This window comes from Quercus lobata, chromosome 5 (genome assembly GCF_001633185.2).
Source record: "Quercus lobata isolate SW786 chromosome 5, ValleyOak3.0 Primary Assembly, whole genome shotgun sequence".
NCBI lineage: Eukaryota > Viridiplantae > Streptophyta > Magnoliopsida > Fagales > Fagaceae > Quercus > Quercus lobata.
In genome coordinates, this window is record NC_044908.1 from 39,010,087 (window position 1) to 39,082,175 (window position 72,089).

General features: G+C 34.7%; 1 protein-coding gene and 1 long non-coding RNA gene across 6 annotated transcripts; one reads left to right on the top strand and one right to left on the bottom strand.

Annotated features, from left to right (window-relative positions):
• Positions 1 to 19,743: 19,743 nt before the first annotated feature.
• LOC115992798 lies at positions 19,744 to 25,252 on the bottom strand. Of its 5 annotated transcripts, XR_004092662.1 has the most exons (5): positions 24,080 to 25,252; positions 23,694 to 23,788; positions 22,387 to 22,461; positions 20,390 to 20,660; positions 19,744 to 20,100 (listed from the first exon to the last, which is right to left on the bottom strand). XR_004092662.1 is itself a non-coding variant. In XM_031117040.1 (2 exons), the coding sequence occupies exons 1-2, from the start codon at positions 24,871 to 24,873 to the stop codon at positions 23,764 to 23,766; spliced, it is 819 nt and encodes a 272-aa protein (XP_030972900.1). In that variant the 5' UTR covers positions 24,874 to 25,252; the 3' UTR covers positions 23,410 to 23,763. The 5 variants fall into 5 exon arrangements, 1 of the variants encoding a protein (XP_030972900.1); XR_004092660.1 differs by having other exon boundaries at positions 19,744 to 20,642; XR_004092659.1 differs by having other exon boundaries at positions 19,744 to 20,660.
• A 19,502-nt stretch (positions 25,253 to 44,754) lies between these two features.
• LOC115989563 lies at positions 44,755 to 46,783 on the top strand. Its single transcript, XR_004091998.1, has 3 exons — positions 44,755 to 44,868; positions 45,471 to 45,537; positions 46,658 to 46,783. It is a non-coding gene; the product is annotated as an uncharacterized LOC115989563 (long non-coding RNA).
• Positions 46,784 to 72,089: the final 25,306 nt, after the last annotated feature.

Sequence of the window (72,089 nt, forward strand, 5' to 3'; positions counted from 1 at the left end):
TACGTCTCTTCCTTTGGGTGGCTCTACAGTGAAAGAAACGTGTGGTCCGATCTCCGTCTTTTAAATACAAGGTCCGTGACCTTTGTCTCCACGTCCTCTCCTCTTTCCCCATGAGAACATTTATCTCATTCTGAATTTGCACAAGCCAAAATGACCCCCCAGTCTGTAACGCCAACTTCTCTACCCGAGCCAGCTCTTTTCTCTTTTTTTCGAGTTCTTTTCTAACATTCCTGAAGCATTTTTGGCTCCCTCGGGTAAGCCCTTTTCCACAATTTTCTATTTTCCTGAGCACACGTCGATTGTCACCCTCCTCATAGCTTGCTTGCCATACTCCTTCCACAGTTTCCCCACACTCCTTGTCAGCCAACCACATTTCCTTGAATTGAAATGCCTTTTTCTTTTGCTGAAACTCCAGACCAGCTTGTTCAATTCATAGCAATTTATGATCAGATGTGTACTGTCTAAATGATGTACTCAAGTACCCGGAAAATTCAAAAACCATTCAGCCACAAATACTGCCCTGTCTAATCTCTCCCAAATGGAAACTCTGGTGCGGTAATGTTTGCTCCACGTGAATGGGAAACCTTTGAAACACAAATCCATAAAACTACACTCGTCCAACACTTCTCTGAAAAGTTGCATTTGAGCCCGAGGTCGTAATCTTCCACCTGACTTCTCTGATTGTTTTGTAACCTCGTTGAAATCCCCGACACATAACCAAGGTAATGAATTCTGCCCATGCAATTGACATAAAAGATCCCAGGATTCATGTCACTTGTGTGTTTTAGGCTCGCCATAGAAACCAGTAAAATGCCAAGCTGAAACCGAACTTTTGTTAATGATTGCGTCGATGTGGTTCAATGAAGAAGCTACTACCTCAACTTCAATATCACTTCTCCAATAAAATACTAACCTACCTCCTCTAGTAATCCTTGGAACAAAAAATTTATGATCAAACCAAATCCTTTCCTTCACATAATCTAGCCTAGCTTCGTTTGCCAATGTTTCGGCTAAGAACACGACAGCGGGAGCTTTTACCTGTACCAATTCCACAAGCTCTTGAATTGCTAGTTGGTTCCCAAGCCCTCTACAGTTCCAAACGATGCAACTCATTGCGCCTGGCGGGGCTAGGAACCAGCCACCGCCAATACAGGAAAATTCTCTTTATCGTTATAAGAAACTAGAATTCTTTTACTTTGTAACTCACACTGATTAGTAAGCACGGTGATGGAGCGTTTTGAGCCAATCGTATTGTCTTTGGTAGTAGGGATATCATCTTTGGTAACAGGGGTACTTTCAGCTACACGAGGGTAGCGCTTCCATTTAGCTTGTAGAGTTGCATCAATAAGCACGGGTCTCTGAGGGGTGTTTGATATCTCATGGAGAGGTGTACCATGACTCTCATGAGGCGTATGTATCAAATTATGGGGTTGTTGTAAACACTGATTCTCCTCTTACTCATTTCTCAATTTTTCTAAGTCAAACAGTGGAGATGTTACTTTTTTTGAAGTGGTTTTCTCGGCCTGTGCTGAATTAGTGGGATTATCGTAAATATCGAGATCCTTGTCAACCTCCCTGATTTTTTGTGAAAAATATTCTCCCATGTTCTCGCACTCCAATAGAGAAGAATTTGACTTACCATGTTGAGACATAACATCACAGGATTCGGTATTGGGAAATTCCGCAAAATCCGCCTCCATATCAGAACTATCCTTTTCAGGTTGCTTTGTCGTTTTCGATGTCTTTGCCTGCGAGGGGAATTGCTTCCCTTCTCGGCCCCGCCATGTGGAAATATTCTCTGCTCTATCCTTATAGAAACCCGAAACACGAACTACATTCTTCTTGGATGGACCAGTCTGGTTTGCACATAACCAAGAACCAAATTGCTGAGATGTGGTCTGTAGAGTGCCCTTGCTTTCAATCCAAATATTGCAATCCTTGTCACTATGGTCGAAACATCCACACCAATAGCATATGTTGGGGAGGTGCTTGTACTTGAAATTGACCCATACTTTCTCTCCACCCTCCACCTCAATTATTCGACCCCGACAAAGAGGTTGGTAAACATCTAGAGTGACTCAGACTCGTACGTAGTTCCCACCCTCACACTTTAAAGCTTCTGTTGAACGGTCTACCGCCCCAATTGATTCACAAATATCCTCTGCTACTGACTTTGTCCTATAACCTATTGGAATATTGTGGACCTGAACCCAAAAAGATGCCTTATCAAAGGCCAGGTCTTCAAGGGGAGTGAGCCTATTGTACCGTTGAAGTACCACCAATGATTTGTCAAAACTCCAAGGTTCCCCAGATAAAATACGATCCACATCCTTGCTGCTATCAAAACTAAACAGAACCTTGTGTGCACCTTCGTTGCTGACAGTGAACCCAATTTGAGAAGAATATTTAACTCTTCTTTATATTCAGAAAAGGAAATTAATCATTTAGGCAAGTTTGGCTCCTTTTCTATAACCAAATTCTTAATACATTAATTTATCTATTACTATCTTCTCAAAAAAAATCTATTACTAATTTTCAACCGCATAGGAACCAAGAAAGAATAAAAGAAGAATTCCTTCTATAAACACCCAAAAAGTTCTTCCTGAATTCCTTCTACCAAAAAAAAAAAGAAAAAAAAAAAGAAAAGAAAAGTTTTCATGAATATGGATCTATCTAAAACCAATAATTAATTCATAATGCCAACAAAATAGAAATTACACTTCGAAGTTCACATTCTATTATATATCCATTACATTTACATCAAGCCAACAAAATAGAAATTACAAGCTAAACAAATCTAAAATTCAACAGGACAAGACCATCACAGCTACAATTCTCCATTGTCACTACTATTTTTGCTCCTCAAGAACCTTCTACTAAGCAAAAATTTGTCTTGGCATCTGAAAAAATAAAAAATAAAAAGACATGAACTCCTCAAATCCTCATTCACTCAAAACACACTAAGGCCCAAGAAAAGGGTACTGAAAGAAAGACAAAGTAAACAAATAGGTGAGAGTGCATGTTACAGTACTTACGAAGAATATATAAGCTCTCTTTCATTGATTTAGAATACGTATAAAGTAATAGATCATGAACCATGCGGTCCATGCTCAGCATCAATCATAATAACATAATACAAAATTAGAAACCAAGTGAATATACTGGACAACCTAATAGAGGTATCATTAAAACTATGAAACAATTTGGTTCAGTTGGAGAGAATCAGAGGAGTACGTGCAAATTCATAGAGATGAGAGGGGGATTAGTGAGAGCTTGATTTGTGTTGAATGGCTCAAATCAACGTACAAAAAAGTTCCAAGCACATATGTAAATGACCTTTTGTCTAAAACCTTCATTAGAACAATGAATTTTTAACATGAAATTGAAATAGCATCGCGGAGTTCGTACCATTGATATATTGGTAGAAGAGATAGGCAACAAGGTTGAACGATCTTGGATCTGAAGGCGAAAATACCTCACCAAGATGGGCATCATGAGTACATATTAGGGGTGTGCGCGGTTCAGTTAGCTCGTTTTTTTTCAAAATTGTTACCGTACCGATAGGGATTGGTTTTCTCATAATTAAAACCGATTCATATCGATTAGGGTTGGTTTTCCGACCTATAGCAGTGCGGTTTGGTCAATTTGAAACATTAAAAATTCTAGTTTTTATTTTTTAATTTTTAATTTTTATGTATAAAAAAAATCCTTTCAACCTATTCAGTGTTCAATGGGACTAAAGTAACAATGTAACACTACAAAGTCCAAACAAGTGCTAAAAAATTGATGATAATAAAAAAAAACATTTTACTCAAAAAAAATGATAAATATTACTAAGTTTATAGTTTATAGCTTCTATTGTTAAAATATTGTAAACGTAGCATTAATAATTATTCATTTTTTTAAGTATAGATAAATATTAATATATATTATACACCACTATACCTACACAGTGGTGGGAAAATAGAGTTATATTTTAGTCTGACACTTGGATTTTTCTTTTAAACTTTTCTTTTGTCATTTCCAAGCTAGACACGTATGGGGGTCATAAAAGTTGAAATGTTAAAAGACTAAAACTTTAAAAGAGTACTAATCTCTCTAGAAGACAATAGAAACTAGGAATTACCAGAGTAATAAAAGACCAGACCAATGCACTACAGAATGAAGAAGAACTAGTGCAAAACGAAGAAGAGAAGAAGAAGAGGAGGAGGAAGAAGAAGAACGACGGCATGCAACATGGTGGAGACCATTAATGGGTTTTTTTTTTTTTTTTTTTTTTTTTTTTTTTTTTTTTTTTAAGACAAAATCTTGGTAAAACGACGTCGTATTCAAAGTTCCAAACATCTGAAACAGGGGTCGATACAGTTCGGCAAGGCTTCTGTTCCGGATTTTCTACTCCAATTATTGCACCGCACCGGAGTCGGAACTCTCTTCGCGTTCCGTTCTCCAGCATCGGCTCTGTCGGTCGGTTGTAATGGCGGTGTGGGAAGGTCGGTGCCGGTCGGTCTTGTCAGCTCCGGTACTGGTTTGCACAGCCTAAGTACATATAGACCCACAAAATCTCGGTAAAACGACGCCGTATCCAAAGTTCCAAACATCTGAAACAGGGGTCGATACAGTTCGGCAAGGCTTCTGTTCCGGATTTTCTACTCCAATTATTGCACCGCACCGGAGTTGGAACTCTCTTCGCGTTCCGTTCTCCAGCATCGGCTCTGTCGGTCGGTTGTAGTGGCGGTGCGGGAAGGTCGATGTCGATCGGTCTTGTCAGCTCCGGTACTGGTTTGCACAGCCTAAGTACATATAGACCCACACCTTTCACCCTTGATGGTGACAGCTCTATATATGCTTTTGTCATCACCATCAAGGGTGAAGGGGGTGAAGGGTATGTGTGGTTCGGAGGTTTGTTGAAGAACGAAGAGGACACACACCTTCACCCTTGATGGTGACGGTAAAAGCATATTAATAGAGCTGTCACCATCAAGGGTGAAGGGTGTGGGACTATATATAAAAAGCGCAAATGCGCAAACAGTAATTTTACTGTGCATTTGGTTTGTTTAACCCACACTATTCATCGGCACTTTTTTTTTCTTCACTGGTTTTGTTTGTACCTTTTGTTTTTTGTTTTGTTTTTTGTTTTTTTTTTTTTTTTGTCTTTTCTTTTAAATATTTATTATTTATATATAAATATTCAGTTAAACCAACTTAATAACAAATTTTTATAATATTTTCACAATTACTCCCTCCGTCTCACTTTGTTTGTCCTCTATTCCATTTTGGAATGTCCAAAAATATTGTCCTGTTTCTAAAAATAAAAGTTATTAATTTACTAATGTTCCTATTATACCCCTATTAATTTACTAATTCAAATTTTTGATAAATTTATTTAAGGGTACTGTGGGGGGATTTTCCCTCCGCAAGCTTATTGTCCTCTTTAGGGAGCCAAGCCCGCAAGGTTTTGTTCTCGGCCCCGAGTGTGGTTTTTGGGATTTTCACCTCAGGCCAAGGGCTTGCCTTGTAACCATTTTTGGCTTGACACCCTTGTCCCACATCGGTTAGAGATGCGCCCCACTCATACTTTATATGCCCTTGGAGCTTGCATGAGTGTACCACTACTCCGCATGCGTAGTAGTGGTAGAGGCGTGCCTTGCTCTCCGGAGAGGCAACAAAACCATGCGGGGTGTCAAGGGTGTCAAGCCTCAAAGAGGTGAAAATCCCGAAAATCCCCCAAAGCGGACAATAACTGGAGATGGGCACTGCCCTCAAAAGCGCCTTTTTGTGGGGGGATTTTCCCTCCGCAAGCTTATTGTCCTCTTTAGGGAGCCAAGCCCGCAAGGTTTTGTTCTCGGTCCTGAGTGTGGTCTTTGGGATTTTCACCTCAAGCCAAGGGCTTGCCTTGTAACCATTTTGGCTTGACACCCTTGTCCTACATCGGTTACAAGGCAAAATGGTTACAAGCCAAAATGGTTACAAGGCAAGCCCTTGGCCTGAGGTGAAAATCCCAAAGACCACACTCAGGACCGAGAACAAAACCTTGCGGGCTTGGCTCCCTAAAGAGGACAATAAGCTTGCGGAGGGAAAATCCCCCCACAGGTACTTTTGAAAACTTATACATTTTTAAAAGGTAGACAAGACAATAAATGATGTTTACTTAAAAATTTTGACTTTTCAAACAGGACAAACAAAGTGGGACAGAGGTAGTATTTGACAATCTGCACCGTTCATTGGCCTTTTTTTTTTTTTTTTTTTTTTTTTTTTTTTTTTTGTACGCTGGTTATGCTTGTTCTCTTTTTGTCTTTTCTTTTAAATATTTATATGTGCATACACAGTTACACTGACATAACACGTTCTTACAATATTTTCACAATTATTAAGGTGTCAATTTTTTAAAGATCAAAATAAAATAGTAAAATAAGAGACTGAGAATTGCTACCATCTAAAACTCAAAATACGTGAAGAAAGTTTTTGGAATGTTAAAATTTAGTGAGAGTATTTTAGACATTACACAATAAATATTTTAAGAATCGTAAACTTTTATTAAGATTTAATTAAGAGAATAACAATATGACATATTTGTTATGTTTCAGAATATTAAGGGAAAAATTGCTTGATTTTAAAATTTAAGGAGTAATGCTATGTCCACAACATTTTTACAACCTTCTCAAAAAAAAAAAAAAACATTTTCACAAAAATTTCACATCAAATTTTATGTGGCAATGTATTTTTTATGGATAAAAAAGTGATAGTAGTAGTAGGCTCAGTTTAAAACTAATAATAACTTGTCATTTAGAATTTGTTCTAAAAATATTATGGATGTAGCTTTTCTCTCAAATAAAATAAAAAAAATCTATTCGGATCCTAAAAATGAAGGTATTGTGAAAATGTTGTGATATTTTGTTGTATTCTTAGACTTCTTTTTTAATATAGTCAAATTGGGTGAGCCAAAATTCATGGTTTCACACAATTTTCATGTGTTTTTTTTTTTTTTTTTTTTTTTTTTTTTTTTTAATGTATAATTTTAAAACTAGTAATAATTTTTCACCTAAGATTTGCTATGAAAATGATGTGGATGTTAAAAATAAAATAATAATATCAAACTGAGACCTACCACAACTAAAAATAAAAAATATTGCAAAAATGTTGTGACATTTTGTTGTGTTCCAAGGATTCTTTTTTGTGTGACATTTTGTTGTGTTCCTAGTTTTTTTTTTTTTTTAGTCAAATTTGGTAAGCCAAAATTCATTGATTTAGGCATAATTTTCTTCAATTGGCTTTCTATTTGTTTTTTGTATTTTTTTTTTTTTTTTAAATGCATGGTCAAAAGTGTTTAGCCCAATTTAAAACCAGTAACAATTTACCACCTATGATTTATTATAAAAATGTTGTGGATGTAGTATTACTCTAAAATAAAATAATAAAATATCAAACTAGAACCGACCATAGCTAGAAATAAAGGTATTGTAAAAATATTGTGACATTTTGATGTATTCCTAAACTTCGTTTTTGGTTTAGTCAATTTGTTGAACCAAAATTCATTGTTTTATGCATAATTTTTTTAGGTTGATGTTTTTAACACATTGTTTCAAGTTTTTTTTTTTTTTTTTAAACACATTGTTTTACACACACATGCGCGCACACACACAAATTGACGAAGTAGCACTTTCCTCCTTTATGTTTGGGGTAGTTTCATTCCCCCCTAAACTAAAGTTGAATAATTTCCTCATTTATATTTTGTAAATGAGCATATACTCCTATTGTTACTCTCTTAGTTAAATCCTAACGAAATCTTATAATTCCTAAAATATTCCATTGTACAATGTCTAAAATACTCTTACTAAATTTTAATGTCCCAAAAAAATTTCTTCTTGTATTTTGAATATTATGTGGTAGACTGGTAGTCATGTTTGGAAAGTTAGAATGATGATATATGATGTTTTATTTGTTACCTAGAGAACACTAATTTATTAGGTTTAAATCTTCTAGACTTACAATTTTATCTAATAGAAACTTTGATGACATATATCTTTTGTTATTTTGTTCTTTTTTTAATTTCTTTTCCTACTTAAAAGGGTGTTCATTAAAAATAAGTAAGCTAAACATCGTAGTTAGACTTATAAAATAAGATGATAAAGAATAAAGTATGAATAACAAAATCTTCATTGTAGATGGCTGCAAGTATTTAATTTGATGAAGATCTTCATAAAAATTGTAGCATATATTAGCATTCATTGCGAAAATTAAAACATTGTGGAAAGATGATAACATTCATTATCATTCTTTGTAGAATTATTTTTGGTGAGTAGATACTACATTTAGTAAACAGGTTCTAAGAAATTGTCATAGTAAATAGATATTCAAATAGTTATTTTAAATTTAAATACATGATTTCATACTTCTTCAACCAAAAAAAAAAAAAAAATCTATATTAATTTTCTCACTAAAGGGGCAGCACGTGCAACCCACACTAGTATATATAAAAAGCGCCAATGCGCTAAAGCTACAATAACAAAAACAGTAATTTGGTTTATTTAATCATTGCACTTTTTCGCATCCTCTTTCTCTTCTTCTTCTTCTTCTTCTTTTTTTAAATATATTTATAGAGTTGTTAGTTAACACAATAAATTGCCACAATATTTTTCACAATTGTTGAGGTATTAATTCTTTATAGGTCAAAATAAAATATTATATTAGAATCAACCACAACTAAAAATAAAGATATTGTGAAAAAAGAAGTGCTACATCTACAATATTTTTCACAATACTTTCATAACAAAAGTGTGAATGCGTAAAGCTATAGTAGTAGCTACATTTTTTTTTTTTTAGTTTGTTCAATTTGCACTATTCATTGGCCTTCTTCTTCTTCTTCTTCTTCTTCTTCTTCTTCTTCTTTTTTTTCAGTAATATCGCCCGATCAACTTTTTTTTTTTTTAATAAATATAGAGCTGTTAGTTAACACAACAAATTGTTACAATATGTTTCACAATTGTTGAAATGTTAATTCCTTATAAATCAAAATAAAATATCATACTAGAACTAATCACAACTAAAAATAAAGGTATTGTTATACTGATACAGCAAATTTCACAATTATTGAGGTGTCACTTATTTATAAGTTGAAATAAAATAATAAAATACGAGATTATGACCAATCACAACTGAAAATAAATTTTTTGTGAAAATATTGTAACACTTGTTATTTATAAGTTGAAATAAAATAATAAAATACGAGATTATGACCAATCACAACTGAAAATAAATTTTTTGTGAAAATATTGTAACACTTGTTGTGTGAATGTGTAAAAGCTACTGTAGTAATTTTAATACCTTTTGATTTATTCAATATGTATTGTTCATCACTTCATTAGCACCCCCCCCCCCTTTTTTTTTCTTTTTTCTTTTTTTTAGTCATCGGTTTGTGCTCTTTTTTTTTTTTAATATTTATATGAGCTGGCATAAATATTGTTATAATAGCACAACAAATTTCACAATACACAATTATTGATGTATCAATTTCTTATAAGTCGAAATAAAATAATAAAATATGAGACTGTAACCAACCACAATTGAAAATAAATGTTTTGTGAAAATGTTATAACACTTGTTGTTATCACAATATTTTCACAATTATTGAGATTTCAGTTTCTTATAGATCAAATAAAAAATTACTAAGTCGACAATATTTTCACATTAAGGCTTATTTGAAACTGACAACATTAACTTATCTATTTAAGGCTTATTTGAAACTGACAACATTAACTTATCTTTGAAGTTGTAAATATTTAATTCAAGCTCATGAACCATTTGCATTTTGTGTTAGTACTTGGAAAAAACACATCCTTTAACCTAAAAATGAATTGCTTGTGTGTAAACTGAAAGTTGACTACTGAACCAGCTTAGTCACTTACGTAATTCTATTAGGGGCACTTCAGCATTGCTCCCTAAAATAAAAATAATTTTCTCTACTGTTATTATGCCTAAGAATAGATATAGGGATGTAACTTTTTCTACAATTATGTTCACAACTTGTTAAAGTAGCATATTATAAATAATGAAAAATAAAATAATATAAATGATGGATTCAAATTGAAAGGAAAATAGCGTTTAGCTTAGTATCTAATAAACTTCATTTACAATCCTATAAACTACTTTATCAATTTAAAATATAACTAAATATTTTATAATCTTTTCTTTTAGAGAGTTTCAATCTATAACGTTCGTTCTTAATAAATGTTTTTTATCATTATATTAATAATCCTAATTGATTTTTGGTGTAAATGGAGATTGAGCCCTATACCTCTTATTCGACGACAATAATCTTTACTAGTTGAGTTAACTGGAATTCACAAATATGAAACGTATAGTTTGCTCCATAACTGTCCCAAGTGTTAATAACTAAGTTTATTTTTGGCTCCTTTGTTCACGTATGTAATCATTTCTACTAGTCTATATATAAAAAGCATCAATGTGCAAAGCAACAGTAGCAAACTGTTTGGTTTATTCAACCAAACTGTTTCACTCGCTTTTTTTTTTTTTTGGGAAAATATCGCTTTTTTACTTTTTTATCTCCATATTAGCTGTTAAAATATTATCACAAAAAATTGCCACAATATTTTCACAATCTTTGAAGTGTTAATTTCTTATAAGCTAAAATAAAATTAAAAAATATCATATCGGAACCAACTACAACTAAAAATAAATGTATTGTGAAAAAAAGTGCGACAACCACAACATTTTTCACAACACTTTTATAACAAATCATAAGTGATAAATTATTATTGGTTCTAATTTAAACTTACCATTGAAATTGCTTTTTTGTCTACCAATAACAACTCGTAACAACTTACTATTTCATGATTTATTGTGTAAATGTTGTGGACATAGCATTTCTCTTGTGAAAATATTAAGACATTTTATTGTCATCATAATATTTTCACAACTACTAAAGTGTCAATTTTTTACAAGTCAAAATAATATATAACAAAATTATAAAGGTAATACGAAATGTTATACCATTATGTTGTGTTTCTAGATTTTTTTTTTTTTTTTTTTTTTTTGGGGTTAGTCTAATTTGTTGAACCAAAATTCACTATTTCACATACAATTTTCTTGGGTTGACTTTTTGTATTTTTTATTGTATTTTTATCTTTATGCACCAATTTAAGTAAAAACACATAGTTTTACACATACAAAAAATTAAAAATTAAAAATTTAGGATAAAAACACTTTTCATCCTTTATGTTTGGGTTAGTTCACAATTCTTCTTTAAACTTTAAAATAAAGCAATTTTCCCCTTAATATTTTGGAAAAAGAGCAGATATGTCATATTGTTATTCTCTCAGTTAAACCCTAATGAAAATTTATGATTCTTAAGATATTACATTGTGTAATATCTAAAATACTCCCACTAAATTTTAACATTCCAAATTTTTTTCACTTATTTTGAGTTTTAAATGGTAGTAATGCTTAGAAGTTGGAATTGTGATATAAGGTGTTTTATTTATTACCTAAAGAACATTAATTTTTTAGATTTAAATCTTCGAAACTTATAATTTATCTAATGAGAAATTTGATGACACATGCCTTTTGTTATCTTTTCTTTTTTTTCTTTTTTTCTTGCCTAAAATGAGTGTTCATTAAAAACTAAGTAAGCTAAATATTGCACCTAGACTCATATAGAATGATAAAGAAGAAAGTATGAATGAAAATTTTTTCATTGTGTATGGTTGAAGATATTTGATGAAAAACTTCAATTGTAGCATATGATATCATTCATTATGAAAATTTAAATATTGTGACAATGTCTTAACAAAACTCAGTTGCTTATTGTTGAAAAACGGTGGTATTCATTATCATTCTTAAAAGTTTTTGGTGGGTGGATATTGCTTTTAGTAAATAAGTACCAAGAAACTATTATAGTAAAAAAAAATATATATATATTCATATGTTATATAACTACCATAATTTTGTGTGTGATTAACTATTAAAATTCTCATACAAATAAAATTAACTTGGTATGACATACATTTTTTATATATATAATTTCATACTTCTTCAAATAGAAAATCTATTTTAATTTTCTTATTTAAGAGGTAGCACATGCCTTGCACGTGCCACCTTGCCTAGTCTATATATAAAAAGTGAATGTCGTATATACAGTGTCTTTAGGTTTGTTCAATTGACACTGTAGCTACAATAGCTATAGGCCCCTTTTTTTTTTTTTTTTCTCTCTCTCTTTTAAATATTTATATGAGCTGGCATATATATTGTTATATTGACACAATAAATTTCACAATATTTTCACAATTATTTAGGTGTCAATTTCTTATAAGTTGAAATAAAATAATAAAATACGAGATTATGATCCACCACGACTGAAAATAAATGTTTTGTGAAAATGTGTTGTGTGAATGCGTAAAAACTACAATACTTTTTAGTTTGCTCAATATGTATCGTTTATCACTTCATTGGCTTTTTCTTTTCTTTTTTTCTAGTCATTGGTTTGTGCTTTAAAAAAAACTATATTTATATGAGTTGACATATATATTGTTATACTAACACAATAAATTTCATAATATTTTCATAATTATTGAGGTGTCAAATTCTTATAGATCGAAATAAAATAATAAAATAAGAGACTGTAACCAACCATAACTGAAAATAAATCTTTTGTAAAAATATTGTAACACTTGTTTTTAGCACAATTGAAGCCTTAAACTCAAGACTAAAAGCATATATATAAAAATCTAAATTCGGTCGTCTTGGTTCTTCAACAAACCTCCGGACCAGGGGCGGAGCCACGTTGCCCCTTGGGGGGGCCGTGGCCCCTGCAAAAAAAAAAAAAAAGTCCAGCAGGTTATATTGAAATTTTAATTGGGCCCCCCCAATTATTTACATCCGGCCCCCCCTCCCTTTTCTGTTCATTTCACTCCCAGACCCAAGCAGCTTTAGTTTCAATTGTAGGCTACTTTTATCTTCTAATAAAACAAAACATGGCCCCCTTATATTTAAATACCCAAAGGCACTACTCAACAAATTAACATTTTATCACCCATTCTCAATCTCAAAATTAGAACCCTTTCTTTTGCTATTTTTTTAAAGAGTTGCTACATCTACAAAATTTTTACAGTATTTTTACAAATCATAAGTGGTTAGTTATTATTGGTTCAAATTTGAATCTAACACTAAGATTACTTTTTTGCTCCAACAATAACAATCAATAACAACCTGCCACTTAGAATTTGTTGTAAAAATGTTATAAAAATATTGTAGACATATCATTTCTCTTCTTTTTATTCTCTTCTTGTCTTCTGTGTACACGCCACCGCCCACTCCACTAATACCAGCAGCCCCCAAACAAAACAAAACCTCAGCTTAGCCCTCCTTTCAAACTCAGTCCTCACGATCCAAAAAAAAAAAAAACTTGACCATTATTTTCTTTCTTCTTGCTTTCTTAAAATAAATCATTCAGAGGATAAGTTTTCAGTTTTCTTTTCTTTCTTCAGCACACCTTCATCTCTTTTTTTAGTGTTTTTTTTTTTCTTCTTCTCAACTATATACGCTTACTTAAATATTTACATGCACTTTAATTTTTCATAGATTTTTAGAGAAATATATGATTGAAGGCATGGGGAGGTATGAATAACATCCATATAATTAATAATAGGAATGATGATAGGTTGACTATTTAAATTACAGTGGAAATTTTTTTTTTCTTAAGTACGAATAACATCCATATAATTAAGTAAAAATTTCTAATTAAGAGTTTATTTTTTAAGTTCTTTTCAGGTTAATTTTTGAGTTATATTCTTAAAACTTAAAGAATTATGAGCAAACGAAAAACAATTGATGCATTCTTTAAGAAAAAAGATGTTAGCAATTTAGAATTTAGGACACCTATGGTTGTAGAAACAAATGTGGTTATAGATATAAATGTTGATACTTCAATGCCTAATAAACACCCTTCCAAATATTCAAGAATTCAATCTGAAGAGATAGATTGTGATCCAGGATCACGTAAACAAATATGTGAATTTCCTATTAATAAATAAGATGAATCTGACGAGTTTATCTCAAAGGAGGTCCATATCAACCTAAAAATATAGACTGTCCATACAACAATGATAATTATCGTTGTCAAAAATCGGCCCCCCCCATATAAAAAATCCTGGCTACGCCCCTGCTCCGGACCACACACTCTCAATGGTGACGGTGTGGGGGAGGTTTGTTGAAGAGAGAGAGAGAGAGTTCCAGAACCTGCTCCCTCAAATCAAATTTCTATCCAAAAAGAAAACTGGGTCCTTTCTTGTCATGAAATGGACCGAAAAGAAAGACAATAGGAGTTACTGATGAAATGGATTGCATGGGATCATTGTACTTGTCATGAAATTCCCACCGTTTTAGAGGGATATATATTTCCTTTTTCTGTGATTGGTAAAACTTGTGAGATTGGGCTTTGAAGCTGAGTTGTATTCTTTGGAGTCCTGGCTGCCAAACTTAGTAGAATTGCTCTTTTGGTTATACATGCTTTTGCATTTAATTGATCTCTTACTCCAACTGTAGTGTAAGTGTTTCTTAAAGAAACTCTGTGATGTATGTAAATGTCAGGTTTTTGGTTATGCACAAATATTTGCAAAAATTGGAGTTGCAAGAGCTATAGTGGACTCTGTAAATGCAGGGCTTAGCCAACCTGGTCTAGTTTCAGCAAGCATTGCTTTAAAGGTTGTTACTGTCAATTTGAGTATATCCAAATTTGACAAGATGCCAAAGTTAAATTGAAGCTGCTTTAGCCACATGGTCTTTGGAACAAATAGCATGTATATCCTCTCCTCATAAACAACTAGTGGAAGGTTAGTACGGGTTTAATCTTTGTACCAATAATGCTGAGTTGCTTTTGTCATCAGAAAACAACGACTTTATTATAATATTTTTATGGCTTTAAATAACTATAAAGTGTACAAGATTTTTATTTGCAAGTAAGAAAATGATATTGAGAGGAGAGTTCTTCCCGGGAAATTTTGTTATGATAAATTATAATTCGTGAATGATTTAATAATGCCACATATTAATGACGTCCTGTTTGGAAACCAACTAAAAACTAAAACTGATAAGACAACCAAACATCTATATGATATATATAGTATTGGCTTAGTGGTTAGTGTAGGATGAAATGTGAAAATCCATGGCAGAAAGTGGTGGGATTGATGCAATTCTCCAATGCATTGATGACAGTTGTTGCTAAAGCATGCTGTTCTTTGGTATCCAAGGTATGAAGTCAACCAAATTTTAAGAGAGTTCTAGTTTTTCATTTTCTTTATTGCAAGCATAATGTCAACACAAAATTCTCATGGCAAATCTGGTGGAGTCTCTGGTTTCAACTTTGAGTGTTCAATCATGATGGTTTCTGCAAACTTATTTGGTGAAGAGCCATGGAATAACTCTCACCTTCGATAAGGATAGTGGCCTTATGGTGGAGGAACATTTCTCTGTATGGAACCCAGAGGCCCAATTGGCCTCTAATGGACACCAAAAGGAAAGAATTTTCTAACCTAGATCAGTGAGTTAACATCTTTATTGCTTTGATTATTGCTGGCATCTTGTTGCTTGTAGATGCATTTAAGCACCTCATATATGTTTCATTTAATTAGATGGCAGGAAGTGATACAAACAAGACTGCCATTGTTGAGAAGGGCTGTATGGGTAGGCTAATCAAATTGTCAGCGATATTTTCTGAAGACCCTTCTGTCTTACAAGAGGTAAGGGAGCTGCATAGTTATGGCATCTTCAATCAATTTATATATAGCCCTCACAATAGAGAAACTTTTAGTTCTTTAATCAAGTCTGATTGGATGTTAGTTTTGCCTTCCTAAAAGCTGTGTATGCATTGCAATTCATAATTAAATATTTATATTTGTGGAGAGCCTTGTAATTTAGTGGCAAAACTTGATTTTCTTTATAAGGAGAACCAAAGTTTGAATCTGCCTTTATGCACTTGTTGTAACAACTGAATGATCAAAATAAAGAATATTCGCTAAATTCCGTGACTTGTATCATTACAACATTCGTTAACAATATACTATTATGCTTCATCCTTTTGCTTACTATCTTCCTCAAATTCTAGACCTTCAGTGCATCATATTAATATAGTCAACAAGACAATTGAATCATCCAAACCCCACAGACCAACCTAAAAAGCTAGCGGAATTGACATGTCTTGTTTCAAATTTAGAATTTAGCATTTATAAGTTTGAGCAGAAGACCATAGATTTGGTAGGAAGAATGAGAGAAGCAGCAGAAGAAAAAAGGCGAAAAACACATTTTGGTCCCTACATTTTCAGTCGATTTCCGTTTTAGTCCCTAAGTTTTTTTTTTAGCGCTTTTAGTCCCTCTCCTGAAAAACGCTTCCATTTTAGTCCCTGCCGTTACATCAGAAACGGATATTGCAGACGTGGCAAACGGCAAAGTTAAATAATAATAAACTAATGTCCACGTGGCCTAAATTAATAATAAAAAATATTTTTTAATGCCACATCAGCATCTAAATTAAAAAAATTAATTTATTAATTTTAACTAAATAAAAAAAATTAAAAACAGAATTAAAAACTAAAAATCTTATGAATTGAGATCTAAGTGTGCCTTGAACAAGAACACATAACCAGATCCAAGAACACAAACCCAGAAATTATTTAAAAAAAAAAAAAAACAAAAACTAGCAAAAACCAGAAATTCCAATCTCAAAGCCAACCCACAACCACCAAAATAAAACCCACAACAACCCAGGCCAAGAAAATCAACCCACAGCCACAAACCAACTCCAGCATAGGAAAACAAAAAGTCAAAGAGGGAAAGTGAACAGAACTCAGAAAAGGAAAAATGGTGGAATCGAAGCAAAGCTATGAGGAATGCCGGAGAAAGAGAATAGAAGAGAACAACAAGAGAATGGAAGAGCTCAATGTAGGCAAACTCGCTCTCGCTTTCAAAGCCTCCAGATATCTGCTTTTTGGATTTTTGATTCTTGTACGGACAGGTGAAGCGATCGAGAGTAACTCCAGATATCTCTTCATTACCGGTCTGAAGATCGAGTCCGATCGCCAGCAAGACCCGATCCGAACCGCCAAATATCTCTCACACAACAAACCTCCTTCAAAACCACCCGTCATCAGATTCGAGTCCGCCGACCCGTACCCGACTGCTGCCTTCGTCAAAGCTGACCTTTCCTCATTCAAACAAGTGGTCCAAATGCTCACCGGATCCTCCAAATAGTGATTAGTGGGTTTGTGGCTGTGGGTTGATTTTCTTGGCCTGGGTTGTTGTGGGTTTTATTTTGGTGGTTGTGGGTTGGCTTTGAGATTGGAATTTCTGGCTTTGGTTAGTTTTTTTTTTTTTTTTTTTTAAATAATTTTTGGGTTTGTGTTCTTGGATTTGGGTTTGTGTTCTTGTTCAAGGCACACTTAGATCTCAATTCATAAGATTTTTAGTTTTTAATTCTGTTTTTAATTTTTTTTTATTTAGTTAAAATTAATAAATTAATTTTTTTAATTTAGATGCTGATGTGGCATTAAAAAATATTTTTTATTATTAATTTAGGTCACGTGGATATTAGTTTATTATTATTTAACTTTGCCGTTTGCCACGTCTGCAATATCCGTTTCTGATGTAACGGCAGGGACTAAAATAGAAGCATTTTTCAGGAGAGGGACTAAAAGCGCTAAAAAAAAAAACTTAGGGACTAAAACGGAAATCGGCTAAAAATGTAGGGACCAAAATGTGTTTTTCGCCAAGAAAAAACCCATTAATGATTAAACGAGGGGGAGGGACCAAAAGTCCAAAATCAATGAAAAATAGAACCTGAAAGAACCTGAAAAGTAAAAGGATTAAGTTCATTAGAAGAAGGGCCAACTCAAAGTAAAATGGATGAATAACATTAAATAAATGAAGTATTTATCCATTCAATTGCAGGTAGCCTATGTCACCAAAAATCCTGGTTGCCAGTCATAATATCAAACAATAAAAGAATGGTTCCAGGATACCAATTAAACGCCAATCTGCTATAGGAACATCTTGTTGTATGCCTTCCTCTCCTAATCACGTCTATCAGTAACTGTAACAGTAATTAACATTCAGAATCCCATCCCACCTATTGAGCCAAAAATATCCCTCGCTACACCTTAAAAACATTTTCCCAGTCCACACATATAGCTTGCATTAATGAACCAACTTTCTTCTTAGAAGCAGCAAACTCTTTCTTTATTCTAGCTGAAATTAAGAATAATTACAAATAGGCTTTCAGAAGAAAACATATGTAATTTGACTATATATTTATCTTAAATATTGAACAATTAGTAAATGTTCACAAAATCAAAACATAATATCCTTCACAAATCACAACCATCTTATGCTTGAGACTACTTGCATCTGATGCATATAATAACCATGCTAGAGATTGCCACCCTTGCCATAAACAAGAACTTTAGTCTCATCCTTGTTGATGATAAAACATTATTGAAAAAAGTACCACAAAATCAAGTGCAAGAAAAATCAGTAAAAATGAATATTCAAACATATCATACCATGATAACTAATTCATTTGAAAATAGTGTTCTAGTTAATTCAACGTGTCAATGGTGGAAATTAGTTCATACTTACAATAAGAATCTCAAAACTGCAATCACTAAAAGGTGTCAATAGCAAATTGTGTGAATACCACTGCATAAATCATTCTAATCTAACAAAAAAAAGATATAACGGAGTAACCACAGTATGCACCAGAATTTGTAAACTGAATTTAAAATTTCAAACAAGAAAGCTACATCAAACAATTTACCATATCAAATATACAACCACACTAAACATGGAGCAAAAATGATGTAGGCACATCAAAGCTAAAGCAGAGAATGCCAAGTAGCCTATTAGCTATTATAAGACTCGTCTTTTGTTTGTCTACATTATGTTTTGTTTATTGTTGTCCTCAACATTTTATTGTCATGTGACTTTGAATGAAATTGGAAGGTTAAGATTCGAAGATGAGTGGCTATGATTTTAGGGTCATTGTAGGTAGCTTGAGCTAGAAACTGATCTTCTATCCTTTTCAACTTCAATCTTATTATCTTTCCTTTGCTATGATCTCCTTTTATTGTTGAAATTTCTTCTTAGACCCTTTGCAACTATCAATCTGCTCAGACTAGTCGATTTTTTTAGTCTATGGTATGTTTGGTCTATTATTGTGTATTTAGCATATTATAATGTCTAATATGTTAAGCATTTGAACTCATGTGACTACATTGTGAAAATTGGATTTTATCTCATTGAACATAGTAGATGATTGGTTGATGGGGAAGTAAACTGATTAAACCCCTTCAAAAATATTTGTAAGCAATAGTAAACTAATATCTTGGGTGAAAGTGAAGTAAAAAACTGATAAACATGTGCATGCATAATCTCACAACTATTTAATTTTGGTGAAAATACATCTTCAAACTATTCAAAAGTTCATCTCCATCACGCATTGCAAATTCGGTGACTAGCAATGCTCCTTTCGGATCCCCTAATTTCAACTTACAAGCCGAGTGCAACATACAGCATCAAATGGTAAACAGTCAAAAGCAGCTTTGAAATTGAAGGCCAAGGTAAAGAATTATATTATGGAAAAACTGTAACTGATTTCATTAAGCTTAAGTGAAATAATACAATTTGCTGTATTTATACATCATGAGCAGGGCAGAATCCTCTAACTACTGTGCTAAACTAATCTGCATAATGTGCAGACTAATGATCTAATTACGCGTGTCCAGTTAGCTAAGTAAGTAGAGTTTCTCTTTAAGATATGCTTCTTGGAAATAAAGGATTGAGACACAGCCATCAATAGCTAGTGGCACCAGTGTACTAAACAAAACTATTCACAAGTTCAAACACTTTCCACCAATCTTCAAATAAATAAATAATGTTCCTCTAGGAATATTTGAGAGTGTAAAATCTGCAAATTGCATGTGTAAAAACATGGAACAGAGTGGACCTGTTTCTTGATGCATAACCTTCAAGGAAGCAACCTACTACAATAATTATCTTTGATGGTTACGCTTGCTTCATTTGACAACTTTTGTTTGATCCCTGCTCATGCATAAATGAGTAACAGTAATGGTATTCAAAGGTGAAAATCAGATAGAAGGAGTATTAATGCATGTTTAGAGCAAGATTAAAGTGGGGTAGGGGGTGGAATTGATAATGGTTCCGATTAGAGGTGGTGCATGATATATAGGCTTTGTAAGATCAATTGTTAGTGAAGATGTCAAAATAAATGCCTGGTGTTTTGTTGTTAATGCTAGCCTAGACAGCAGATAAATTTATGCAAGCATGGAAAAGGAAAGAGAGAGAGAGAGAGAGAGAGTAGAAAACTTACAGCAACAAGCTCTCGTAGAAGCTTAGTTTGCCACCGAAGGGAAACTTACGGATGGACACAAAAGGATATACACAATATCGAGGAATGGTCGAGGTCAGTACTATTGTCCTTGTCCTTGTCATGATCGAATATTGGTGGAGAAATTTCAAGTATGAGACAATTATGATAATCATGCTTATTGCCTTCCTTATTCGATCTTATTGTGGTGGAAAGTGCGTTTGCGCTTGGCAGAGTGGAGGAAAATGCAGAATTTCTGATCAAATTTAAGCAACTGAGTTCCATTCAAACAAAAGGACTTAATTACCAGATTTGATAAATTAAACAAATTTACACCAAAACACCACAAATAACAGAACATAAACTACATCACACAACCAAAACAACAAAAGCAGTGAACCGTGACTAAATTTAGTCACTGTTAAATTAATACTATGAACATAAACTACAACACAAAAGAACACAGCAAAACAGTACAATTAACATAACACTAAGCCCTTTAGGCCCATCTTCTTGCTTGAAACTAAAATGAACTAATCACCAAACTTCAAATTAAAACAAATATACCAACTTGGTATCGAATTTAAGCAACTGGGTTTCACTCAAAACGAAAAATCCCAGTTACCAAATTTGATAAATTAAACAAACTTACACCAAAACACCACAAATAACAGAACATAAACTACATTTTTTGATTAATTTTAATCTGACAAAAAATAAATTTTATTTCCTTGAACAAGGCAGTAGGCAAATTATAAATGATAAGGTTGTTTTAGGTAATTTGTGAAGAGGCTTTATGATGGGTTATTAAATCCAACAGAATAAATACTTATTCATCATGTATGGATGATGATATTCATTGATATAGAGCCAATTCAAATTCGCCAATGAAACTCCTCCTCTTCCCACTTCATGCCTTGGAACATATATAGAGAAAGAGAGAAGCACTTTCAAAACTTCTTAACTTGAAAGGGCTAGTACTGCAAGATTAAATTTAATCTAACAAAAAATAAATATAATGGATAAACCACAGTTTGCACAGAAACATTAAAACTGAATTTAAAATTTCAAACAAGAAAGCAACATCAAACAATTTATTTTATCAAAGTAAATAACCAAATTAAACATGGAAAAGATGTAGGGGCATCAAAGCTAAAGCTGAGAATGCCTTAGTCCATTATCCATTGTGTTCAGCATATTAGTTAATTATTACACAACTCGTCTTTTCTTTGACTATGTAATGTTTTGTTTACTGCATTTTATAGTCACGTGACTTTGATTGTTACGCTCAAAAAGAAAAGTAAATAAAGTTGGAGGATATAGTTTTTATTTTGGGGTACCTTTTCTTACCATCAAACTAAATTTAGAACAAAACTGCACCCTCCATATTTTTGCTACGTCCAATATTTAACTTTTATTTATATGCAAAAATCATTTAGGCAAAGTTCAGCTCCTCTTCTCTGACCAAATTCTTAATACATTAATTAATCTATTAATTTTCAACCGCATATAAACCCAGAAAGAATAAAAGAAGAAGAGCTTCCTGAGAGCTTGACAAGTGTTTAACTTGAAATTTCCTATCAACATTTCTAAAATTAAGTTCTTCAATAATAGATTCTCCAAAAAAATTTTAAAAATTAAAAAAAAAAAAATCATGAATATGGATCTATCTAAAACCAACAATACATAGGTTTTCTAATAAGCAGAAGATTTTGAATCTGAGTTATCATCACATAGAAGTTGGCCGCCAGATTCGTACATTTGGACCAAACATCCAAGGACCCAAATTTATATTTCATAGATTTTTCAAAATGAACTTGGCATATCAACAAAGTTTTCTTTAAAAATAAATAAATAAATAAATAAATCCCAAATGCATTATACTTAGAAGTTCACATTCCAATATCCATTACATCAAGTCAACAAAATATTACAAGCTAAAAAAATCTAAAATTCCATGAGCCAAAGCAATAACAAAATGAATGAGGAATAAGACCAACCAGCTATAATTCTCCATTGCCATTACTATTATAGTTCCTCAAGAAGCTTCTACTCAGCAAACTTTGTCTTGGTATCTGTAAAAGTAATAAGTAAAATGGCATGAACTCCGCAAATCATCATTGTTAAAATGTTAAGCATTTGGTTATCAGAGTTTTCCTTTATAAAAATTACTATTTTAATGATTTAGTTAGTACAACATCAAACAATTTATTTTATCAAGTAAATAACCACATTAAACACAGAAAAGATGTAGGTGCATGAAAAGTCAAAACTAAAGCAGAGAATGCCTATTAGTCCATTGCCCATTTTGTTCAGCCTAATAGCTATTACAAGACTCATCTTTTGCTTGTCTAAGTTATGTTATGTTTATCGTTGCCCTCAGCAACTAATAGTCACGTGACTTTGAATAAAATTTGAAGGTTAATATTCAATTGTTATATGGAAGATGAAGGGCTAGGATTATAGGGTCATTGTAGGTAGCTTGAGTCTAAAAACTGATCTTCTATCCCTTTCAACTTCAATCTTATTATCATCCTTTTGCTATGATCACCTTTTATTATTGGAAGCATCAATTTGCTCAAGACTAGACGTTTTTAGTCTATGTTATGTTTTGTCTATGATTGTGTATATAGCATGTTATAGTGTCTAACCCCTTCAAAAAAACTTGTTAGCAATAGCAAACTAATATCTTGGGTGAAAGGGAAGTAAAAAAAAACTAATAAAAATGTGCATGCATAATCTCACAACTATTTAATTTTGGTGAAAATACATCTCCAAACTGTTCACAAGTTCATCTCCATCACGCATTGCAAATTCTGTGACTAGCAATGCTCCTTTCAGATCCCCTAATTTCAACTTACAAGCCTAGAGCAACATACAGCATCAAATGGTAAATAGACAAAAGCAGCTTTGAAATTGAAGGCAAAGATAAAGAATTATATTAGGGAAAAACTGTAACTGATTTCATTAAGCTTAAGTGAAATAATGCAATTTGCTGTATTTATACATCATGAGCAGGGAAGAATCCTCTTACTACTGTGCTAAACTAATCTGCATAATGTGCCGACAAATGATCAAATTACACGTGCCCAGTTAGATAGCTAAGTAGTAGTTTCTCTTTAAGATATGCTTCTTGGAAATAAAGGATTGAGACATAGCTAGTGCCACCAGTGTACTATAACAAAAACTATTCACAAGTTCAAACACTCTCCACCAATCTTCAAATAAATAAATAACGTTCCTCTAGGAATATTTGAGAGTGCAAAATCTGCAAAGTGCATGCATAAAAACATGGAACAGAGTAGACCTGTTTGTTGATGCATAACCTTCAAGGAAGCAACCTACTACAATAATTGTCTTTGATGGTTACGCTTGCTTCATTTGACAACTTTTGTTTGATCCCTGCTCACGCAGAAATGAGTAACAGTGATGTTATTCAAAGGTGAAAATCAGATAGAAGGAGTATTAATGCATGTTTAGAGCAAGATTAAAGTGGGGTAGGGGGTGGAATTGATAATGATTCCAATTAGAGGTGGCGCATGATATATAGGCTTTGAAAGATCAATTGTTAGTGAAGATATCAAAATAAATACCAGGTGTTTTATTGTTAATGCTAGCCTAGACAGCAGATAAATTTATGCAAGCATGGAAAAGGAAAGCGAGAGAGAGAGAGAGAGAGGGTAGAAAACTTACAGCAACAAGCTATCGTGGAAGCTTAGATTGTCATGGAAGGGAAACTTATGGATGGACACAATGGAAATACACAATATCGAGGAATGGTCGAGGTCCGTACTATTGTCCTTATCCTTGTCATGATCGAATATTGGTAGAGAAATTTCAAGTATGAGACAATTGAGATAATCATGCTTAATGCCTTCCTTATTGTGGTGGAAAGTGTGTTTGCGGTTGGTAGAGTGGAGGAAAATGCAGAATTTCTGATCAGCTAAATGGAGCAAAGGTGGTGTATGGGCTTTATCTACCAGAAGTTCATCCTCAAGAAGAATTGGGCTCTTGACGCCACGGCAAAAAATGTTGAAAGAGCCGTGGAGCCACTTATCCCTATCTAAATCGTAAGCATGTGCATGTATACGGATATCATCATAGCCTCTATCGAAGCGAACAGAACCCCAATAGAGAGTATTACCAACAGCTACAGGACTTCTATAAAATGATAAAGGATACTCAGGTTGTACATCGAAGTGATGCGCAAGTTTTGTCCAACATCGATTGCTGATGTTGTAAGTAAATAATGTCTTCAATTTGGGATCACAAAGTAAAGCTACAACAATCTGTTGTTTAGATTCAAGAGCGGCATACATGCGAACAGAAAAAGGAGGAACAGGAAGAGGAAGAGGAGGACTGGGCAAGGACTCCCATGTATCTGAGATGCCACAATTTTCAGAAAACTCAGACGATAAACCATCAAACACATATAACTTACCGTCGAGGACGATGGAGCAAGAGGAGCGTCTATGAGGAAAATTCATGGGAGGAAGAGGCTTCCAACCACCATCGCTACCGCTATCAAGCTTTAGGGTCCAGAGTTTATAAATATTGTAATCTAAGGGATCGACTATTTTGGAATCGAAGGTGGGATCTATGCCGCCTATAGTATACAGACGGGACCCTCCGTACGCATGAGTGTTGCGAACCCCGAACAACTTCACTGACGAAAACGGAATGTACCTTGATTACCGGAGAAGAACAAGAAGATGAGTATGGAATCTTACAGGCGAACCACTCTTCTAGTTGACTAGTAGTATTTGACTCTTCCAGTTCATACGGTGCCCACCGATGCCCACAAAAACCGATCACAAATTCATCAACAACATCTGGCTTCCATGTCACCTCCATTGCTTTGATTCAGAAAAGAAGAGCTAACTATGTAGACTGTAGGTTAGGCTTCCGTTTGAATATATATATACATATTGGTAAAACCCATGTAGACTGTAGGGTCGGAGTTGGATAAAAAGTCCAGTTTGGGCCCTAACATAATGGGCTCTTTATCAACCCAAAAAACAAAAAACACATACTGAGGCGCTGTGTTCTACCATGAATTGGGCCTTCGTGCTCTATGTTTTTTTTTTTTTTTTTCTTTTTTATTATTTTTATGGAATAATATATTAACTGTCTTTTAGGCTCGTCCGTTGAATTGGACTAATTGGGAGCCCACACCACGTCGTTTTGCAGTGTAATCTTTGGTCTATGTGTAAGAACTACCAAAGGGCCTTAATTACAAAATTATATTTATATTCTAGATACTACATTTTTAACACAATGCTTATTCGGGACAAAATTGGCTTTTACCCCTTTTTATCAAATAATCCAGTATTTTGCTCTTTTTTTCAAACTAATTAGGAAAATGTCCCTCTTTTGAAACTCAATTTTCTCAAAATCGAGTTAAATCCTATAGTGACGTTTTGGAACTTGAACTCCATGAACTCTAGTTATAGGAAAAAAAAAAAAAACTTGCATGGAACTCGAGTTCATGGAGCTCGAGTTCCAAAATATCACTATAAATCCTTAAAACATTACTATAGGCTCCTTAAAATGCCATTATAGAGCTCCAGAATTTTTTTTTTTTTTTTTTAAGCTTGATTTTGAGAAAATCGAGTTTAAAAAAAGAGGCATTTCTCTTATTAGTTTGGGAAATGAGGTAAAATGCTGGATTATTTGATAGAAAGGGGCAAAGGCCAATTTTGTCCTACTTATTCGTGTTGCAAGTAATCAAAACAACAATAATCTTAATAACAAAACCACTTCTCTATGGTTAAATAAAATATTTGAGATTTAATCACTGTCTACACTAAAAATTGATTGGCATTTTGGTCTAATGATAAAGAGCAAAATCATCAAAAGTGGATGCTATAGATTTGAAAGTTGAAACTCTAATTTTTTTTTTTTTAAGTCAAGTCTAGGAGTCGAATCACCCCAATTTTTACTTAGAAACAAATGCAGTTTTTGTTCTAAGACTGTGTTTGGATGTAGTTGTTTGATGAAAGTTATTTACTTATTTGTTGAAAACTAATTAAAGTATAAGGCATCTAGGCACAAAGAAGATAAGGCAACTGAGGCCCAAACTTTTCTTTGTAAATGTGATTATTGATCAATCAAAAAGAAAAGTGGACAAATACTACGAAAACTAAAACTATTCAGGTTTAAGGTTTGTTTGGTTAGATTTTGAGAGCCTAAAAGAGTGTTTTTAATACCCAAAATTCCATTTTGCAACAATAACTCCTTATAAATTTTTTATAAGCGCTCATTTTAAACTCAAAACACAATTTTGAAACAACTTATACAAACACACCCCTAACATAATGCAATGTGCACGTTATGGGTGAACTTTTGGCTTCATTTTCCTTCATATTTTATTTTTAGTTTCTGTATAAGAATTGCTGCTAAGTTATTTACTAGCTGTGCGATAGGGTCAAGAATCTGCTTCTACACATAAAAGAGGAGTTGCATGATGTTTGTGTTAATACTTCAATTCTCTATCAATTATATTATACGGTTCGCTTATGGGAAGTTAATGATATATTTTTCTTGCTCTCGACGTGGTGCATTGGTAAGAGTTTCAGATTGGATCACACCTGTGTGTCCAAGAGTTATTTGGTTCGAGTCGTGCTTTGCAAAAATACTGTGCCATGACGTGAATAGTCCTAACGTACCCAGTAGTAGCCCACGGCATGAGTTATAGTGATTCAAATAGGCTGGTCAATAATCACACATGTGAGACCTTTTTTTTCATTAAAAAAAAAGGATATATTTTTCCTTTTTGCTTTTGGTTTCATTATTGAATTTTATCTTAGTTTCATTGAGATGAATATTAATACCAGTACCAGTGGTAACCATTAGTATATTTCATTATTTCTTGTTATATTTTGGGTAACCATTAGTGCCTAGTTGTATGGTAGTAAAGTGCTTGTTATTCGCTATTAAGATATTTTCCAATTATTGCAAAATGTATAAAGTAGAGTATTTATTCAAGCATAGACTATAACCTCTTTTTTTTTTTTTTTTAGAATACTAAATATTTTTAACACACACATAGGGGTGTCAATATTCGACCCAACTCACAAACCCAACACGGGTTTTTTTGGGTTAGGGTTGGGCTTTAATGGGTTGACCTGTAAGCGACACGATAAGAAACATGTTATAAGTGGGTTAACCCGCGTAACCCGCAATAGACACGTTTGACACGCTAATTTATTTGTGTCAACCCGAAATGACCCACTTAACACAACACGTTTAACTCGTATAACAAATAAATATTTATTTTATTTTAGATTTGTCAAATACCTTTTATATCCAACATATATTTTAAATTTAAAAAAGAAAAGTAAGTAATTACAAAAATTTACAAGGGATATAATTGGAAATTGAAACTTTCAAACCCTAGAACTACTAATACCTTCTTTTTTTCTTTTTTTTGGCACAGAACTTGCACAAATAAAATTGAATGAGCTTGTGGAAGATGTTATGAATTTGGACATCAACAAAGAATCTATAGATGATAATCGTGGTCATAGTCAGGATTAGTCTACTGTTTGCTCAAATTCTTTCAATATTGATACTTAGCATTTGACGAGTTCCAAGGATATTATATTTTTGTTAAACTATGTTATTTTATTTTTGTTAAACTTTGTTATTTTGAATTTGGGTTGAAGTATAAGCACTTCTTTTGGAGTGTAAAGAACTTATTTCTAGATGAATGTTATATTTTTGTTGAACTATATTATTTTGAATATGGGTTGAAGACTTGAAGTGTATGCATTGCTTTTTGGGATGTAAAAAAAATTATTTCTAGATGGAGGTTATATTTAATATTATGCAGATTGAAATGGGTTGTGTTACATTCGTGTCAACCCAACACAGCTCGTTTATTAAGTGTGTCAAATGGGTTGGGTCAGGTCAACCCGCTTTATTAATAGGTCGGGTTAGGGTTGAAGGATTATGACACGATTATTAAATGAGTTGGGTTAGGGTTGAGTCATTTAGTCGAATACTCCTACCTCGACACGACACGAACTCGACACACTAACCCGAATTGACACCCCTACACACACACATGGGGAGAGGGGAGAAGGTTTTTAAAGAAACTTAAACCTCTTTAACTCACACTTATTTTCCAATGTGAGATTAACCCACTATTTTTTCTTTTGAGAATACTAAATATTTTTAACACACACACACACACACACACTAGGCGTGGCAATTCGTGTTCGGGTGTCAAGTTCGTGTCGTGTCAACTCATGAGTATTTGACGATATGGGTCAACACTAACCCGACATGTTTATTAAACGGGTCAAGATTCCTCAACCCTAACACGACCCAAAATTTTTTGTTGTTAAGCTATAGTGCACAGCCATCTTTGCATGTGCATTGTACATAGCTCAAATGTTAACAAAAATATATATATATATATATATATATATATTATATTAGGTCCTCCAATGTAGCTCAGATTATTAAATGATTTTTTTTCTCTTCCTTTCTTATTTTCCTGTTGCATGTCTCCTCTCTCTTCTCATCCTCCACGGTAGCTCTGATTTTTTGTTTATATTATTTTATTATGTTGAATGCTAAAATAAAACTACAAATGTTGGATGTTTTACAAAATGAGATAGTAAAATAGATAAAATAGTTTTTTGTGGTGCCAAATTACTCAATTTTTTCCACCACCAATATTGATGCTCGGAATTTTGCATTGTGAAGCCCTATTTACATTGTGATGGGATCAGAAGGTACAAGTTTTGTCGATCTAACTTTAAAAAAAAAAGGATGGCAGTGCGACTGTGCGTCCATGTTTGTGAAGCACTTTTGACTGTGGCCTCTTCTTTGATTTGATGCAAAATGGAGATTCTAAAAGTACGATTTCTTTTAAAGATTGTAATGATGTAATCTCTCTCTCTCTCTCTCACTCCCTATCCGTCTGTGCAAAATTCAGATTCTTGAAGTATTATCCTTCCAAATTTAGATCAATAGTGGGAAAAACTAGAATATTAATGCTCTATGGATATTTGTTTAAGAGATATTTTTAATAAAAAAAAAATTGAGAAGAGAAAAAAAAAACTTTTTTTAAATAGTTTTTTATATTTCTTGTGATATCAAAACTTTTTTAATATGATTCATTAGCAAATACCTTTAGAGTACCAGATAATCAATCTCTAAATTTTATGACAGTTACTATTTATTTTCTTTATTGTCCAATTGGAAAAAAACACATCAGCAAATTTCTCTTTATGTGATCCAATTTGTTGACCAAGACTATATCAAAGCTCTCAAAGGAAGAAAGCTTAATCATTGCTACTTACCCCTAATCAAGCTGAAATTGTTTGCATATTGTCTACATTTTTGGACTACTTGTGTTCTAGAACATGGAACAACTACTCATTGATAAGAGTGAGACTTGTGTCTAGTGGCTAGTTCCACTGGATACGCTAGGATATGGACATGTGTCCAAAATTGGACGCATGTCCGCATCTCAACATATCCAATGGAATTAGCCACTAGACACAAACCCAATCTCATTGATAAAGGATCCTAATTATGCTCCAGAATACTCGTAGGATGCTTTTATTTTTAATTTGATTTCTTTCTATGGGATTGCGGGTGTCTTTATTAGCTCTTATTTGTGAAATACAATTCCATATAACTATCTAAGCATTAGGAAGGGCATAATAAATGACAAATGCTTCAGAAACTTAAAAATAAACGTAGATCCAAAGATTCACCTATTTGAAAGAATTTATGTATTGAAGATTGGGAGAACCCAAATTTTACAACTTATGTCAATTTTAAGTTAATTAAGCTAATTAATAGGTTAAGCCCTATTGTTAATGTAATTTTAGAAACATTTTTAAGGTTTAAATGTACTCCAATAGAGATAGCTCAAGAATCATTTAAGGAAACATTTTCAAGACTTTCCTATAAGAATAATGCTAGAAATACAAATTTTTTTACAAAAAATTTTACAAACTGCTGATATGGTGAATGGTTATTGGTAAATGAAAAAGTGATATTAATGACAAGCCTAGATGAAAACCAATAAGAAGTTGGACACATCAACATTTTGTAAAAATGTTATAAAATAGTTTGTGACTGTAACATTACTCTTCTTGTAATATGTCAATTTTAAGCTAATTAACAGATTAAGCCCAATTGTTAATGTAATTATAGAAACATTTTTAAGATTCAAATGTACTCCAATAGTGATAACTCAAGAATCATTTGAGGAAATATTTTCAAGATATTCTTGTAATTTTTTTTTCTTTAAATAGTTACAACATGCTAATTACATCACAATTCAAAAAATTTCTTCCCAAATCCCCTAAGCAATTTATGCATAGAGAGATGCCAATTAAGTTACAAAACTCTTAGCTAGACCTTCCTTTTACTATATTTACAATGTATGTTAAAGTTCATTTTTTAAACTAATATATAATTCACATAATTTGTCATTATAACTATCCTGGTAATAACCTTCATTTGTTTTCTTCTATCTAATATGGTTCTGAGCTGAGCATGTTGCTTTATAAGATGTATAATAATGTCAAACAAATGTACGTAAAGTCAATACACAACTCATTTCATCATGTTGCTTAACCCCATTGATTGTTACACTTTAAAAAGAAAACTAAATAAATTTGGAGGATACAGTTTTAATTTTAGTGTAACTTATCTTACTGTCAAACCGAATTTAGTGGATAACTACACCTCCGTATTTTGCTACGTCCAATATTTACTTCTTTTTTTAAAGATAATTTTAATATATGGTGTTCGCTTCTAATAATTGCATTTTATCATCAGATCAAGATACCAATTGATTCTTTTGTGTAAATGATAATTGAACCTCAGATTTCTTATTCGATGACAAAAGACTTTATAGGCAGAAAAGGAAATTAATCATTTAGGAAAAGTTTGGCTCCTCTTCTCTGGCTAAATTCTTGATACATTAATTTATCTATTAATTTACAACCGCATAAGAACCCACAAAGAATATTAAAAAAAATAAAATAAAATAAAAAAGACATTGAAATTTGAAATTTCATGTCAACATTCAAAAATAAGTTCATAAATATTCCCTCAAAAATAAAAAGTTCTTCATGAATAGATTCTCATTATAAAAAAAAATAAAAAAAAAAATTCATGAATATGGATCTATCTAAAACCAACAATGCATAGTGATTGTTTGGATAGCACGTTTACTGCGTCTGCATTTTCTTTGCTTTTTTTTTTTTCACGTGTTTCAGCTTTAGGGGACAAGTGCACTGCTCATGCACTGTTGAGCATTGTTCATGCATTGTTTATGTACTATTCATGTACTGTTCACGGAACCCACACCCACTTTATTCAGAAAAAAAAATATTAAAAATAGGTCTCACGGTACTATTCACACATTTAAAAATTATTTTGTTACAGTGTTTTCAATTTTCAATTTTCAGCAAAATAAGCTATATCCAAATGAACGTATAAAGGTTTTCTAGTAAGCAGCAGAAGATTTGTAACATGAGTTATCGTCATGCAGCAATGGCTGCACATACACTTGGGGTTCAAATGAACCCCCTTACTTAATAAAAAAATATATATTATTTATGGGTTGGGTTCAAGTTAATTTACTCATAAAAATATTTTTCACACCTTGTTTTAAATCTTGCACACCCTGATTACATGTGGGTTAATAGTTATATAGTGCAAGTGGAGTTGAGTTTTGTCATTTAGTTTAAAATTTTTTTATAAAAACAATGACAAATATTTAACCACAATTGCATAAAAACAAAAATATTATACAAACTTAACAAAATAAAATGGTTACACTTATATTGACAATAGATAATGACAACTAATAATAAACTATTATAAAACGATTTCAAAATATAAAAACTCGTACAAGGAAATTGTAAAATTTCATGTGTGTGTGTGTTTTCAATAACTCAATATCCTCAATTTCTTTTTTTATATTAAATTTTGTTTAATTTAAGTTTCTTAATAACCCCTCAAGAAAAATTCCTAAAGCTGCCACTGTCTTCATGTAATAGCTAACTATCATATTCGTACATTTGGACCAAACATCTTAGGACCCAAATTTATATTTCTAGTTTTTCAAAATGAACTTGGCATATCAACAAATTTTTCTTTGAAAAAAAATCCCAAATGCATTATACTTCGAAGTTCACATTCTAATATCCATTACATTTACATCAAGTCAACAAAATAGAAATTACAAGCTAAACAAATCTAAAATTGAACGAGTCAAAGCAATAAAAAAATGAAATAAGGAATAAGACTATCCCAACTATAATTATCCATTGCCATTACTATTAATAGGATATGTTTGGTTGGGAAGATTTTTGGGAGATTGAAAAAAGGAGTGGAAAATATGAGAGAAAATAGGTAAAAGAGGTGCTGGTCGGAAGGGAAAGGGAGAGAGAAAAATGTTAGGGCTGGCTATTATATCTTTGAGCCCACCAAAACTTTTACTCTCCCCAAATTAGGGAGAAAATGAGGGAGAAAAGGGGATCGTATGTTTTGGACTAAATTGTCATTTTTCAGTAACTTTCTGTTTTTTGGGTATTTTTGGTTTTTTGGTTTCTTCTATTCACATTGTTAGTTGGTTTTGGCTTATGCTTTTTTATTTTTTATTTTTTTGGTTGCTTATCTCCCTTTTTTTCTTTTTCTTCTTTTTGGTTTTATCTGTTTCTTTCATTCTCATTCTTTTTTCTTTTTCCTTTTAATCTATTTTGGTTCTTTTTAGCTTGTGCTTTTTAAAAATAAAAATTGAAGTGTCCATACACAATTTTTTAATAAAAATATGTGCTGCCTTTTTTTTATTTAATAAGGACGTAATTGTAAATTTATATCACTCATTTTTCTTCGCTGCCAAACAAATGAGTTTTCCATCTCTCAACTTTTCCATCCTCCCAATCAAACACATATAAGAAAAAACTAAACTTTTCATATCCTCCCACTTTTCTATTAATCATTCCCATTTTTTATCCTCTCACTTTTCCACCCTTCCAACTACGGATATCAATTTAGGTTAGCATGTCGTATCGATGTAGGGGTATTTAGTTAACTGGCTCAACCCAAACTCAACCCATTTAATAATCATGTCATGGCCCTTTAACCCTAATATGACTTGTTAATGAAACAGGTTGATATAACAACACAACCCACTTGACATGCTTAATAAACGAGTTGTATTGGAGTGATACAAATGTAACACAACTCATTTCAACCTGCCTAATATTAAACAGGCTGGGTTGACACAAATTCAATCCATTTAACCCGCTTAAAAAAAAAGCACCTAATAAATATTGTTATAAATTTAATAAACAACAAATTTAATACAAACTTTTTGAAAGTTAATAATAACATCAAATACTTAAAACACATTGTCAAAAAGTTCAAAATAACATCATAATACTTAATAAATATTAAATCCATGATGTAATACCATGATACCATCCATCTAGAAATAAATTATTTACATCCCAAAAAATGTGCATACACTTCAATCCAAATCGAATAACATAGTTCAACAAAAATATGACATACAAAAATTTCGCCAAATACTAAGTATCAATATTGAAGAGAGTCCTTGTTTTCTTGAACAAGCTCTCTCCATGATATATTATCATTTTCTATTCGTATTTAATGAAGTTTATGTCTTTTATCCAAATATATATATATATATTGAAAGAGTTGAAGCAACCAGTAAACTAATCATGACTATGATTGAGTATCATCCATAGATTCTATAGGGTTTGTAAAGTTTCAACTTCCAATTATATCACTTATAAGTTTTTGTAATTACTCACTTTTCTTCTTTAATTTAAAATATAAGTTGGATATAAAAGGTATTTGATAAATCTAAAATAAAATAAATATTTATTTGGTATACAATTTAAACGAGTTGTATTAAATGGGTCATTTCATGTTGACATGAATAATTAATGTATTAAACGTGTCAATTACGGGTCATGTAGGTCAACCCGCTTATAACACGTTTATTTTTTTATTTTTTATTATATCTCTTTCAGATTAACTTGTTTATGACCAGAACTTGCTAAGCCCCAACCCAAACCCATAAAAACCCATGTTGTAATTGTGTTGTGTGACACCCCTACCTCCAACCAAACAGATCCTTAGGCCCTAAGCACATAATGAAAAACAAAGTATACAGAGTAGGTGAAGGAGCATATTACAGCATTTACGAAGAAAATATAAGCTCACTTTCATTGATTTAGAATACGTATAACGTAACAGATAATGAACCATACTCATCATCAATCATCATAACATAATGCAAATTTAGAAACCAAGTGAATATACTAGACAAAAGGAATATTAAATAAATAGAAACAAACTCGCTTACGTTGAGTAAATTACAATCTAAGATTTTACAAGGATTCTGCGCAAAATCATATGGAATACACATAGCTATATATAAAGCTTTTCTTTTTATTTTCCTTCTCTTTCAAAAAAACTATGAAACAATTTGGTTCGGCTAGAGAGAATCAGAGAAGGAGAACGTGCAAACTCAGAGATGAGAGGGGGATTAGTGAAAGCTTGATTTGTATTGAATGGCTCAAATCAACGTCCCAAAAAAGGTCTTCACAAATGTGTAAATAACCTTTTATCTGAAACCTTTATAAGAACGATGATTTTTTAACATGAAATAGAAATAGCATCACGGAGTTCGTACCCTTCATATACTAGTAGAAGTGATAGGCAACAAGGTTGAACAATCATGGTGCAGAAGGCGATGATACCTCACTGAGATTCCCACCATGAGGCCATATAAACATTCTAGTGCAAACTGCACTGCTTTCCTTGTTTTCTCATAAACCCATCTTCTTAACCAAGCAAGTAAGCTGAGAAAAGAACACATCAGTATGAACATGAAAGCAATATAATCGAACCATGTAAGTGGGACTGGAAAACCTATAGAAGCTAGCAACATCACTGCAAGTATGGCTGCGAATTCGCTGATGTGACCAAAAACAAGCCCATATATATTATCAACTGCACGGTTGAACTTGGCTTCAGCTATGGAAGACACACAGAAGACAATCGAGATGTAAATGAAAGCCTTCATGGTTCTTGGGTGAGTAGCATGAGGATTAAAATCGGTGTTAAGATACTTCAGTGGTATAAATGAGACAAATAAAGGGATCACAAATGCAAAGATTTGAAGCCGTGTGTCATGGGGAAGTGGAGAAGGTAATGAGCTTCTCCGTTGTTGTGATGGTAGAGATGATATGAATCCATGCGCTGGTCGATACAAAAATGAAGACATCCCTAAAGGTTGCTAATAAAAAAAAGTTTGAGAAGACTGACTTCAGTTCAGAGACTAAAAGGTTGCTAAATGAACTAAGGTGAACAAAATTGAACCACCAAGGAGGACTGACTTTAGAGTGAGCATATAATATGAAAAAATTGATGGATCATGGATCATGGATAGTGACAGCTAAGGTGAGGGGGAAAAAATAAATAATAAAAGGAAAGTACAGACTAAGTGAATGTGTTGGAAAAAAAAGAAATAAATAAATAGAAACAAACTTGCTTACATGAAATAAATTTCAATTTAAAATTGGTTAAGTTACAAATCACACCCTCTAATTTGTCTAAAATTCAATTTAGTCTTATAACTTCACTTTCATTCAATTTCAATCCTCTAATTTTGGAGTTTATTCAATTCAAACCTCTCAATAATGTTTGTTAAAAAAACCTATTGAATTATTATTATTTATAAATAAAAAAAAATTAAAAATAAACTTCTCTCTCTCTCTCTCTCTCTCCATGGCCATAACTCATGTTTGGCCACTAATTATCTCTCACTCTCTCTCTCTTTTGAATTGGTGTCACAAGCTTAGATTGGGCATGGATATAACTGGCTAGGGATTTTTGAGCTTCATCTTTGTTGTTGTCCCTGGCACAGTCAAATTTGCTACCAAACCCAATTGAGGATTGGGTGTGTGACCTTGAACTCCAACACATCCTTATTAGGTCCCCCATTGGCCTTTAGCCATACTATCCTCGAAGACTCTAACTTTGTCCGACATCAAACTCTTACCTTTCACAAACATAGCTATTTAATCAAAAGTTAATTTTAACCTTTTAATTATCTTTTTTAGATTACTTGAGATGGATTAAGATTTGTTGTTGTTATATTGAGATGGACTAACATTTGTTGCAGTTATTTTGAGATGGATTTCGGTATACTTACACTAGCTCAAAGTGCAATTTAACTTCATAGACTGGGTTTGGGGTCCAGAAACACATAATAATAGGACTTTTAAATTATGCACAAGTTAATAACTAGAGAGAATGAGAAATCCTAAAAGACTTAAAGTGACTAAATCATACTATTGGCCTAATTGACATGGTTTTGAAACTCAGACCTTTTATTGAACTGTAAAAGAAAGAGATTCAAGGTTTTTGAGGTCAAATCGAGGTCGAATCATGATGACGTCATAATTAATTTAATAATTATTTTAAATATATATAAAAATGTTAAATTAGTAAAAAATAGAAAAATTAACTAAAATAGTCCAATTAAAACTATAAATCCATATTTCAATTAGTAATAATAACCATTTTTTTATGAAAAGAATATTAAAAGTATCAATTTGTACCGGCAAGTGGACAAAAGAGGATGATATGATGTACCATCATATCATGTGGGGCTCAAGGCTTTGTAAGAAACAAAGTCTCATATTGTCTTTCCAATTTCCACTTTCCAATGCCCATGTGACTAGCTGTCTAGCTCACCTCCCAAACCTAAAAATGCACTAGAAACAAAAGTGAATGAAATTAAAGGAAGAGATAAAAAAAAGCAATACAAACAAAAGCAAATGAAACTAAAGGAAGAGAGAAGAAGTAAGAAACGACTCTAGAAGGTAGAAGCTGAAAGAAGCTAAACCAGTTGATCTCTCTCTCATCTCCACTTTGTCTCCACGCTGCAACGGTATCACCGCCGACGCCATCACTTCTGCCCCTACCTTCCTCCAAATCTCCGATCGCGTTTACACCCTTCTCCACGGTCTCTATCTCTCTCTCTCTCTCTCTCTTATAGTCTTTGTTTGCTTGCTCAGAAAATTTTGTATTCGCGGTTTTTCGGGTCGGACCGTACGGTCCGATCCAGGTTTCAAAACCATGCTAATCGACTTAGTGTTCCAATCTTCTTCCATGATGCATAGTTGCCTTCCATGTGGCATTAAATGAGATAATGGGCGGTTATTTCCATCTATGTTTTATAGCCACATTAAAGGTACATGAGTTTCTGGTTGGTAATAAAATGTTTTTTTGGGTTTCGCTTTTGGTATTACATGCCAAATTGCCTTTTCTTCTCTGTTTTTGACTTTTTTTTTTTTTCCCTTCGTGTAAATTTTAGGAATTGAAAGCGGAGCCGCATCAGATGTGAAGATTTAGCTTTCTTTTCTTTTTGAGAAACTGAGAAGGCTTTGTATTAATCAATTGAAAGAGGAAACAAATTACAACTGATCTGAAAAAAGAAACATTAGGAAGAAAACTTCCAAACCAAATAACAATATCAGCCATTTCTTTAGCCTTGCGAGCTAGTAACTGAGCTGTTGAGTTACCATTTCTACGGCCATGAGAAAATTGGCAGCGCTAGAAAGATGCGGCTAAAGCTTGGGCATCTTGAATAAGATTTCCAAACGGGGCTAGCAAATCTTCATTATTCTTGTTTTAAATTGGGAATTTAGCATTAATAAGTTTGAGCAGAAGACCGTGGATTTGATGGGAAGAATGAGAGAAGCAGCAGATGAAAAACCCCATTAATTAAACAGGTGGGAGACATGGGAGGGACCAAAGGTCCAAAACCAATGAAAAGTATATATTTTTGCATAAAAAGTTCATGAGGCAAATAGAACCACCCAAAAAGCATCCCAAGTCAAGCCTGTAAACTTTGTCCAATGTTTTATGCAAACGAGACTCTTAAAGGTTAAATGTTTAATGTCTGTTTCTAAACAACTTATCTAAAGTATATTTGTACCTTAAATTATTTTGAATATGTGAGAAAACGCAAGAAAAAGTGAATTTTGAAAAAGTTGTACATAAAAATTAAAACTTAAAGTTTTTTTTAGAAGCATTTAAAACTTAAAGCTAATACCAAATAGATTTTTAATGAACAATTCATCAGTGTGAGCCCGTTCTAATATGGCTACACTACTGACAAGAAAAATCTAAGAATTGGTTCAGTCCTCAATTTTGTACAATTGTATTGGTGTGAGGGGTTTCGTTACTTTCATGGCTCCCTGGAAGAACCTGAAAAACTAAAGGATTAAGCTCATTAGGAGGAAAGGCCAGCTAAAGGTAAAAAGGATAAATAACATTAACAAAATGAAGCATTTATCCATTCAACCGCCAGCAGCCTATGTCACAAAAATCCTGATAGGCAGTCATAATATCAAACAACAAAAGAATAGTTCTAGTAGGGCTCAAGGATACAAATTAAATGGCAATCTGCTATTGTAACGGTAATTAACATTCAGAAATCTCGCTCCACTTATTCAGCCAAAAAAATCCCACTACACCTTAAAAACTGGTAGGAAATGATTTCCTCCAATTTTTTTTGAGAAAGAGGATATCAAGTCGGCCTGAACAAAATGAAGAGATTGAGATGGAACATCCTCCATCCAAACAGTACAATCTGGGAAATTAATAGCGGACTTCACCAAAGTGTGAGTGACTTTGTTGCCATCTCTCTTTGTATGAGAGTGTGACAATTTGGAATAAGAAGGAAAAAATTATTGGCTTCCTTAAGAAATAAACCATACGTAGCTGCTCCAAAATCTCCCTCAGCAAGTGTCTCAAAAAAAAAAAAAAAAAAATCACCCTCAGCAAGGGCTGTGACAATGATAGCCGGATCACCTTCTAGGATCACCTGGTGTATGCCAATCTCCACCCCAAACTCTGATGCTCTGCTCGCTGCCATTGCTTCGATTTCAACAGCTTTGTAAGCTTGTGGAAGCTGCTGTGCCATGGAAGCAATAACTACTCCGTTGCTGTCGCGGACCACAACACCGATTCCCGATTTATTCTCCTTTGCAAAAACAGCACCATCATAATTTATTTTGTAAACATTCGTTGGAGGGGGGTGCCATGTTACTCTCTGCTGCTGTGTTCTTTGCCTGAGACCTGGCTTGTTGTCGTTCAAAAGGATCCATGCCGTAAGAGATTTGAAATCCCGAAATTCCTTCTGTCTTCTGCACTCCCATTCTTCCTCTGGTTTCCACACCGTATCTAGGCCTGAGTATAACCACAGTGCATGAATCGGGTTTTCTGGGCAGGCTGCACATCTGTCGCATGTAGCTTCAGAAATTATGGTTCGACGGACCAAGTTCTCCTTTGTTGGCAGTGAATTTCGGCAGGCTCTCCAAATCAAGTTTTTGACTTTGTTTGGAACATCTAAAGCCCAAATATGATTCCAGAAACTATTGTCAGCATCTGGTGGTTCTTCCTGCAAAACATTCTCTTCTTCTTCCATCGAGAAACGATAACCCGATTTGCATGTATATCTGCCATCTTGCTTCATTGGCCCAAAAATACTGTCTTCCAATGCAGTTCTCATTTTCTCTCCAATTGAGTCCTCATTTTCCCTCTCATGAGCAAGAAGTGGCATTTATTTAATTTTTAAATGTACTGTCTTATATTTAAATAAAAATGGAAAAGAATTGAAAGATTCAATGAGAGGAGATTTATCCCAAAATGTATTCCCGGTTCACACATATAGGTTACTTTAATGTACCAACCTTCTTCTTAGTGGCAGCAAACTCTTTCTTTATTCCAGCTGAAAAAAAACTAAACTTACAAATAGGCTTTCTAAAAAAAAAAAACCATATATAATTTGACTTTTTATTTATTTATCTTAAATATTGAACAATTAGTAAATGTTCACAAAGTGAATACAGAATATCCTTCACCTTCTTTCACAAATCACAAGCAGTACTTGGATATAATGCACATAGTTATTGAAAAATGGAATCCAGAATGTTCAAACCAAAAACAGTGTAAATTTTGATTTTTTTTTAAAAAAGCCATATGTTGTTCTGTAAAGCACTTAACTAAACATCTAGAGTCAAACTTCTAAAAGTGGAAGTCAAACTTCATATTATTATACACATGCAAGTCTAGGTGCTAAATCCACCCCAAAAGCAGAAACTTCAAAACGAATCCTTCTCTCTTTAAGACACGCCGTTTGGAAGTAAGGGATTGAGGCACAGCCACCAATAGCTCCACCAGCGTACCTAACCAAACTATTCCACTAAATGGAGCAAAGGTGGGGAATGGAGGTTTTTTTTTTTTTTTTCTTTTTTTGAGATAAAAGATAGATATTTTAATGAAGTAGAGTAAGTATAACAAGAGTACCACTGGGAACAAACTCCCAGAGCAGGAAATAATATCATTTAGCTGGACAATACCAACAAAACAAAACAACGAATACAATATCAACAGCTACAGAAAAACAATGCAATTCAACCAACTCGAAGAGAGCTAGTTTCTATTCTGTAAAGCACATAGTCTCTGATACTCTTCTAAAATGCCAAAAGCCCCTTCTAGGATGATTTTTGGATGCTGTTGGATTCTGTCAAAGTAGAATTTATTCCTTGCGTTCCATATTGCCCAAGACACCATTGCCCAGCTTCTAACTCCAGCTGTGGAAGCTTCTCAACAAGCAATTTGAATAAATTGAAGAACTCACGAGCCCCATTTGAACACTTCTGAAGTTTACCCCAACACATAGCCCACACGTTTCTGGCAAAAGGACATTCCCATAAGAGGTGTCCTACAGATTCTGATAACTGGCAACAGAATTCACAATGAGGTTTAACTGACACCTTTCACCGAGAAAGATTCTCCCTGGTCGGCAGTATATTGGAACAAGCATGCCATGAGAAATTTCTGACCTTTGGTGGGACATTCAAAGTCCAGATTTTTTTCCAGTGATGCTGATCTTACCCAGTAGTTGAGTGCTCAATTCTGGATCGTTCCTTCATCCTCAGCACCACCCGATATGCTGATTTCACAGTGAAGACATTATTAGTATTTTCAGTCCAATTCAAGGTGTCATGCTCTAAAGTTCTCAATATATGTATTGCAAGTATTTCCATCCGAGTCCTGTGAGCAAACAAGTCAAAGATTTTTTTTCCTATCCCACTGCATAGTGCTAGTATCAATCAGATCCCTGACTTACATAATAGGCCGAGTATCCCCTAGAAAGATTGGCTTATGGGAAAACCATTTTTGGGTTGATACTTCAATTGTTCTCCCATCTCCTACCCTTCACTGTGAGCCTTTCTTAATGATATATCCCTTGCTGCCAACAAACTCCACCACACAATGGAGGATTATTACCAAGGTCTGCATCCATAAATGAACACATAGGTAAATACCTGGACTTGTATACTCTGTAGAACAGTGAGTGGGTGTTGTGAGTTAAACGCCATACTTGTTTAGCTAATAACGTTAAATTGAATGCTTGGATATCACATGAAAACCCATACCACCATTTTTCTTTGGAGTATATAACTTCTTCCAGTTAATCCAATGGATTTTCCCCTCATCTTTTGTTTTCCTCTATCAATATTTTGTCAGAGTAGAATTCATTGTGTCACATAAAACCTTGGGAATTTTAAAAATACCCATAGAGAAGATAGGTAGGTATGGCCTGAGCTACTGTTTTTACTAGATTTTCCCTTCCTACCATTAAGATGAATTTTTCTCTCCACCCCATTACTCTTTTGGTAATTTTTTCCTGCAAGTCTCTAAAGATATTTTCTCTAAAAAAAAAAAAAAAAAAAAAAAAAAAAAAAACTAGTGGATCAAATGGGTCCAAAATTACAATTTGGATACAAATTTTCACCCACGTTCCCTCGACTATTATAAGGCAAACTTTAATAAAGTTACACTAAGTGTAACTTGAACCCATTTCAACTAGTAAAGTCTTTGAGTATCGGTCAATCGCCTTGTAGCCAGTGCCAAGCTCAAGTCTGAAGATTGACAAGAAGATCGTTGAATAAGAAATTTGGAGTTTGCCTACACCAAAAACTAATTGGTGTCTTGATCTGATGATAAATAGCACAATTATAAGAAGCAAATGTCATAAATTAAAAGTCTATAATAATAATAATAAATAAATAAATAAAAACTTGAACCCATATTTTATATTTATATATATAGAGAGAGAGGGGGGGGGGGGGCATGGATCATCCCCTTTATTTAATATATGGATCATATAATTACCGAAGATGGTGTCAAAGGTCGGTCAAGTAATTCCCTATTAAGATAACTAGTCGTAGACCCGCGCATTGCGCGAGATAATATTTTTAAGGGTGATCTTATTAAATATTGTTAGGTTCTAAAGTTTAGGACTTTATGTATTTAGAACTCTAATTTGTATTGTTGGCAAATCATGATCAAAACAATGTGTTTAGAAGTGTGTAAAACTAGCTCAAAGTTGTATGTCAATGTAATGTTGGAATCGAGTGTAAAGCAGAAAGCAGTGTGGCTTTCGACTTGGCTCGATCGATCGAAACTTAGGCTCGACCGATCGAACGTCGGGCAGATTGCTTTTTTGCAGAATTTTCCAACTCAGCCCTAGTTGTTTTAAAACGTTTTTAGGGTTTCTTATTTGTCCTAAGTATAAAAGGCAAACCCTAGCCACGTTTTAGTGTTGCTCATATTGCAGTTTGTGTAAATCTCTTGTGAGATCTAGAGGAGTTTTCCTTTACACAAACTTAGGGTTTTCAAGGAGGAGATATTCTCTACACCTTGATGATCAAAACAGTTGCTGCCATTAAAGCTTAAAGAATACACAAGCGGGGGTGCTTGTAGCTGGTGGGAATCCAAAGAAAGAAGAAGTCTGTGGATTCAGAGCTTGCACGTGGTCGTGTCAGTAAGTTCTACTGGTTGGTAGCATTAGGAAGTCAAGCGGGGGTGCTTGTAAGTCCTTTTGTATGAATTTCGATTCTTTCAAGATAGTGGATTCAAATTTACCTTGAGGATAGCTAGGTCAAATCCTCCCCAGGTTTTTACCGGTTTGGTTTCTTGGATGATCATATCATTGTCTTATTTATTTTTCGCTGCTATGCATGATATGATATATTTGTGTTAACCAAGACTTGTTAATTTGACTAAGTAACAACTTGGCTAATTACCTATGTTTAGTCAATTGTTTAAGGAGTCTAGAAACTGTCAAGTGGTATCAAAGCGGGTAGCTCTTTTTGTTGTTGATCTTTTGATCACTAAGTTGATCCTTGACCCCTGTTGTCATGGAACACGGACACTCTCTAGTTATTCCTCCTCACTTTGATGGGAATAATTATGCTTACTGGAAAGTAAGGATGAAAGCCTTCCTGAAATCCATTGATGAGAGGGTGTGGAATTCCGTTGAATACGGATGGAAGAAGCCTACTACTCTTGTTAGTGAGTGGCAAACTTCTCAGAAAGAAGCAGCTTCGTTCAATAGTAAGGCTATGAATGCGATTTTTAATGCTGTTTCTATGGAGGAATTTAAGAGAATCTCGAATGTTGAGATCGCTCATACTGCTTGGAATATCCTCCAGACTGTGCATGAAGGCACAAAGGCTGTCAAAATAAATAAACTACAGCAATTGACTTCTAAATTTGAATGCATTAGGATGTCTGATGATGAATCTTTTGATGAATTCTATGCAAAACTGAATGATATTGTTAATTCTGCTTTTAACTTGAGTGAAATCTATGATCAACCTAAAATTGTTAGGAAGATTCTTAGATCTTTGACTGAAGACTTTAGACCCAAGGTGACTGCCATTACTGAAAGTAAGGATGTGGACTTCATCCCTGTTGATGAGCTTGTAGGATCTCTTCAATCCTATGAGTTGGATCTACCCAAAACTTCCAAATCCAAATCAATGGCTCTTAAGTCAGTTGATGATGTTGATAGCGGTGGATTTGATGATGAGCTCTCTGCTACAGAGATTGCCTATCTTGTCAAGAATTTTAGAAATTTTCTCCAGAATAACAATAGAAAGGCAAGAGGCACAAACAATGCTGAACCTAGAAATTTTAGGAAGTATGATCCCACTAAAGTTAATAACAATGATAAACCTAGAAAAAGAGTAGGTCAGTCTTCCGATAATTCTTTGGGCTCTCAATGTTTTGGATGTCAAGGGTATGGACACTTGAAATCTGAATGTCCAACCTACTTGAAGTCTATGGGTAAGGCTATGGCTGTAACCCTTAGTGTAATACCCGGAAAAAAAAAAAGGATTTAAAAGGAAGGGTATTTAAGTAAATTTGTTTATGGGGTCAATTGTTATAATTAACATTGCTAAGGGGTTTTTTAGAAAATAAGGTTGAAACCCTAGCTATAAATATAAGTTTATTAAGTCAATGTATATGGAGAGATATTTTGAGAGAGGAGACTACCCAGAAGACTGAAGTAGAGAATGATTGACAATGCCTTTGAGGTAAGAGCTTAAGAATCTCTTTCTTGTCAAATCTAAGTATTATTTAGAATTAAAGTATTTTTTTTAATGTGAGTATTTCGGCCAACAGTGTGACTTTCTTTAGACATGGCCGCATGGGTCTATTCTGCATAATTTTCTTAAGGGAATAGTACCGGATTGATGGAGTTTGAAAAAAAAAAAAAAAAGGAAAGAAGAAAAAGAAAGCTAGAGGCGGCAGTAGCATATATATATATATATATATAACTCCATAGAATAATCCCCTTGTCATAGCAACGCTAGCTTCCTTCTAATATTATTGTTATTATTATTATTAATATTATATTATTATTATTATTAGTTCATTGGTTTGGTAACTGAGGCGTATGGTGAAGTCAGCAAGTGATCATGGAACATGGGCTAGGCCATGCTTTGACCCTATATGGCAATATGTATCCTAGGTTTTCTTAGAGGCAGTAGAGGATACATACAAGGACTTTTACTTTGAGATAATAAAAAGAAATTATTAGATATTTCTAGCAGTCGTTCTGTTGGCCAGATACTGTTATAAGTCATTTTTAAATTATTTGATTATTGAGTAAATGATACCTGCAAAATTGTTTTAGGTGATGATATTTAAGGATTTTTAGAGGAAGTGTTAGGGTGAAGTTTCTTTTGGTATGGCTTTTGGAGGTAAGTAACCTTATCCTAATTAGTTTTGTCCCTGCATAATTTAACTACTGAAAATTGTGTACAATTGTTACTATTTATTTTTATCGTATTAATGATTTCAAGTAAAGAATGGATAAATTCCACAAATAAATATGAGCATTGAATATATGATTTATTTATTTACTTGTTCCTTTAACTAAATTGATTTAAAGTACAAAATATAGAAATATCACAAATATATTTGAATACTGAAAATATGATTATATATGTATATATATGTACTTGAATAAGATATATTTTGTTAGAAATTATGATTTCATATATATATGATTATGGACAAATTGACTATGAATTGATTTTGACACCCAAACCAATGGGGGTTATTCATTAGTACTCTGATACCCAACCAATGGGGATTATTCATTGGTACTCTGATACCCAGCCAATGGGGGTCGTTCATTGGTATTCTGATACCCATGCCAATGGGGGTCGTTCATTGGTATTCTGATACCCATGCCAATGGGGGTCGTTCATTGGTATTCTGATACCCATACCAATGGGGGTCGTTCATTGGTATTCTGATACCCATGCCAATGGGGGTCGTTCATTGGTATTCTGATACCCATACCAATGGGGGTCGTTCATTGGTATTCTGATACCCAAACCAATGGGGGTCGTTCATTGGTACTTTGATGCCCAGTCACGGGGATATAGCGTGACCATAGTCATAAGATTTTTAAGAATATAAATTACGTTTGAGTATTTGAACCGCTTGATTCCTTAAAACTACATATGTGATTTTGAAAATGTTTGAGTATTTAACTATTTGAGTCACTTAAACTGCTTATGTATTTTTGGAAACTATTGTAAGCTATAGCTTCTGATATATGGAAAATTGACTAATTTCTAAACCATCTATGATATATATTGTAAGGTTAAATTATGTTATCTATTTGCAACTTATTATTTTAAGACTATGAAACTTCTTAGTTATTCTTGGAAAGCCATAGTATATTATAACTTTCGAAAACTCTTATTACATCTTATTACTTTACAAATTTATAGCTTGATAGAATTTATGAGGATTTTGGTTACTTATTGAGTTGTCAACTCACCCCTTTTTTTCCCCCTCCAATTTCAGATTATGAAGAATAATAAGTTTTAGGAGTTCTGATGTTGTGAAGTGAGCGGGAAAAGAAGTTTAGTGATTTTGGGATTGAATGGTCTTCGAATAGTTTTATATTTATTGGCCAATTGGCATTATGTACATAAGGTTTGGATTTTGTTCCTATTAAATATTGGAGATCTATTCATAATGAAATTGTTGAGGTATTTTGGATTTATTTAATTTATTTAATTTTGAGGATAAATTTTAGTTACTAAGAGAGCCTTGCACACTTGTAAAGGGCTTACTTTATAAGCGTGTGGCGGTTGTCACGTGCCTATCTTTATAGTTGGGTTCGGGGCGTGACAGTTAGGAATAGAAGTTGCTTAACAACAATGGCTTGAAAGCTAAGAGAGAGAGAGAGGAATAGAAGTTGAGTGTTATTTTGTTATGAGAGTTTATTAAAATAAGATAATATAGTATAGTACATTAAAGGCTTCATCATCCTTTGCAATTTAGAACAAGCAAATCATGAGTGGACCTTATTGTGAAGGTTAGCATTAACAACCGGAAAGTATATTAAAAAAAAATTAGACCCTTTGAGTGGTAATTTGAACTCTAGTAGAATAACCTACTAATAATTTAACAAAATTGATTCCTAGAAGACATCATGGTTTGCTACAAAAGAGACCAAAATATTGATTATAAAGCACTAAAATTTGATCTATATTTGCCAAGGTCTTAAAGGAGACAGGAAATTAAAATACTAATCCAGTTTTGGCTGCCATAGTCACTAAAATAAAAAAGAGAAACATGTGAAAGAGTTGTGATGTTTTCAAAAGATTTTGTCAGTCTACTCTTAAAATTTAAATCTTAAGAGCTAAAAAAACATGATATTACTGTAGGAATATTACTTGATGAACTACTGAGTTGCAAACTTGATAGTATTGAAAGTGCTGAGATCATCCCCATCTTTATAGAAGCTCTATGTCAAAAGAATGAAAGAATTACCTTCTCTAAAGGGCATTTTAAGCACTCAAAAGATTCATTATCTTGTGAAAATTCAAAAGACCTTTGAACATTAAATCAGAGCATTTGATGTCCTATCCTCAACTTCAAAGTTATCAACATAGTAGACATTGTTTCCAATACCTGTAAGAAGCAGAAAAATTAATATTTATGTCAAACTTTGAGGCATAAATGTGAATGAATTAATAATAACAAAGGAACACATTTGTACATTATACCAATTTCTACAAAAGTATATTTGTCATAGTTTGAAACTTAATTTGGAGTATATTAACCAAAGGATTGTAGTGTCTTATGAATAAGGACTATCCTAACCATAAATATATAATCCCATCTAATTGCTTCAAGTCCTCAACAACAAACATACAATTGCAAAAAATGAATTTTTCATAAACGTTACAATAATTACAAACAACTTAGAACTCCATTGTCTTCTTACTGTTCATCAAGCTTTAGCTTTAGCACTCTTAAAAGTATAGAGATAATTGCACACTCCCACAAAGTAATAACATTAATACAAAAACAAATCATGATTTTTTGTTTTTAAATAACATTACCAGAAGAGTTTGTGTGCTTCTAAAAGAAAGAAAATACTCCAATAATCAATCAAGGTCCATAATTCTAAATTCAAAAAAAAGAAAAAGAAAAAAGTGTAAATGGTAGTACCTGAGTTGTAAGAAAGATCTCAACCTTCATTAGCATTTCACTGGGGAGCATTACTTTACTCCTACTAAGACCACCCTCCTTATCTCCCTTACAACTAACAACTCTCCATATATAAGAATTCTAGAATCAAACAAAATATCATTCAGGAATTTTATTAAACAAATTGTGTATATAAAATTATTTTTTAAAGAAGAGTGCATATAAAATTAAGTTGTTCTATTGCCTTCTATTCATGAAAATCATATAACATAATTAGTAAAAAGATGTTAGAAATGAGATAAAGTAAGGGTTTTTTTTTTTTTGTTTTTTTTTAAGTAAAAATTAACTTTTTAAAGTTTGAAAAGGGAAACCGATGGCTATGCCTTCTTCTGCCTCTTTATTTCAACATTGCAAGTGAAGACTATGGATAGTTGGTTCAGTTGCACACTCTATTGTCTCTGCATATTTGTCAATGTAATTTGCAGACATATAAATGTTGAACTTTTACTATATTTATAAATGTTCTATGTATTAAACTTTCCAAACAGAACAACAAAATAAAAGTGAGTGATGGTTCAATATTTAATGGTTTGAAAGTATATTTACATTTTTGGTGGGCAACCACTATGTCCTTGTGCTTAGTTAAATTCAACTTCAAATGCCTAACCCTCTGCAAAGTAGAATAGGATCCAGTAGCAAAGCTTCTACAATGGCACATTGTTCCTATGTAATGGCACTAATCTTGGCTTTGCATGCTAACCCACCATTCAACTAACCTATAAAAACAACTACAATACAAAACTGACAACCCAAATTCAATACCAAGGCTTAAAAAGATAAAACAATTTTTTTTTTTTAAGACCCAAATGTAATTCATAGGAATTGGTCAAAAATTTTGATTTTTAGGGATCATGAGAAGTGCTTTAGCAATGTTAGAGACATATCTAAATTATAGAAAAGAAAGACAAAAGCAACCAAGTTTACAAATTTGTGGGTGCATATCGCACTCTTAAAATCCAAGTTAACTTCAGAAATCAGTATTACTCAAACTAAAAGCCAATTGACAATAAATATTAAATTAAAACTGAAATAGAAACTAAAACTGAATAAAAGTTAAAACGAAAAAGACATGAACTTGTATAGAAGAGGCAGAAGGTTTGAAAAAAACAAAAAACAGGGGTTGAGTGGAGACAAAGAAGGATGGTGTTTTAGGTAGCCAAATAATTATTCAACCAAACAGACGAGTAAGCTAAGCTAAATAGGATAAGCAAAAATAACCTAAATCACAAAATAAAGTAGAACTTAAAGATAAAGCAAAACCTATAGGATTGCTGTTAGATTTTGAGGGTTGCAAGGCTCTTCAATACTATCTCCACTACAAAACCCATCCATATTCACAATATTTTCTTACAAAACCTGTAGAATTTGATTTTCTATTAGTGTTTCCCTGACTTCAAAAAAAAATAATAGAGGAAAAAAGGGTTAGGAATTGAAATATCTAAATTGACAGAAAACCTAATTGAAGACAATAGGAAAAGAGATTAGTCGTAGATTAATTGAGAAATACCCAAAGAGAATTTTAGCTTGGGTCTACGTTTGAGAGAAGGTAGATAACAAAAATAACTCTTCAGAATGACCCAAGAATGAAAATTCTTTTATAAAGTTAGCCTTCAACAGCCTTAAACTTAATATCAAGTGGGTCTTTAGAGTGACCCAAGAAAGAAAACTCTTTTATATAGTTAGCCTTTCAATAGCCTTATGTTTGAGAGAAAGAGGAGAGATTGTATGGCAATTTGCACTAAGAAGACATTGGGACAAGAGTGGCAGAAGGAGATGGAGAGGGCTTTCTTGGGTCTTTGTTGGTTCTTTAGTCTAAAAAAAAAAAAAAAAAATTAAAAAAAAAAACTATTGAAATAGAAAATAGGTTTGTCTTGTGGCTTGACTTTGGTAATACAAAGTAGGGATGGTAATCCAAGCTCGACCCGCGGGTACCCGGCCAGACCCGATCCTAATGGGTCGAGTTTTACCCGGCCTGATTAAAGATAGGGTAGGGTATGGGTTTAAAACAAAAAATCCGAAGCAGGTCCGGATCGGGCCTAGGTTTTGATGAAACTCAACCCGAACTCGACCCAGTTACATATAAAATTACTTACCTACCCTTATATATATAGTTATAAACAACCCTAACCCATTTCAGTTTTCATCTCATTCTCCCATTCGCATCTCTGAGCCGCCACCCACCCTTTGTCAAGTCTCCAGTCACTCTCATGGCCACAGCCACAGCCACAGCTATAGCCACACGACCACAGCCTTACCGTCGTCGGCCTCAACTCCTCAAGCCGTCAATCTCACCAACCTGCACGGCCTCACTGCCTCACTGTTGCCCCCCTCAATCGCTCCCACTCTCGCTCCTCCCAACGCCTTCAATACGTTCTTCTCTTTTCTTTTTTTTTGCCATTTATGTTTGGGTTCGGTAGGGTTTGGGACCTTTAGGATCGTTAGGGTTTGGGTTCTTTTTTATTTATTTATTTTTTTTTTTTTGAGAATCTGGTTTGGGTTTCTGATTTCTATGTTTGTGTTTGTGATTTTGAAAGGGAAAATAAAAAATTTGAAATTTTTGTGTTTGTGTTTGGGGTTGTAGTGGCTACTTTGGTCCGATGCTTTTGTTTTTGGGTTTCTCATCTAGGTTGATGAACATGATCTTGGGTTTTTTTTTTTTTTTTTTTTTTTTGGTGGGTTTCTAATCTAGGTTTCTGGAGGTTTTGGGCTTCAGGCAACCCTTTTTTTTTTCTTTTTTTTTTAATTGGGCCACAAATTGGGCATTCAAGTGGAATGGGCTGGGCGGGGCCCGACGGGGCGGGTCTGGGGCGCAAAAATAAACTCGTTTATTAAACGGGGCGAGTTCAGATTTTCTGGGCAAACCCATGAGTCGGGTTCGGACATAAGGAAACCCGGTCCGAATCCGACCCATTGCCATTCCTACATCTACTTTGATACTTTTTTATGATAAGTAAGAAAGACTAGAATTCGTCAGTGGCTTTGTTTTAATGGCTTAGGAAACCGATTCCTACCTGGTCTAGAATTCGTCCAAGACAAGTTTACTGTTTCCTACTCAACCTAGGCGACTTAATGTATTTTATATAAATATATATATATATATATATATATATATTAAACTTGTTGCATATCAACTAGAAATCATGAATTCAAATTAAATTATCATTTAGTTTCTTTTAGAGATATGTGTAATACAATTTTTGTATAATAAGCCTTACTATATTATATATATATATATATATATATATTTGACTTAGCCTTTAATTTGTTACATTTGTAGATGGTGTAGATACCTACTTAATTAATACTTGTTTCTATTTTCTATATAGATCCAAGAAAGATTGGCCTTACCTTCGTTCTAATTAAGTATTGAGTAATTCTAGAAAAATAAATTCACAATTTCTACAATCTATTGATGTGATAAGTTGTAATTAGTATTGTTGAGGGTGTTTTTACACTTCTTGTACCTTAGACATGTGTCTTGATGTTATTACACAATGCTTAGTCTGGGCTTTTTCTAAGAAGGAAGTTGGATCTGACGCTAATGCGTAATGGGCTCCAAGGTCCCATTTTGCTGTTGCCAGTTTGTGCATAAACATTAAGCCCAGAGTCTAAGGGACGACGTTGCAAATTGGGCTTATTCTTTGTTTCTACTGCGGAAGGAACATTTCTCCAATTTCTGCCACAAAACTGACTTTGCTATGCAATAAAGTTTTCTACACTTTTTTGCAATGGGGTGACTATTCTCCATTTTCTTCTGCAAAAATATTTCTCCACTTTTTACACTTAAGTTCTAAAACCTAAAGAAAATACCCATCAAGCAAATGTTAGTTTACATGGGTTAGCGTATTCTCAAATATTTACATACATATATTCGTATATATACTTATACGTATTCACATACAAATATATAAAATATATTCTGCAGAATATGAACTATAATGTGTGTGTATATATATATATATATATGCATGGCAGAATTAGTTAAAGCTAAACACACTAATACACGTGCCAACAAAGAATACATGAGGTTTCTGCTAGCATAATCGTGAATTAAAAGAAAGGTGTTCTCAGCAGGATAATGACTAAGAGAGCTCAACTGCAACTCACATAATGCATGCTAATTCTGCCATGTATTCTCTACCTTCTTTCTTCTCTCAAGTATCACGTTCTTTCTCCTTTCTCTCTTCTTACCCTTTTAACTCATTATTCAGATTTCATTCATATGTTTTCCTTGATTTCTATGTTGTTCTTCCTACCTTTCTTGTTATAGTCATTTCCACATAGATGGGTACTGTTCCTTTTATACCCTAGATCAAGCTTAGGTGATTTTCCTTCTTTACCTTATTTTCACCAACCATTTTGTCTATTATGAGCATTCAGCCAACACCCATAACGTACCATTCTAGCCGTGTGTAGGAGGGTTCAATTCCACTACCTTTTGGCTACTATCAATGGGTTCCATCCCACTACCTTGGCTTTGTGACAAACTTCTTTGTCTTTTTGGGTAAAGGCGAACTGGCCACAACAACCTTACTTCTCTCTCTCTCTCTCATTAATTCTCTTTGTCTTCATTCTCTAGCATGCATCAGATGGCTCCCACTTACCTTCTTCCCATTTTTGGTAAAGAAACTTTCCTTGCAAAATATATTCCCAAAATTGGTTTCGGCAAGTTACCAAATCTAGGTCCTTTGCCCCCTCCACCAAACCACACCATCTACACCTCATTGGTCATGGACCTTACTCCTTTGCATGGCTGGGATGCAGAAGGATAAAGCCCAGACCTTACCTTACTCACCTGCCTTGCCACTTTTATCTTTTCTTTGATTTTGTTTTCTATCACCTTCACACGGTTTCTGCCGCTACTGCTTTTATAAAGATTTTATGGGCTTTATGGGCTTGCTGTTGGAAAATGGTTTTGTATCTCATACAAAACACACAGCAAAAGCAACAAACATGGATCTATTTCATTCATGATTGATAACATGCACTATGTAAATTTCAGAATTTAAGAACAAGATAGCGTACCTTGGTGCGGTGTAATTCAAAACAATATATTTGAAGTACTTTGGAACACTTTTAATCTTCACTCCTATTCCACTTTACACCCTAGAAGTGCAGTCTCTCAATCAGTTTCCAAGGGAGAATAATTGAGTGGCTTCACTCACACATACACACCATTTCATAATGATGTCTCTCTTATAAAAAATTACGTATGTTTCTCCTTTTATTACTAACTGATTATCTAATTGGGTTGGCCTATTGGGCCTTTCTAATTGGGTTTTAGTGTGTGGCATAGAGTGGGACCAAAAGGGACCAATAAGACACTAGCTTTAATGGGCCTTAGGCTTTTCTGTCAACTCTTGACAAGTCCAAAGTTACCATTAATTATACCCTTATTTTTTTTTTTTTGAGAAGAATATAAGCGTAGTTTTATTAAAGATAGCAAACTAATTAAGACAACTCGGATTGGAACACAACGTCCAAATCCCCAGGTAGATTTTCTACCCAAACATCAGTATTTGCAGTTGAAACTGATCTCCTAGCTAAACAATGAGCTAATTTATTCCCATCCCGACCAACATGCTGGTAACTACAGTGCCTCATAGTAGCCCCTAACCTCTCAGTTTCATTGACCATATGGCCATACAGAGTCTTACACCCACCAGAAGCATTTAAAGCTTGCACAACTCGCAGACAATCACCCTCCAAAATAACATCAAAAAGGCTTAGTTCTCTAGCAAACTCCATAGCTCGTCTAGCAACCAAGGCTTCAGCCATCTCCATTGTACAGGGAAGACCAATCCTCTGACTCAAGGCAACAATAACTTAATACCACTATATAAATATAATTGCACTCTAAGCCTTATTAATAAATTATATTCCAAGAATTTATTATACATGCAACCCCTTCATAAAATATTCATAGTAATACACCAATTTCATAAATATATACTTTAGTAATTTCTTACTAAAGTAGTTAGGCCTAACTCTCTGAATAACTGAACCCATTAAACTTAACTCAATGGAATATTTTATATCTCCATTAAGAGACTATAAATTCCATCTTGAGAATATATGTTCCATCAACACTAAATGTGGTTGCCTAACATAATGAGGTTTTGACCGTTACTTTAGATCTCACTCCTGATATATCAAAGCAACCTACACTCTATGATTAGGTCCATTATTCTCTCAGGATTAAAAGTTTATGCAAATAAAAGTCATGAGATTTATTATTCATTTAACAATTTTTAGGAGAATAATAAATCTCATAACGGTCCAGTTCAATATGTCTTAACTCTTAAAACATATCAACTAGAAGTCTCTACTTCCATGATCAAGACAAATCATTTTAGTTGATATGTTATAGTCTTTGCAGATGAAATGCCCAATTTCATCACTGACTACAAACCAAAATTATGAGTTTACAAAGAACTTGTGATCTATATCTTCTGTGACTAAATCACATAAATCACATACTATGCATCTAATGGACTATATGATAATGTCTGAATATTCATGTTACCATTATTTTAGATAATTATAAAGAAACTTTATTAATCACAACATTAAGTCATACATAATGTCATACATAATGACGTACATAATATCATACATAGCATCTTACAATAGGATTTAAGGGCACTAATCCTAATACTTACTGCTCTTCATTGGGTCAAAAAGGTCTTGGACCCAATTTGCTTTAATTTGCGATAGTCATTTTGCAAAAAAATCAGTATTCTACAAGAAATTTTTATTCTACAGAAGATTTGTATTCTACTACAGATTACTTTCCCTTGCATTTCTTTCTCAGCCCAGGTGTGTGTGTAGGCTTTCACTTCTTTTTTGTTTCTTTGATCCTCTTGGTGGGTCTTTAGGCCTTGCTTTTTATTGGGCTTTCCTTCTCATGGGCTTTTGGGTATGAGTTTGCAAAAATGGGCATCAACATTCAACCTTCTAAGCATGTGGGTTTTTATACAACTCACATGTGAATGCTTATCTTCTTTTCTTGGCGGGAGTAGTCTTTACCTTTCTTAGGCAAATCGTTTTCTTTCCTTTTGCAAATTTGAGATCATCTAAGGGTAGCCAAAAAGTTGCTCTTCATGTGGGTGTTGGTTTTGTTGTTGCTACCCAAAGCGAGTTTGCTGAAGGCTTTGCCTCCTTTTTTAGCCTAATGGTTTCTACTGATCATCTGCATGTCATTCTGCAAGAAGCAATTTTAGGATTGCCTATACTTACTTCAGGAGGAAGATAGTGTCTACTGCTAACTCTATGAGTGTTGATATTGAAAGTTCACAAAAGGAACACTTTCTTTCTGCCACATCTGCCCAAAATGACTTTCAAGATGCTTCTCTCATCACTAGCTTCATTTGATTTAGGTTGTGCTATTGAAAGCTATGTCTAGGCCTTTGCTTATTTCTTCTTTTCTTCTTCTCTTCTCATGTACTCATCTTCTTCTCTCTTTTTTTTTTTTTTTCTTTTTCTTCTTTATAAGGAAAGCAATTCTTTCACCACTTCTTTTCTGCAGAAATATTGGTTTTCTTTGCTAATTCTTTTTCATTCAAGAGGTTTGCCACCTAATTCAATGGTTATTATGAGGAAGACCACTCTTAGTCTTTTTATATTTCAAACCTTATTTAAAGGGATTATTAGCTCATGAGATCATTCTTGATCTCCTTATTACTTTCATCCCATATTTAAAGGGAATATTTGTCCCATTCAAGGGCCTTCTCTACAAAAGACCATTCTCAGTCTTTTTATTTTTATTTTTTATTTTTTTTTTATTTTTTCACTTTTACCATTACTCAAAAGGATTATTGTCCTATTCAAGGGTCATTTTGCAATAGACCATTCTTAGTTTCTTTTTCTATTTCCACCCTAATTCAAAGGGATTATTATCCCATTCAAGGGATTATTGTCCTATTCAAGGGCTATTTTGTGAAAGACCATTCTTAGCCTCTTTTTCTATTTCTTCCCTTATTCAAAGGGATTATCAATGATGATGATGTGCATATTTTTCTTTTCTTCATTATTCTATGTATTGTTACATGGTTTTCTTTTTGAAAGTTCCTTGTGATCTTGGACTTCTACAATGATATTCATTTCTCTACGTTTGCAGCAATTTGTATACTTATTTCTTTACATTATCGCAGTAGCATGTACTAATTTCTTTACTTTTGTAGCAATATGCATGCTTGTTTCTTTGCACCTCTACTTTCTATGGTAATACATACTTATTTCTTTGCTTCAGCAAGGATAAATACTCATTCTTCTACTTCTGCAGAATATGCATGTGTGTTTCTCTATGTCTGCAATGATACAGACACTTTCATGCCGTTGGTTTCTCTGCTTCTGCTGCAATACATGCACTCATTCCTTTGCGTTTCCAATAATACACCTCTTATTAGGCTTGTAGTAGATTCTATAGCAGAAGAATTAGGCTTGACTACTTCAGCTAAGTTTCCTTTTTCTTACACTTTCTTTCTTTCTTTCCACATGTATTTCTTAGTACCACATCCCTCTATTTTGCCTCAAGTGGAGCTACTTTTGAGGATGGCCAAGAGAGACAAAGTTTTGGTATTCTTCCTTGTTAGGTTCTTCTCTATTTTGGCATTCTACATTTTCTCATTTTCATAGAATTTTCAACATTGGCTCTTTGGATTGTTCTTAATCTTGTTTCCTTTTCCATTTTCATTGCAAGCCATTTATGATTTTGCCACGAATTCTGGTTTTTCCATAGAGATTTCAAATTGATCTTTCTGCAGGGGTGATTGAGTCTGCCACTCATTTTAAGGCGCCCACAAATGGTGCCACTATAGATGTTTTTCCAAGGGGCAATGAGATTGCTTTCACAAGAAATATTCACTTTCTTTTCATTCTAAACATTTTTTTTTGCCATAACTACTATAGGTTCTTATACGTTTGCTTTTTCTTCTCACAGCCACTTCTGGTGAAGATATCACTACTTCTTTGATGAAAGTGCATAGATGTTGTTGCAAACTAAATTAGTCTCAATTTTGTTGTAATCTTCCTAGATGAGTAGGATACACCAATCTTTTAGGAAGATTAAGTTTTGCACAAGAAAAACTCCTTGAGATTATCGCAGATCTTATTTCTCCTAATTCTTCTTTCTCATGTTGTTACGCTTGGCCAAGTATTCAATATGATTCTTTTGCTTTTTGATTCTTGTGGGAGGTATTCTATAATAGAATGTGTTGCGAGAGAAATGTTTGGACTTCATCGTTGATTTCCATCTTTTTTTTTTTGTAGTAAGTTCCTTTGTTACTCAGCTTTTCTGTGGAGCACTCTTAAAGCCTTAAAGTCTCACAATGAGCATTTACTTTCTGCTTCAGTGCTTGTTGGTTCACCTTTACATATGTTTCTGTTGGAGTACTTGTAGGCCTTCTATTCTTGCTTCCTTTCTTTACTCCTTTGACATTTGCAGCAACAAGGGTGGTAGAATTTCTTCTCATGAATTCATTGTTGCATAGATTGTGTGTTGTGTGAGAACTCAATTTCTAGTTGCTAGTTGATGCTTCTATTGAAGATAGATGATGTTGCTGCCCTACCGCATACTAGAATGTCACTTGACCATGGTAGGTTATGAAAAATTGCATGGGTGTTGCACTATGCCATATGTGGATGCAATGCTTTTTGGTGGGGGAGTATGCCTCAGCCAAGTGGACTGGGGCAGAGAAAATAAATGGAGTCACCACCTAGTTTTATGGCCTAGGAACCATGTATATAGTGTCCTTACGTGGAAGGACTGATCTTACTACCAAAGTATGGGTTCGAAGTTTAGGTATGGCTTGAGAAGGTGTTAGGCACCCAAGACCACCTCACCCATGAGTTGGCTTCCACTCATTGTGTCTTATGTCTTAATCTACGTAAAGGCATGTTCAACATCACATTCTAAACTCACACACACACACTAACATACAACATGGCATTAATCATCCCTAAAACCCTAGCATACATCAATCATGCTGACTCACATCAAGCCTAGCATGCATCTATCATACATATCAAGTATCTCATCCAAGGCAGCAAACAAAGAAGGCATCCAAGGGCATAAACATAGACATGGTAGCATCAAAGAATTGTAGGAGAGCATTAAGGAATTGTAGGAGAGCATTAAGAAATAAGAACACAAACATGTCCATCTAAACTCACATGTACATATGAATGCATGCCTAATCTCACTGCATCCCAGCACCTATGCACCAATTGTTGGACATGTGAATGCATGTTCATGATATATAAAAAATTAATTGAAAGAAAAACCCTAATCAAACATGTGGAGGATAAGTAAACATAAATAGAGAACAAAGACTCAAAAGCATAAAAAGACAACAAAACAGAGGAATATATATTATAAATGAAGTAAAGAAATAGTAGCATAAAGATGCAGATTAGGGTTTCTGGGCTTGAGTATGCATACATATACATAGGGCCTATTTACGTGGCCCAGTTGTATGCGTCCGCATACTTTGAGTATGCGTATGCATGTAGAACGCATACGTACATATACACACCTAACTCCTAACCTAGATACAAGAAGAATAAAAACAAAGCAAAAAAAAAAAAAAAAAAAAAAAAAAAAAAACTATTAAATCTAACAACCGAACATGCTTTAAAACATAAAACAGAGAAAACCTAAACTTAAACGAACATGTTATATCACAAATAAACCCAGAAAACAAGGAAAAACAAGAATTAAAATAAGAAAGGAAAGGAAAAAGACTTTGAGCATATACCTCACACACAAAGCTCCTTGGCTTGATTTTAACCGTTCACCTCAATCAAATCTATTCACAATCAAATACAAAAGTGATTAATAATTTGAAAACTCGAATATCAAAGCTAGAAAATGCCCTAACCAGAAAATATTGACTTGAGGATGTTTTGTGAAAAATCCCTTTTTGATTCACTATTTCTAGTGAATCTTAGGTTTTCCCTTAGGAATTTCTATGTGTTTTGAAAAGGTACCATGTATGGCTCTTTATATTGAGAAAATGGGGGTTTGGAACGGTTCTCAAATGATGTGGGATTCATTCCAAACCTCAAATTTAATGCAAAAACTTTCCTTTCATAGTTTCTGGAACCCTAGCATGCGTTTCATGCCTATGTATGTGTATGCATGCATGGAGCTTGCGTACGTAGATCTAGAGCATCCTTACGCATACACGTGTCTGCGTACGCATGACCTAGGGTTTCCGTGGCCTTATTTTCTAAAAATAGATTTGTTTAGCTCATAAAAGAGTTATATTTTTCATAAAAACCTTCCTCAAGTCAATTTAAGTCTAATATGGCCCTAAACCACCCTTGGGCTTTAGAATTTTACAATCATTGGGGAACGAAGGCCCGAGTTGTAAGGGGTACAAAATGTAGTGTCTACAGATGCCCTTCTTTTGATTCGTGAGCTCTGCTAATAAAACCAAAAGAATAAGAGACAAAACATTTTGTTTCGACATATGGCTCGGGCCCAACTTATGCACATGACACACAACATGTATATATGGGGCAGGTACAACTATGTAAAGTTGCATGGGAATCGTATGACCGAATTCCCACCTTTGTTTCCCGGAAAATGAGAAACGACAGGTTCACTATCCCAGAATCTGTTTTGCCACTTGCAAGCAAAAGGTGAGTGACTCACTATCCTAGAGTCACTAAAAAAAGAAAAACAAACATGGCCAACGGCTGCAACCATCAACCAAACAAACAAGGTGCTCTTACTAGCTTAAAAGGATTCATCTCTATGGTTTCCATCTGGGCTCTTGCCTCAAACTTCTCCGGGTGGCTTACGGCTCTTGTTTTCCATATCTATCTTTACTTGTTCTAGTGAGGCTCTTGCCTCGGGGTGACCTTAGTGTCTATCTCTATCTCTACCTCTTCCATTGTGCGTGCATATTTAATTCCCTTGGGATGTGCACAAATTCTGGCTTGAATAGGCTCCGTGCTTGCATATTCAATTCCCAGAGGATATGTGCACAAGTTCTGTATTCTTTTCTTCTAACTGGTATGAGATCTATGCCTACATATTCAATTCCCGGAGGATATGTGCACAAGTTTTGTATTCTTTTCTTCTAATTGGTGTAAGATCTGTGGTTGCATATTCAATTCCCGAAGGATATGTGCATAAGTTTTGTATTTTTTTTTTTTTTTTTTGGTTGGTATGGGAACTGTGCCTTTATATTCAATTCCTAGAGGATATGTGCACAAGTGGCCTTGACGTTTTGACTTACGACGAAGTCCTTGGTGAAAGATCCACTGGGGAGAATGACTTGTTGAAGAGTGTATTGGTGACCCATTGAGGAGCCTTCTTGATGGTTTTGACCCACGAGGAATTCTTTGGTATGTGACCTACTAGGAAAATAAGTTTGTTGATGAGTGTGCTAGCGACCCATTGAGGAGCCTTTTTAATGGTTTTTGACCTACAAGGAAGTTTTTGATGGTATGTAGTCCATTGGGGATAAGATAACTCGTTGAGGAGTTTGCCGATGGCTTTGACCTATGAGGAAGTCTTTGATGGGGTGTAGTCCGCTGGGGAAAATTTTCTTCTTCTCCTTCACAACTCACTGGGGAACTTGTTTTGATTCCACTCATGAGGGGGTTTTACCAACTTCATGGGGAAATTTTCTATGCAACTCTTGAATGGGTTACCTTTGTGCCTCGGGCCCACTGGGAAGTCCTTCCATGATATTATACTTTACTAGGGATTTGGTTGGTGGTCTTAACTCATGGAGAAGTTTCCTTGGTGATCTCTGATCCATTGAGAGATGTTCTTAATGCTTTCAATCCACTAGGGAATGTTTTGGGAGTCCTTGTGTCTTTTACCCAACTAAGGGTATTTCTATTATTTTTGGGTGCATTCTTGAATTTTCTTTTGCACTTCCTACCTTCTGAGAACCCACTGGGGATATTTATTTATTTATTACTAAACTACATGTAGTTTAGTGGGTAGGCCTAAACTACATGTAGTTTAGCCACCAGATGCATTCTCGCCTCTTCAAATTTTTCCAACATTTACCAACCTTTATTTTCTTTTTCTTCTTATTTCTCTTCATCTTCCTCATCTCTCTACATTCTATTTAACTCTCCAACTTCCATCCCTCTACAAAAACTCTCTGCCTTTCTCTCATTTCTTCATAATCTGATATTTTCCTCTCAAAATTTCTTTCTTTCTCTTCCAAACTCTTTCTTCTCCATGGCTCCCAAGTCCTATAAAAGCTCCTATGTACTTTCCAGTGATGTGTTCAACCTAACTCGCTAGAATTCAGCTGTGAGGCTGAATAAGGCCCCTTCATTGACCCATAGGCTATACGATCATCTTCCAAAGAGTGCAAGGACCGGATTGGTATGTTTTTCAAGTTTTTTCTCATTTTCTCATTTTGCTTTGTTCTTCCATTTTAATATATTTTTGGACATATAAATGCTTGGGTTTTGCTGTGGGATGGGTCTAAATGAAAACCTGACACTTTAGGAGCGGCAAAAGCATGTTTAGGGAAAGTTTTGATCAAAAGGTGGTTGAAAATGTCAAGGAACACTTCTCTGTTTGTGCTTATGCATACGTGGATATCGGCTTGCTTACGCTTCTTGTATCCATGCATACACATATATGACTCACGCATACACATGTTCCTTCATGTGTATGCATCCATGTTTTTCCGTTTACATGAATGCATGATTTAACTTGCGTACGCATGTGGCATCCCTGTGTATGCAGACGTAGGCCAGCATGTTTACACTGGCTTTTAGAAACCCTATTTTGACTATTTTAACTCATTTTTCACTTATTTTCTCATCCAATTGTAATTTTAATGCTCTATTTTCATTCTTTTGCAGGCCTTGCCTACTTTCTCAGGGAGGGGCAACACTAACCATGTTGCTTCATGGTACTGGATCATGACTAAGGAGACTAAGGGCTATATACATGCTGTGGGCTTTGAGCCCATCATCTGCTTGCTGCTAGAGATATTTGTCAGCGTCATTTTGGTGTAGTGCTTTGCTGAGAGATGAGTGGACACTACCTACACCTTCCATATTACTAACCGGAAGATGATGGTGACTCCCTAGACTTTCACCAGAATACTGACCTTTGGTGCGGTGGGAGGCTCATCAACCTAGGGGTGCATCAGGCATGCAACTGGGCATTGAGTTGCTTAAGAGGAGATACTTGATGGATACGATTTGTTACTACAACATTGAGACAGATTACAAGCCTCTTCCATAGGTGACTTATGATGAGTGTGCCCGGATGGCTAGGGACATTTTGCTATATATTCTAAGGGCATACCTTTTTGCCAATGGGGGGTAGACAATGTCTCTACGGTGGCTGTCCCTCTTTCGAGATTTCAAGGAGGCTCGGGAGAACAATTTGGGCCAGACATGTCTAGCTTACCTATACTCATCCCTAAACATGCTCAGTAAAGGGACTCTATGTTAGTTAGTGGGACCTTGGAAGCTTATTGAAGTTAGTTCTCTCATTCCTTCTAGCATCTTACAATGCATATGTTTCCCATTCTTGTAATTGTGGTTATTTATATGTCATCTAGGCTTAGAGAACCGTGCTTCGCACTCTTTCATACTGTATCTATGTTTGTATCTTGAAAACTATTATCTTGCAAACTGTATTCATACCTATATCTTGTAAATTGTACTCATTCATCTTGCGAACTGTCATCTTGAAAATTTTCATCTTGCAAATTGTCACCCTGCACATTGTCATCTTGCAAACTGTACCCATTCATCTGGCAAGCTGTCATCTTGCAAATTGTACCCATTCATCTGGCAAGCTGTCATCTTGCAAACTGTGTTTTCTCTTTCCAATGCTGGGCCATGAAGTATGGTCTTATTGCTCATGGACTGAAGGTGGATCTGAAGAGCTTCTCCTTAGTTGGGACTCATTTTGATAGAATTTTTCTGAGAAGGTGAGTTAAATACTCATTTTCCCCGTTATCTTCTCTTGCATGCTCTTAGGATTCTATTTAACCCTACGTGTTGTCCAGGTCATTTGGAGTCCATGGGCAGGTGCTGCTATTATTGCAGACCCAAACATGGAGGTTGCTGCCATTATCACTTCCGAGATCACCCAGCTTTTTGAGGGTGCTGGTTTGAAAGTTATTTATTTTGGAGAGAAGGTATGATGTCAATTGGAGTGTGAGGATGTATTGTGGGTCTCGCTGGATCCTCTGTAGTTTATGTTCACCCCGCTCTCCATTTCAGATGTTGAGTAACATTTGTGGAAAGCTGGCATTCCCTACGCTGAGTGTCTCACATACGACATGGAGTATGAAGATTTAGGGGAGGCTCGCCTTATGCCCGCTCTCATTCAGGAGGTATGTATCTTTTCATCTCCATTTCCCTTCATTGTTCCTTTTTTTTGTATTTCTACACATAGTGATATCCAAATGTGATGCTTATATTAGGTTGGTCCTACTACTGGTGGTCCTGTTAACCCTCCCCATCTACCCTGGTCAGTTTATGCTTACTGAAGCTGGAGGTCATCGAGTATTTTAGGCATATCTGTGGTCCTGGACGATTTTCCTACGTAGGTGATGGTGCCGATGGTGATGGTGATAATGGTGGTGGTGGTGGTGGTGATGATGGTGGTGCTAGCAGCTTTAAGACCACTCCTAGCTATCAGCCGAGGAAAAGGCGCCACCAATGATGATACTGCAAACAGACAGACAGACACAGACACACATCATATTTCCAATTTTATATCTTTTCCTTTTTTATTTAGCATATATCTATGCCTTTGGATTTTATTTAAGATATTGGGTTGTATTTTAAGAACACCTTTTACATTTCTGCTCTTATTTGGGGACATGTACTTAATTTACAACTCATGGGGATAAATGTATGCAACTTTATTTTCCTCCGTCCACGATGCTTTGAAATCTAAGCTTGATTGTGCCTTGAGTAGTCATTTAGGTCGTGGGAATCATGAGAGGAGCCTTAATGGGGGAATCACACTCCAAATAGAAAAAGAAATTTGGCTCTACCTTCCTCCATGCATGCATGTACACGAGCCTGCATACGCAAGTGTTGACCTTACGTGTGCATGCTGTGGGCCAAAAAACCCTAGCCACCTCTTCTAAGTATAAAATAGTTGTTGGGGCCTCCAAACCCTCACAAAACATGTTCTAAGCTCAGGAAACACCTCCCAGGGCTTCCCAATGGTAGAATTCACTCCTCTAGTGGTTTCAACATGGATTAAGAAGCTTGGGCCTAGCTTTAAGGATGCCTCCATCCCTCTCAGTCTCTTTTGCATGTTTCCCTACCATCAAATCAAAGTGGATGAACCTCTTCTTCATGCTGCTGCTGAATTTTGGATCCCATCCAGGCATGATTTCAAATTCAATGGCATGGAGTTATGCCCTACTCTTGATGAATTTAGTGCAATCATGGGTGAACCTAATGTTAACTCCCTTATTCTCCCTACTATTGACAAGGATTTCCCTATCATGGCTCAACAACTCTTATGTATTTCTCTTGCTATGGCTCGAAGGTGGTGTATGCTTAACAAGTTGAACATCTGCGTGGTTTTTACGTACTTTTCTTAGAAAAATGTTCCCTTGGCTGGGGTACAACGCTCCCACTATCTCAATGTCTTCTATCTATGCCTTCTTGTGAGGTATTTCTTGTGGCATGAGACACCTTGTATGGATCAAAGGATGCTTTTAGTGATCATTAATCTAGAGAGGGGAAGTCCCTTGGTCTTGATCCTAGATGAAACTCTTAATGGTTTGGATCATGTTCATAGAGGGGAAGCAGCTTTCTTTGCAAGGAAACCTCTCCTCCTTCAGGTATGATCCCTAACTTTTGCCTAGGTTCTCAACCTAGCGGGATTCCTGTAACTTTTTCATGAGTTGCCTTTTAGTTTTCAACCCATTAAGGCTCTTTATATAGTCTTTGTTCATTATTTTTCTCTCTTTATTTTCTCTCTCCCTTTTCCACTAAAAACTCATGCTTTCTTTTTCTCTCCCTCATATATGGCTATATGAGAGGCTTCGACTGCTTCATCATCTCACTGTTTCTCCTAGTCAAGATTTGCCAAAGCATTATTGTGACCATAAGCTTAAAGACAAGGAGATGGACCCGACTGGGTTCATTGAGTTCCTGAGGCATCTTTCCCCCTTAGGTGTCCAATGGGTAGTGGAATGGTGGCACATCATCGGCATGGTCAATCATGTCTTCAAGGACAATTGTGTTCCTTTGATTGGGCTTCACCGCTATTCTTACTACTCTCTAGGCAGCATTGCAAGGCAATTTGGTGACCATCAAGGAGTTCCTAATGATGATGGCATCTTTCATATCTCGGTCTTTACTAAAATGGTCTTGGGTAGGATTCATGAGACTTGGTTGAAGAGGATGGTGGCTAAGGACATCCGTTTCCCTCAGTTTCTTCATCCTACCTCGAGTTACAAGGCTTGGTTGACTATTGACATGAGGTCAGTTCATATGGAAAAGAAAGATTATGAGAAGTCTAACAAAAGGAAGAGGATCGATTGACTACCTTGATATGCCCCAAATTTTACTTTTCATCATTTTATGATTCTCATGTCTTTTCTTTTGAATTTAATAAAAGATTAGAATGTTCCAAATCCCCTATTGAAACAGTTTAACATCTTTTAATTAGAGCAATAAGAGAATCAACCATTTTATTATCTTTGCTTATTGTCTTTATTATTATTTTTTTTTTCTTTCCTTTCTTTTTCTTTTCTTTTTTTTGTGCCATGTAACTTTTGCCTATGACGTCCTTGTGGGAATTTTTGCCATGCCCATGGTCTTTTCCCCTATCTTCTTTTGCCTAGATCGCCCTTTCGGGTTTTCAACCTAGTAGGGTTTTTTGCCTTAAATTTTGCCTAGGCCGCCCTTTCGGGCTTTCAACCTAGTAGGCTTCCCCCCCCCCCTTCAAATGTTATAGTTTCGGAGCCTATCCATGTTGATTGGGCAAGGCATCTCTTCCTTATCCAAATTTGTGATTCTCGTAGCACCTTCTGACATGATCTTCTTAATAATAAAAGGCCCAGAGCATCTGGGCTTCATCTTTCATCTCGGATCAAAATTCTCATCCCTAAGTACCTTTAGGACTTGGTCTCATTCCTTAAGGTCCCTAGGCTTCACCTTTTTGTTAAATGCTCTAGCAATCCTCTTTTGATAACCTTATGTGTGGTGTTATGTTCTAACTCTTTCCTCATCTATTAAAGCCAATTGTTCATATCTTTCTTTCATCCAATCCTCTTATAGGACTTTGGTTTCTACCAACACTCTCAAGGATTGTATCTCCACTTCGATGGGAAGCACCACTTCACTCTTATAACCAAAGAGTAAGGGGTTGCCCTAGCCGATGCACGGATAGAGGTTCTATAACCCAATAAGGCAAATGGAAGTTTCTTGGCCTAATCCTTGTATGTCACTACCATTTGGGCTAGTATATTCTTGATGTTCTTATTGGCCACTTCTATGGCTCCGTTAGCCTGTGGTCAAGTGATACCTAATTTTGTACATCTCCATGATCCTTTAAACTTCCCCCTCAAAGTGGGAGCCGTTATCTGAGATGATTTCTTGTGGTACTCCAAATTGACAAATGATGTTATTCTCTATGAATCAAGGCACATGCTTGGCTTTCAAGACAGATTAAGAGGCTTCCTCTACATACGTAGTAAAATAGTCGATTGCCACTAGGATGTACTTGTGTCCATTTGAAGTCTTATGGGCTATCTTTCCAATTACATCTATGTCCCAGATTGAGAAAGGCCAAGGAAAGGTCATGCTATATAGCTCACTAGGTGGCATGTGATTCAAGTTTGCATGTGTTTGGTAGTCGTGGCAACTCTTCACAAAATCTACATAGTCAATTTCCATTGTATTCCAATAGTACCCCATCCTTAGAATCTTCTTTGCTAACATTCCCCCATTCATGTGAGGACCATAAACTCCTTGATTGACTTCTTCCATGATTGTCTCAGCTTCTTCTTTCTTTAAGCAACGAAGGTGTATACCATCATAGGATCTCCTATAGAGCTAATCTCTGCATAGGATGTATTGTGTTGTAATCATCCTAGTCGCATGACGTTCTTTCTTATTGGCACTATCAGGATATGCCTTTAATTCCAAGAATTTTATGATGTCATAATACCAAGGGTCTTCTTCTTCCGCTATAGCCATGACTGAAGATTCCATCTTCCCTTTGTGTACCAACTCATAAATTTGTTCAATTTCTAAAGGTTGTGTCCATACTCCCTTGGGTATTTCAACCATAGAGGCTAAGGTAGCCAAGGCATCTGCAAACTGATTCTGAGCTCTAGGGATGATAGTGTATTCAATTTTATCGAAGGTTTTGTTTAAATCCTCCAAATACTACTAATAAGGTTTCAAGTGCTCTTCCTTCACCTTCCTTAATTTCTGTGCTTGGGCTATGACTAAAGTCGAATATTCGAAGACTTCTACCCTTAACTCTCAAAGAGCTTCATATTCTACCATGTTGTTGATTGCCTTGAACTTCAACTTGATTGCCAAAGGTACATTAGATCCATTAGGGGCGATTAAAAGTACTCCTATCCCATTCCTGTATTGGTTTATGGCTCCATCAAAATACATCTTCCATGCCCCTAGTTCAATACCCAAAATATCCTTATTTGGAAATCCTCTCTACTATTCTCCCCTTCAGTGGGGTTTTCAGCACAAAAATCTGACATGATGCTTCCTTTGATAGTTTTTCTCGCCACATACTTTAAATCAAATTTTGCCAATAGACCTTTTCGACCAAGAACTTCCTCCCGAAGGAGCCACTCACACTAGACCTTTGCAAATCACCATCTAAAACATGGGTGCGAAGGTTTCAATGGTGCCTATTGATAATGGATCCGCATTAAATGTGTGCAATTTCAGGAAGGTTATGGGAACTTTCAAAATTGTTCTGGATGTAGAGATAATCATCCCCTCTCGTCTGACTATTAGAGCATATGATAACACTTCAAGGAAGGTTATGGGAACTTTCAAGGCTCCTTGTAAAATTGGTCCATTGGAAACGATTGTGGAATTCCATGTAATGGGCATCACTCCTAACTATAACCTCCTTTTAGGGAGAGCATGGCTTCATCCTGTTAGGGCTATCTTTTCTACTCTACAACAAAAGATAAAGATCCCATGGAAAGGAGGAATTGCTTAGTTCTTGGTGATGGTGAGATCCTAGCATCCGTCTGTGGACTCGAAGAGGGAGGAAATGAGCTTCAAATGAGTGGCTTTGAGTTTGTGAACATGTTTGATTATGGAAAGATGAGAAGTATACTACGGATTTACTCCTATATTGAAGTCATTAGGTGATTGCAATGATAAAGAAAATAGGATATATGCCTAGTTTGGGTCTTGGAAAGGAAGGAAGAAGGGTGGCTGAATTCCCTGACTTTAAGACTTAACTAACCAAAGAAGGTTTGGAATTCTTTGAATGCTACGACAAAATAAAAAAGAACCATGATACCATAGATGGGAACTTTGTGAAGGAAGGAGGAGACTTTTCTTTCTGTGGCATTCCCAAGCTTTGTGTAGATAAGGAAGGAAATTGAATCTCGGTTGAGAAATATTCTTTGATGAGAAGCTCAATTTCAAGGAAAAACCTATTGTAGTGATCAAGGAAATTCAAGAGGGAGTCAACTGGGTGGACTACATAGATGCCGAAGCAATGGAGGCTATGCTAAAAATGGAGGGGGACATGCTTACCATCACCATTAAGGAGCCAAGTGATCCTTCTACCTTCATCATGCCTATTGATGGGTAACTCAAGCTTTATGTAGATAAGGAAGGAAATTGAATCTTGGTTGAGAAATATTCTTTGATGAGAAGCTCAATTTCAAGGAAAAACCTACTGTAGTGATCAAGGAAATTCAAGAGGGAGTCAACTAGGTGGACTACATAGATGCCAAAGCAATGGAGGGTATGCTAAAAATGGAGGGGGACATGCTCACCATCACCATTGAGGAGCCAAGTGATCCTTCTACCTTCATCATGCTTGTTGATGGGTAACTTAGCAATTGGATTTGGGTTGGGTTTTCTAAGAACATGGGAAAGAAAATTTTGTAATGTAAGTTCAGATATATTTTTCAACATTTTCAATAAGATGAATTCTTATATGGCTTATTTTGATGTGTCCCATAATATTGAAATTATTCACTTAAATGATTCTAATGAATTTAAAAATGAAATTAATAAACAATTGGAAAGAAAATTGAACTTGTTAAATTGGCTTTTGAAACTCTTAATTTGGGCAATGACTAGAATCCACGCTTAATTAAAATTGGCTCAACCCTAAATAAAAAAGAAAGAAAAGATCTCCAAGAACTACTCACTGAATTCCAGGAGGTGTTTGCACGATCTTATGAAGATACTCCTGGCATTGATCCTGAGATAACCCAACACCACATTGATACCTATGCTCACATGGTGCTTATTAAGTAGAAGTTGAGGCGTATGAGAACCGAGTGGCTCTTTAAGATCAAGGAAGAGGTCACAAAATAGTTAAAAGTAGGGTTCATCAAACCCGTGCACCAAGTTGAGTGGATAGCCAATGTTGTGCCTGTACCCAAAAAGGATGAAAAAGTGAGGATGTGTGTGGATTTTAGAGACCTAATCAAGGCTTGCCCTAAAGAAGATTTCCCTTTTCCTTATATAGATGTCTTAGTTGATAATACAATAGGTAGTGCCTTGATGTCTTTCATGGATGGTTTCTCAGGATATAACTAAATCAAGATGGTTCCTAAGGACATGACCAAGACCACCTTCACTACAAAATGGAGGATTTATTATTCTAAGGTAATGTTGTTTAGGCTCAAGAATGTGGGTGCAACTTACCAAAGAATGGCTACAGCCTTACTACGTGACATGATGCACAATGAAGTTGAGGTATATGTTGATGATATTATAGTGAAATCCAAGGATAGAGGGGGGGGGGGGGCACTTCACCAGCCTAAGGAAGTTTTTCGAAAGGACCAAGAAGTATAGACTGAGACTAAATCCATAGAAATGCACCTTTGGAGTAACTGCAGGAAAATTTCTAGGCTTCTTGGTAAGTGATAAAGGGATAGAGGTTAACCCATCAAAGATTAATGTCATCTTGGACATGCCTCCACCCAAGAGTGAGAAAAAGATAAGAGGATTCTTAGGTCAGTTGTAGTACACCAGTCAATTTATCACTAAGCTTACCTCCACTTGTGAGCCTATCTTCAAGGTTTTAAGGAAGATTGTACCCCATGCATGGAATGACGGGTGTCAAAAAGCCTTCAATCTTATTAAAGAATATCTTCTCCATCCACCCATCTTGGTACCCATAAAGCATGGAAAGCCATTAGTACTCTATCTCTCGATCATAGAAAATGCAGTTGGGTCTATACTTGTATAAGAGGATGATGATAAGAATGAGAGAGTTGTGTATTACTTGAGCAAGAGGTTCCATGATTATGAGATTAGATACAGACCTATAGAAAAGTCATGCTTTGCTCTTATATGGGTCATGCAGAAACTGAGACACATCATCCTACCTTTCCAGATATCGATAGTATCCAAAATGGACCCGTTTAAATATTTATTCGAGAAGCCCGCCTTAAGTGGAAGGTTATCAAAATGGTTGATCCTACTGGCAGAATTTGATTTGAAGTATGTAGCTAGAAAAACCATAAAAGGAAGCGTCATGTTAGACTTTTGTGTTGAGAACCCCATAGAAGGAGAGGATGGTAGAGAGGATTTCCCAGATGAGGATATTTTGGACATCGAACTAGGGGCATGGAGGATGTATTTCAATGGAGCTAAGAAACCGATATGGAAATGGGATAGAAGTACTTTTGATCACCCCTAATGGATCTCACATACCTTTGGTAGCCAAGTTGAACTTCGAGGCAACCAACAACTTGGCAAAATATGAGGCTTGTATTACTGGAATCAACGCTCTTCGAGAATTAGGTGTAAAAAAGGTAGAAGTCTTTGGAGGTTTGACCTTGGTCATAGCCCAGCACAAAAGTGGTGGAAGGTGAAAGAAGAACACCTAAAACCTTATCGACAATATTTAAAGGCTTGACCAAAACCTCTGAAAAGATTGAGTATACTGTCATCCCTAGAGCTTAGAACCAGTTTACAAACACTTTGGCTACTCTAGCCTTAATGGTTGAATTACCTGAGGGAGAATGGACACAACCCTTAGAGATTGAGTAGAGCTACGAGCTAGTACATAAGAAGAAAGGAGGACCATCAGTCTTGGCTATAGAAGAGGAAAGAGTCCCTTAGTATTACGACATCATGAAATTCCTAGAATTAGGGATTTATCCTGACAGTGCTGATAAGAGAGAACGTCATTTGGTTAGGATGATGGCAATGCAATACATTCTATGTAGGGGCCAGCTCTATAAGAGATCATATGATGGTATACAACTTCGTTGTCTAAAGAAAGAAAAAGTCAAAAGAGTCATGGAAGAAGTCCATCAAGGGATTTGTGGTCCTCACATGAATAGGAGAACGTTAGCAAAGAGGATACTAAGGATGGGATACTATTGGAACACAATGGAAACTGATTGTATGGACTTTGTGAAGAGTTGCTACAACTACCAAACACATGCAAACTTGGACCGTGTACCACCTATTGAGCTGTATAGTATGACCTCTCCTTGGCTTTTCTCAATATGGGGCATAGATGTGATTGGAAGAATAGCCCTTAAGGCTTTGAACGGACATGAATACA

Bases quoted from the DNA above. Each gene is read 5' to 3' on its own strand.
- LOC115992798 (XM_031117040.1), bottom strand. From the start codon at position 24,873: ATGAATTTTCCTCATAGACGCTCCTCTTGCTCCATCGTCCTCGACGGT. The intron at 23,789-24,079 runs GTAAGTTTTCTA...CTGCGTGAGCAG, and splicing joins TTCCACGATAGCTTGTTGCT to GGATCAAACAAAAGTTGTCA.